This window comes from Amblyomma americanum, chromosome 1 (assembly GCF_052857255.1).
Source record: "Amblyomma americanum isolate KBUSLIRL-KWMA chromosome 1, ASM5285725v1, whole genome shotgun sequence".
Lineage (NCBI taxonomy): Eukaryota > Metazoa > Arthropoda > Arachnida > Ixodida > Ixodidae > Amblyomma > Amblyomma americanum.
The window spans coordinates 379,137,924-379,210,012 of record NC_135497.1 but is presented as its reverse complement, the minus strand read 5'-3'; the positions used below and the strand labels follow the sequence as shown (position 1 = coordinate 379,210,012).

At 46.4% G+C, this 72,089-nt stretch overlaps 1 pseudogene; it reads left to right on the top strand.

The window, feature by feature from the left end:
* The first annotated feature begins 46,785 nt into the window (after positions 1–46,785).
* Positions 46,786–61,360, top strand: LOC144122369 (uncharacterized; annotated as a pseudogene).
* The last annotated feature ends 10,729 nt before the right edge of the window (positions 61,361–72,089 follow it).

The window sequence follows — 72,089 nt, the reverse complement described above, 5'->3', positions numbered from 1 at the left end:
TCCGCTGGAGGAAAAGGTTGCTTCCATCAAGGATACACCGGCACCCACCAATACAGCCAGCCTTCGATCGTTCCTGGGACTGGTCGAATACTACTCTAGGTTTGTTCCCAAATTTGCCGATATGGTAGAACCGATGCGCGTTCTGTTTCGAAAGGGGCAACCATTTGTTTGGTCTGGCGAGGTAGGCTCCAGTTTTCGAAAGATCAAAGAGGCACTTGCGTCCAACGTAGTCCTGCGGATTTTCGATGCATCTCTTCCAGTTGTTGTTTCCACTGACGCTTCAGACTGTGGGCTTGGAGCGGTTCTCCAACAGGTGGAGGGAGAGAAACTACACACTGTCACCTTTGCTTCTCGAGCGCTTTCATCTGCAGCGAGGAGATATTCAGTAGGAGAACGCGAAGCTCTTGCGTGTGTTTGGGCGTGCGAGAAGTGGCATGTTTACTTGTGGGGACGCCATTTGACGTTGTTTACGCACCATCAAGCCTTGGTCGCATTGCTGTCTACTCAAGGGCCAGGAAGGCGTCCTTGCGGATAGCACGGTGGGCGGAGCGCCTACTGCAGTACAACTATACAGTAAAGTACCGGAAGGGTTCGCAAAATCGAGTAGCAGATGCGTTCTCTCGCCTCCCTGCGTCACCTCCTCAGGAAGAAGACTTTACCAGATGAAACTGTATCAGTTGCCCTTATATCTTCTTGCATTACCAGGGAAGAGTTTGAACAGGCCCAGTCGGAAGACAGCACACTGCAACGAACCAAGGCCTACATTGAATCGTCCTGGCCTGCGCAAAAATCTTTGCCGGGTGAGCTTCAACCTTTCCTCAAACTTCGCGATGAACTGTCAGTGGTGGACAATTTGATTTTGCGTGGCGAACGCCTTGTGGTTCCCGCATCACTTACAGCGCGGATAATTACCGCTGCTCATGAGGCTCACCCTGGAATTGTACGAACGAAAGCACGTCTGCGAGAAAAATTTTGGTTGCCAGCCATGAACAGGCAAGTCGAGCTAGCTATTCAAACGTGTAGTATATGCCAGGCAGCGGACAAGAGCACGAAGGTTATGGCTGCACCATTGAACCCGGTCCCCTTACCAAAGGAACCGCGGCTAAAGCTTGGCATGGACATTGTTGGCCCATTTGAGAGAGCACCACACGATTTTCGATATGCGATCACGCTGGTCGACTACTTTTCTAAGTGGCCCGAAGTATACTTTTGCAACCAAGCCACAACACGCACAGTAACAGGCTTTTTGGTGTCAGTGTTCGCACGTGAAGGTTACCCAGAGGAAATTGTTTGCGATAACGGGCCACAGTTTTCATCTAGAGAGTTCCAAGCTTTTCTGCAGGATCGCGGCATCCGCTTGCGGCACTCGTCCGTATACTACCCGCAAGCAAACGGACAGGCAGAACGGTTCAACAGAGTTTTTAAAAGCTTTGTTCAAGTGGCTACACTCGAGCAGCGTTCCTTACGCCAAACGGCAACAGAATACTTGGGCATTTACCGTTGTACGCCGCATGCCACAACTGCAGTTGCTCCAGCACTTCTCCTGCATGGACGTCTGCCAAGGACTCGGCTCGATGTCGTTGGGTATCCGTCAGCAATATTTGCAACCGACCCTACTTCAGAGCTCCACCGCCTACGCGAGCGGGTGAAGCAAAAGCAGCAATCCAGTAAACTATACACAGACGCTCGCAGGGCCGCAAGGGAAACCAAAGTGAATGTTGGTGACCTTGTACGAGTACGCAGACAAACAACTGCTTTTAAAGGTGACCTGGCTTTTAGCCGCCCATGAAAAGTGATAAAAAAGCAGGGGCAATCGTCCTTCCAACTTGATGATGGAAAAACGTGGAACGCTTCAAAGTTGTCAAGGATGCCACGAGCTTCTGCATCTCTCTGTGGGTGGGGGGAAAGGAGTGATACAAATGACACCGCTAGGGAAAGCAGCTCACCGCCTACCTTGGAGAGACCCGTTTCAGAAGCGCCAACCGGAACTTCAGCTGTGGCTGCTGCGAAGCAGCCGCCTATGTCACCAGTGACCGGCTGTGAGCCGGAAGAGACTTCGCCTGCCGCCAGTGGTTTCTCAGCAGCATCGGGACCTCAGCGTAGGGTACAGCCATCAAGGAATAGACGACCTCCAGACCGCTATGGACACTAAGTACAGAAAGACACGTTTTGCAGTGAACATGAACCTGTCACAATCTGCACGAGTGTTGAGTTTGCTGACGTTGTGAAATATGGACATAAATGGAGTTGTATCTTGTTTTCCTCTTTTTGTTTTATATTTTTGTATTAAGCGCATAAGACAAGCACATTGTTGTTACTGTAAATATAATTCTGTAAAAGAGCACTAACGTACTACCACTACTAAATCACTAACCCATGTAGCTCTTTTTTTATAAGGAAGGGAATATGTTGTATATGTGGTTTCGGTTCCGGTTTGGGGATCACCTGCCGCCAGAGGCACCAGAGTCGCTATGTGTATGTATATGACTATGTGGCAATAAAGGGGGATGTTTGGTTGCTAGCAGTTCGTGTACTTCGGCGGCACCCGCCTCTACAACAATATCTCAAATGCACTATGTTAGGCTCGCTGAAAGGTACGAAAAGGAAATAAAACAAATTTTATATCACATGAGCGACATGGCGCACCTTTCGCTAAATGTACAAACTTACCCACACAGACATAGCGAATTGTGGCACGTTCCAACATGCCGCACCAATGTACGGTACCCATAGCCTAGCAAACACGTTACCCCGCCTTTTAAATAAGTTTCATGCTGGAAATGTTGACGTGTCCCGAGTATGCCACAAAGATATACAGAGTGTATGTGCTATATTTTAGATTGTAACATGCATATTTCACTGCTTCTTTCGAATTCTTTTCACGAAACGCGTTCTTCAAGTAACCTCAGACGCGCTTTGTTTGCGATATCTTCTTTCTGTTCTTTTGTTCGCTATTATTGCTGATTCATCCCCTGTCTTGATTGCATAAGTTGCTCTTCATGTTGCATGCTGCCCTGTGTGTAGGGGCCGAGGGGCACATCAAGCCACATCATACTCGCTTTTTTCCCTCGACCCTCTCCATGTGTACATAGGAAATAAAGACGAATTGAAATTGAAAATTGAAATTTTTTGTTGCGATTCACCAAGGAAACGGCGAAAAATAGGGGGACAAAAGGGAAACAAACACGACAGGACCAGCGCACCTGTCGTGAGGCTCCTACCCCGAACAAAATCTTTTCTTGCTTACATGTAAAGCAGCTGCATAGCAACAGTTTCATAGGAACACTATGACATTTAGCCAAGCGTAGTCGTGACACTTTGCTTATTCATGATAGACACAGCCATGGTCAGTCATGACCCGACCATGACATGAACTTGGACTTTGGTGGCCAAGTTCGGCACGGTTCACCCAAAAATTTACCGTGGCCAAATTGTGCCAAAAGTGATATACACTTATAATAAAACACGCCTTGTTGGATGGTTGCACCGAAATTAGTACCGGGCCATCCCCAGTATTTGGCACTGGTCACCCGAAAATCGAATTAGGCAAAATTGGACCAAAATTGATATCGAAGTACAACGGACCACGCCCCGTTCGATGGTCGCACCTAAATTTGGGCCGCGCCACTCCTAAAATAGAATCATCAGTGCACAGCGGCCTGCAGTTCAAGTCTGCTCATTCGTTAGTTACTTTCCTGTAATAAGGAGTCGCAATTAGGTTCAACTATTTAGTCATACTACCTCAATTCCAAGTACTGTTAATTTGATTACATTCGGAAATTTTTCGTTAAGTCACTAATTACTATTCACTATCTGGCGGTCACTAGTCAGGTAATATTATTAGGTCGTGTATTACGTCGAGCTAAAGTACTGTTAATATGACAATTGGTACTGTTAATATGACAATTGGAGCATTTATGGTCTTTTTGATCACTAAGTACTTCACACTAATTAGGCGTTGATAGTTAGGTGCTAATATTTAGTACTTTACTACCTCCAGTTTAGGTACTAATCATTTGATTACGTTCGGAGCATTTTAGCCGTTTCGTTCACTAATTATTTTTAGCTAATTAGTAGTTGGTAAATAGATGCTAATATTTTTCCCTTTACTACGTTCAATTAGGGTACTCTTCATGTGATTACATTAAGAGCATTTTCCACATTTAATTCGCTAATTACTTCTCATAAATTAGGGTCGGTAATTAGGTACTACCATTTGGTCCTTTATTAAGGGCATTTCTATCCATTTTATTTACTAATTAGGGGCCACAACTTTGACTTCTCCAACTCAAGTACTAATAATTTAATTTACATCAGTGCATTGGCGTTCTGTCCGGTTTTATTCACCAATTGCAATTGAAAATTTAGCGCCCACTAATTAGCAGTCACTACCCATTCACTCATTACCTATGCACTGTTAATCAGTGCAGCTGTTATGCTTCTCACCTATGCATCAAATCACACTAGGCATGGTACCACCGCACTCAACCAACGTCATTGGACGCACAGCGCCGGTTTCTCCGCTCGACGGTCCATAAAACGATTTTGTATTGCAATTAAGAAGGTCATGTGTGCCAGCTCCTATCATTGCGGTCGATGACTGGTTGCCGGCGTCGCTGACACTGTCCTGTATGACAGTGTGTCATTAGGTTCATGTGCAATTCACTAGAACCACGTTCACATTCGAAACCGAACACTAGGCGTTGCTCTGCACTCGCGACTATTGTATGCCTGCCAAACATAATACAAGCGCTTTAAATGCCCGCACGGACTCAAGAAATCCTAACATAGTTAGCTATTGCCAACGGCAATACTAAGTTCGATACACGCACTTATACACATCATTTCGTGGGACAGAGAGTTTATGAAGAGTGAAATCCACAAAGAGATATGTTTCGCATAGGAACGCCCTATTCAGACGGCATAATCAGAAAGGAAAACCACCCACAAAGTAACTTACCGCATTACCAACGCTTTTACCACCATCTGTGAAGACTTGCTAACTCAGTGATGCCCCCAGCCAGCCCCAAAACACGCGCCAGCATTCAATACTGCGGATGGCCTAAGGGCGCCTGGACGAAAAAGCGTGCCGTGTGCAGCGTTGGGAGCTGGCGCGTAAGGAGAAAAGAGGAGGAAAGCGCCGCGCACAGGAGATTGTTGACACTTTATATTATCAAGCACGGGCGTTCTCGAGGAGGGCGTGCGCGCTCTTTCATAAGGCCTTTGCATTCGCCGCGGAAACAATGCGAGTTTATCTGCTGGAGTTACGCCACCCACGCCGCTAGAGGCGCTACGACCCTACCGCTGGCTCCATGCCTGTGTCTGCGGCGGGGCGCTGCGGCCCGCTGGTTCATGGTGACCGTAGCACCAAAATCAAAGAAAACAAAATGCAGATGCTTAAGCTCCGTATCTTCAACACAGTCCACACATGTGCACAGATTATTTATTACAAACTTGGCTCGATGAAAGCATTTCAAATGAGGATTCATACCCCCATTACTCAGAACTATGCCCAGCATTTGTGGTTTTAAATCCAGAAGGAAATACTCTGAACACTTTCTGTCGTTTGTCGCCTGGTCCGTGATTAGGTGGCAGGGTAATGCTGAGTTGAAGAGAATGAAAACTCAGAGAACGTAAGCTTTGCGCTCGTCCCGTAAAAATGGACTATATCGCGGAGAAAATGCTATACGACGCGTGAGCCGTAAATCTGATAGCGCCGTAGCTGGTAGCTTGAGACGATACATCTAGAGATGAAAGTCAGGCTCATGTACACTAAAGTTGGTCTCAAATAAATTGATTGCAGGGATATATATATATATATATATATATATATATATATATATATATATATATATATATATATATATATATATGCACACATTCCTTTATGCACCATGGCTTCGCTGACTGTTGGCTTCCTTCATATGTCTGCCAAACTAGCCCTTCAATTCAATTGCCTTGTCTGCCAATATATATATATATATATATATATATATATATATATATATATATATATTCAATTGCCTTGTCTGCCAATATATATATATATATATATATATATATATATTGGCAGACAAGGCAATTGAATTGAAGGGCTAGTTTGGCAGACATATGAAGGAAGCCAACAGTCAGCGAAACCATGGTGCATAAGGGAATGTTTCAAGTTTTTTTTAAATTTGGGTTGCTAATCAATTCGTTTAAAGAAAATTACTTATAAAGCAGCAGAAAAAACAGCCATGTCACCGGTGGGATCCGAACGCACGACCTCCGCATATCGCGTCCGGTGCTCTACCAACTGAGCTACGGCGAAGGCTGCACAATCTGCTGCTTTCGTGGGTATTTGTTTTGCGTGTAAGCAAACCTTGTGAGTGTTCACCAGTGCCACCCTCGTCCATAACATATAGAAATAAAACAAATAGAAACATTCCCCTATACACCTTGGTTTCGGTGACTGTGGCTTCCTTCATATGTTTGTCAAACGAGCCGCTCAATTCATTTGCCTTGTCTGCCAATAGCTTAACGAAGGTCTCGGTTCTGGCAATCTTGATGCCATAGGTAGCATAAAAAGCTCCTCGCGCAGTTTCCGCCCTCGCCGTTAGATGACATTCTACGTCACACTCGCGGTATTACATGACGTCCTACGTCCCCCGCTATGTACGAGGGTGGCACTGGTGAACACTCTCAAGGTTCGCTTACACGCAAAAACATAAGTACCTACGAAAGCAGCAGAATGGGCGGCCGTCGCCATAGCTCAGTTGGTAGAGCACCGGACGCGACATTCTGAGGTCGTGGGTTCGGATCCCACCGGCGGCATGGTTGTGTGACGGCGGTGACTGTTGACTCCCTTCATATATATATATATATATATATATATATATATATATATATATATATATATATATATATATATATATATATATATATATATATATATATATATATATATATATATATATATATATATATATATAATGTTGTAATGTGTTGTGCTTAACAGTGGGATAATAATACTTAGGTTAATCTATTGCTTCAAGAAAATACTTATTAAGCAGCAGAAAAAAAACCATGCCGCCGGTGGGATCCGAACCAACGACCTCCGAATATGTACATGGTACTTTAGCCGATATCGCTTTTCGCATGCCCTGAATGTACTTATTTTCACCCTCATGTACGTCACAACTTCCTTAAACGAGAGACCTGTATCAATAGCTCGAAAGAATACTGACTACTAATGTGTGCGCAAGTGTAAAGAAGCATAGTAATGCACTTTTTTCTGCTTAAAGCCAGCGGCACGCGCCTTTCCGCGTTTGTTTGTCAAAAGAGAGGCCACCAAATTTCTCTGGAACGACTGCGGCCGCGCGCAAGCCTGTCTTTATGTTCAAACTTTGTCGTAAGCACATTAGGCCTCTAATGTTTCGAGTTCCTGGTCACCTTAAAATTTTGCAAGGCCGAGAGCGACCGTCCTTTTGACCTCAGTTGACCGAGTCCTTGTTTTATCGCTGCGAGCCGAACCGCTTTCTGTTTAAGAAACGTCGAACTCGCCCAATAAACAGTTTTTGAATTAGACGCAAGCTTTCTTGTCGTCATTCTGGCCTAACTATTGTTACCAGAACGTAATTATAGAAGCAGCCAGCACGAGCTTCGTATGGTGCCAAAGATACTGGCGCGCACTGAGTATTGTAATTTTAGAAATTACGTATGTCCTATGAGTGACTTCAGCTACCATAAGGAGCGTATTTTTTTGTTTTGCCATGTATATTCACCCTGCGGCGTGTCCTGAAGCTACTTAAAATATTTTGTTTATCTTTTCAAAAGACCTCAGACTATGCAGTTGAATGGCCAGTGCCCCTATTTCTCTTAAATTCAGGGACTTTTATTAACAACTAAGCATCGCAAATCTTAATTTTTAGTTCCGTACTTTGTAAGCTAAGCCAGCTTGTATAACGCGCATTGCTGTGAGATATATTAGTGGAGATACGTTAGGTTCCCAAGCATCAAAGGTCATCGGCCCAATATTGCAACAGGATGGTCCCATCCTGTTCCTTTGTAGGGCCAGCTTTGCCAATACAGTTCCAATGTTGGGCCAATTACTTGTGCTGCTTGGGTTCTTTTTGGGTGCTACTTCATTTCCTGAATGAGGTGAGGAAAGTTCATGCTCTCGGGAGGTTTACCGAAAGCGATCAAGAGGCTGCAGAAATGCAAGAGATTAATGGAAAGCTGGTAGGCATCGCCTCTCAGATAAGTCTATTAGCTCCTGAAGGCCGATTTTTTCGAGACCAAGCGCAGTGCCGAACTAATTTTGCTTTGCTGACAGTTTGTTCGTGCTTGCAGTTACTGCAAAAACTGACTTAATTTTTGCGTTGTCATCGGATGGGGTGGGCGGTCCTGAGATGCCAGCAAACTTCAAACTGCCTTCCCAAGAGGAGATCTTGGACCTCGCGTGCGTGCAACGTGCTCCGCTTCTGCGGCCAGGGTTGGGTTCTGTCTATACGCCTTTCTTTCGCGAATAGCATGATGGGTTTTCCTGGTGAATACCATGAATTTTCAATGCCGCTTTGTGCAAAATTAAAGCAGCTGCGCTTGAAATTTCAGGAGCTATATTTACGCTGCAGAATCTTTTACTCTTTGAAACTTGCCATCCAAGTATTGCACGTCGCATATCATTCTACATACTCATTCAAACCTGCCGGAAGACGAACTGCAGAGGCTCGTTGCCTTGCTTTTTAGCCAAGTATAAGGGTAGATCGTGTGGATGTCTCTGCTCGAAGCATACATTCGACCATACACAGTCTGGCTAAAAGAGAGAAAGCGCAAAAGTTAGTCTGTTGTTTCAGAATTCTCCCATGGCAAAGTGGCTGACTACGCACTCTTTGCGTAAAGCGTTAAGAGGTAAAATATAAAGGCTTGACGGTTACCTTACCACTCACGCGCGCAAAACTGGCAGCGAGCGCGCGTTCTCCTTCCGCGTGAACGGAATTTGCAGCGGCGGAGCGGTGGGGCAGTGGCGACCCCACCGAAGTGCAGCGGGAGGCGGAAACAGACCCCATCGCGACGGCCGTAAAAGAAGAAAAGCGCGCGCTCCTCTCGACACCGGGCGTGTGTCAAGAGGCTTTAGCTTGAAGTAAAGTCACTGGAACTCTGAAACTACCGCAGCTGTTTTCTCTTTGCCGCGGCGCCGCCTATTGGACAGTTGCGATCACGTGGTTAGGCGCCGCCATGTATGGTCCACCCGCAGCAGACGGGGCGCAGTCGCGCAGTGCTTCCGAGGTGGTTGTCCGGCGTGGTTTACGAAGTAGCTCTCAGCATCGCACTGGGTGCACCAAACAGGCACAACGATCTCCAAGGATGTCGGGATGTTGCGCCATCGGATGCAGCAATCGAAGAGAATGCGGCAAAGCTCTATTCGTGACCCCAAGCGGGAAGTGTGACAGCAAACAGGTTGTATGGCTGCACCGCATTCGGCGCGACAAATTTGCCCCAACAAAGGACATCCGGCTCTGCGAGGTAAGCATTGTGCAAATTTATCAGCTGTGACCGCAGCCAGTTATTTATTTATCCTACGTTTCACCAGTTGACATCCCTATTTGGTCTGCATGACAAGGTTCTCTCGATGTTTTTGTGCTCCCCAGCGTGAGTGTGCATGTGCGTGTGACGCCTGTGTGATCGCGCACGTGTTTGTGTGCTCGCGTGTATGCGTGTGATCGCACATGTGTGTGTGACAGCTATGTTTTCGAAAACGTTGCTGTGCGAGATTTTTTCTTTCTCTGCGGGTCATCGATCTTGGTAATGAGGCTCAAATAAAAACAACAAATCGTAGAGTTAACGTCCCGAAACGGCACATTACTTATGAGGGATGCCTAAGTGGAGGGCTTTGAGTGAATTTAGACCACCTGTGATTCTTTAACGCGCACTAACAACGCACTGCACACAGGCGTTTTTGTATTTCGCCTCCCTCGAAATACGGTCACTGCGGCCGGGATCGAGCCCGAGATCTCGGGATTAGTAGCCGAACGCCAAAGCAACTGAGCCACCGAAGCTAGTTTTCCTTGAATGAGTACGCTCTGAGAGTGCTGACGTGTTCTAGGAAATGCAACTCTTGAAAAATCTGTAATTTCACCGCAAGATACTGTATGCCATTCAAGATTTGTTTAGGGTTTTGCAAAACGCCAACATACATTTCTATATTTTGGGGCAACATACTTCAATTGCTGTTCTTTAATTTTTGTTCTTCCTCGTTGGCAGGACCACTCTGCGGCAGACCATTTGAAAAGGTTCGTGTTGATGGCAAAAAAAAGCTGAAGTGGAAAGCTGTTCCCGGCATTTTCGCTTATGCACCACCAAAAACCGAACGGAAACCGCATTTCCCTCGTGTACCTCCTGCCCTGTCATCTACTATTACTGCAACAGCTCAACAGCAAGATGATCACCTGAGTAGGCATATTATTATTGTCTTATTCAAACGATTTTGATCATAAAATTCGATGGTTTCTTTTCTTTTTTCTGCAGGCCCCAATTTTAACCACTCCTTACTGGAAGCGAATGAAGCGCAGCCAGGCTATTGAACCGACACTGCCAGCCAAGGTGACATTCACCTTTTGAAAGAGTAAGGTTTGTGCTGCTGTTTGTCTTTTCCAGCGTTGGTTAAAAGAAAAGCATTCTGAACATGTACTAGACTGGCTTGCAAGTTTTCTGGAAAGATTTACAAACTGAATGACAGTGTGCAAAACGATTCTCCTCCAGGTCTCACTGAAGGTACTTCATCAGAAAGAGATGAGTTGGGTAATTTTGACTGCAATGAAATAGATGCAATTAAACGCCGTCTAGACTTGGAGGCAAAGAGACGGAGAAAGGCTGAGTCTGAACGGGACCAGCTAAGAGAATTCCTCAGACGCGTTCTTGCAGAAGACATGATCTATATGCTGGAAAAGGGCACCATGAGGGGCTCTTCCTGGACAAAAGCTACGGTGGTAGGCGCACTGAAGCTGCGACTTGCATGTGGCTCTCGTGTTTACGGGTACTCGCTGGCCTCTTCCAGCCGAAAGGACCCTGCAAAGCCACATAGAGGACGTCAAAATGGCTCCAGGTAAAAACTTGTTATTTGCGTGACCATTAAATTACTTAACTGAGTGGTTTTGTGACCCAGGAATCCTGGAAGAGGTGTTTTCGGCCCTTGCAGTGAAAGTGGCTACACTTTTTTTGAAGAGCGTTATGCTGCAGTGCTGATCAATGAAATTTAGCTGACTCCGGGACTTGATTATGACACCTCTACTAGGACAGTTATTGGTAAGTTAACAACTTAACGCGGTTGCTGCTTACACTAAATGCTACAATACGCAGGCCACGCTATAATTGCACCACCAGAACCAAGTGCATCTCCGGCCATAGCAACACATGGTATTGTTGTGATGCTTGCTGGAGTGACCTAAAGATGGAAGCAGACTGTTGCCTACCACTTTACTGGTAAGCTCACGTTATATAGCTTAGAGAATGCAAAAGTGAGTGTAGCTAACACTGTGTGCCTGATTTGTTCCTGTAAGTACTGGTATCCATAAAGCCAAATTTCCACACAAGAAATGCATTACCACAAAGCCAATTACTTACACATGAGAAGGTGTAATCCATATATCTTATCTTATTCACATGAGTAGAATGAAAACTTAAAATAGATGCAAAGACACAAGCGAACAACACTAATTTTTTGCTTTTCATTTCAGCTCGCACATTCGATGCATCCAAAGTGCTTGAGCTTCTCTTTGATGTCATCCGCAGAAGTGAGCAAATTGGAATCTGTGTAGACTGCGCTACATCCGGCATGGGCGCTGGGAACCAAGCAGTATGGCGGTTGTGTGGTGTAGTCGCCACAAGATATGGGCGACCGAAAACAACTTGCCAGCATCCAGCCCCCATGTGGAAATGGGAGAAGCCTGCACTTTAGCAGATGCTCCACACTTGCTAAAAAATCTTCGTGGGCACCTAGTTCGAGAACAGAAAATCTGATTGGATGCTATGACTTTTCAGAAGCACAGGCTTCCATGTAACGAGGTAAGCTTTTCATTGTGCCGAGATACTCCAGAACCAAACCTTATAAGTTATACCTAAAATATAAGGCTGTTTGCGTGCTACAGAAAAAAGAATAGATCAACAGGATCGAGAACATGTAGCAACTGTCATTACATCTTACTTTACGCGTTATGCTAACTGGTATTGCATCTTGTTTTCTGTTTATGTGCAGGTGCGGCTTGATTACATTAAGCGCTTGTGTGAGACCGACGAAAAACACGACCTCAAGCTCGCCCCACACCTCAAGCCAAAGTACCTTTCGCCAAAACATTATGAAAAAATGAGTGTAGGCCCTGCTTGCGCAATATTTGACCATGGCTTAGCTTCAGCAATTAAGCTTCTTGTTGAGCAAATAAATTGCCGAAAGAAGCTCTCACAACAGCTTGGTTTTTGCAGTTTGTACTCCAGTGGTTTGCTCTGATGTCATCGCGCACCTCAAATATGGCTCTTAGTGACCTTTGCCCAGAAAAAGGCACTGAGGCAGTGAATTTTCTTCAAGGCGTCATTGAAGTGTTCACAAAGCTGCAAATCTTCCTCAGCATGGAAGCCAGTGCAGTCTGGTGTCATCATCACAACATGAACAGCACTGAGGTTGAGAGAACTCATGATAAAAGAGAGATGCCTTAAATAACTTTTGTTAAGCCGCTTTGCCCAAGGTGCACTGGAAAACCTTTTCAGTACCATACGTCTCAAATCCCCTGTGCCGAGGGCACGTGAATTCAAGTATGCTCTGCGCATGATTATATTGGCTTAGTTTTTCCAACCAAGTAAAAAAAGATCTTATCAAATTGATGATGGAGTGCAGCTGGCTCAGTTTGTTTCCACAAAACCTAATGTCCTTAAGCCTCTCAAGGAAGAAGAAGTTGAGCAAGATGATTTAAGCCTTCCAGCTGAGGATCAAGAGAGTCTTCACTACTTGACAGGCTACATAACACGCAATGTTATCAGGAAAAACAAGCTGTGTGGCGTGTGCAGTGCTGCCTTGAAAGGTAGCAGTGAAGACAGTGGACGGCTCTTGAAAATGAAAAACTATGTGGAAGGCAAGGAGTCCCTGTGTATCCCATAACAACCTGTAACACGTCTTCTTTAGGAGGCAGAAGGTTATTTTCGCAGCAACGAGAAGCAGCTTACCGAAGGCGAAATGACTGTTGAGGGTCTGCAGCAAGTCGTCGTCAAAAAACTTGAATGTAACACACAACTTCCTTCTTGCCACAAAGTCATGGAAAAGGTTATTGGGGAGTTCTTGTTCTGCAGATTGAGATTCTCTCTCAGAAAGAGAAATGATGAACTGCTTAAGCTGCTGAAGGAGAAGCCAAAGTGCAGTTCTAAATGTATTGGCATGCGAGCAGCTGTCGCTAAAATTGTGTGATGATATGTTCTGCAGATTCTCTTTCTTCAATTTTGTAGTGCTGCTTCTTTTCGTGTGTAAAACTGCATTCTTGCTAGATGGTATTGAACTAAGGAAATTCTTCTGTTTTAACAAAGTGACCAGCACTTTAATCAGCATTCTAGTGTAATTAATCCGATCCAGTCTAAATACTAGAGGAAGGATTAGACTGGGATGAGATGACTACCCAAGCAGCACAAGTCATCGGCCCAATATTGCAACAGGATGGTCTCATCTTGGTCATTTGTAGGGCCAGCTTTGCCAATACAGTTCCAATGTTGGGCCATTTGCTTGTGCTGCTTGGGTAGTATGCTATGATTGGAATGAATGTATCAACTACAATATAGCTAACCAAAAAAACTGTGTCCATAGGGCTCTGCACATGCAATAGAATTTTATGCATGTGTAAAGTTGTATGTGGCCCATACATAGGTACAATTTATACTTGGTAGATTTTATAATGCATAGACCACAGTTGTTTATTTTGTTCGAGTCAGAGTGTTTCTAGGCTAGCACCAGAATTCCAATCAAATTTTTATTGGTTTACTACATTAATAGGTAGTTGGTGGCTAACCAGCTATTTCAGTGCAAATGCAGCTTACAGCCTTCCGCATAGCACCCATAAAATATAAAACACCAAGACATGCAGCGCTTATCTCTGTGTTTATAAATAACGCAGTCTGGTCTGTTTCATGCATATTTTATTGGTTTATTTTATACATATTGCTTGCTATGTCTGAGGTGTGGTTGCGATGGTTAGAGTTCAACTTGCATGTTTGTTCAGGCTATGTTCCATCTGTTTCTTGCACCTTTTTATTCATTTTTACGGTTCTTTTATTTGAGTATGAAAATAAATGGTTCAAAATTTTTGTCTGGAGATTTGGCTTCTATTGTGGTTAAAAGTATTGTGGTAAGTTTTTACGCATTCTAAGCATGCTACAGATTGGGAATAGTAATTGCATAGAGACGAGGCACATGTCCAGCACAGCTGATCGTAAAACTTCGTTTTGAGTTTAAGGTATGTCATTATAAAGGTAGACGTCAATCAAATTAGAGCACTAAAATTATATTTTCAGGGAATAAGCAACATTGGTAAAACCAATAAAATCTCTGTTCGGTTATTTACCCAAGTGCACTTCATTACGGCTGAAGAAAATAGGAACGCAGCAGCAGAACGGCTGCGTCTGTTGTCACCTGCAGGTGACAACAAACGCAGACAGGGTGGACAACAGACAGGGTAGAGAACAAGCAGTTCTGCGTCGTGCGAAACAAATGCACTTCGCAAACGCTGACCACCGACAGCTTGATCTGGGCTCGCAGCACAAGCGACAGACAGGAACAAAAGGGAAGAAATACAAACTCCTGCCCTTGTGCTCGCATATCTGTAAGTTACACTGTATCTAATTCCAGAATGTCCACCTACCTTCTCGGCTCTAATACTTTCGTGCATGCTATTTTTGCAGTCCACCTGATCAGCCTCCTGCCGAAGCGGACGGAAGGAGGAATTTCAAACAAGCAGTTTCCCAGAACAAGGTAGCACACAAAATGTATACAAGGAACAATTGTTCACATGAAGCAGTGAAAGCTTCCAAAATGCCATAACTGACAAATAGGAAATCAAAGAATACACGAATACTAATTCAAAAGCTTGTGGGCATGGATTGCATGCTGAAGTGAAAGAGTTTACAAAGTATTACTTGAATAAGGGAACAAGAGAAGGCGAGATACGTACCTGCAGGATAACGCAAAAATTGAATAGTTGCTGAGAGAAGGCAGAGCTGAGCAATTAGCAACAAGTAGCTTCTTTACTACCAGTACGATGGTTCGGTCATTCGCTGTGAGACAGATGCGCTGTCAAAGATGCCGACGAGCACAGAACGCGCACTGGTCTTTTCAGTGACTTCGGGAGCGCAAACTCTCTGCGGTCGACAAATCGTGCTTTGGCTGGAGTTTTCCGTTAGCCGACCACTTTAATTCGCACAACGCGTCTTCGCTCCAAAACACACGCTTATTCCCCAAAAATTCTCCACGGCTTTGCTTTTCTTTTGCCGACAGGCCGCATATCCCTCACCATCTCCTCCACCGCCAGTTAGCAGTCGCGAAAGGATTTTATCGGGCGCCTATCTAGCCGCGGAGAGCGTTGGCCAGCGCATCGACCTTGGGGTCACCTAATTGCCTCCCGCAAGCCTCCGACCGGCGACTGACAGCACGGAGGGAAGAACAGGTGATCAGGAAACAGCAATCATAAAGGGAACGTTTTCGACGCATTACACTTCCAAGCGAACCGATTTATTAAGCGTTTTGCTATATCCCGCTCGTATGTACCCAGCCTGACCACTTTAACGTTTTCCGGTTCCCGAAAACACGCATTTGTGAGCCTCCCACGATAACTCGTTAGAGCATCTCACGAAAGCCTTAGAACAAGCCTGCTTCTTGCGTTGTCCGCGCACTCCCGGGGACTCAACAAAACCAGAGGTTGCGCAGCTTTCGTACGGTATTTAAAAGCTTTCGTAAACCGTAATGTCATATAAGCTCTCAATCATTAATAATTTCATTGCTTATTTTTGCCCAGCAACGATGAACAACGAGGCCGCAAGGGAGCCTTTCTTCGCCTAGCAGACGACGCGCTCGCCGCTTTGGACCATTTCTGGCAACAACAGCCCAATGTTGCCCGCGCGTCGCCCGCTGATTGCGGTACTTTCAGAGTTCCAGTGACTTTAGTTTGAAGGGATCTCGCGCGCTATCTCTTATCGCTGTGGCGTACCCCGCTGCACTCGTAGCTCGTAGTTTTGACGGCAGCCGCATGTCGGCGCCGCTGCAAACCATCACTGTAGAATCCGTATTCTATAATATATCGATTTTCCATTGTCAATTTCATGGGGATTTGGTCCAATAACTGAGGACCAACAAATGTACGCGGAATGGACTATGGAAAATTTACAGATTACAGAATACGGCCCCAGATTTCGGTGGCTCGCGCGCATATGCTTTGTTAATTGGCGACAAGAATTGCTGACCGTAACTCGTCCTCTTGGTCATGTCGATGTTGTTGCCCGTCCTGTACCGTAGTCTGCCGTGCGAAGCGCTCACACAAGCCCTCCTTTCATCGCCCTGAACACAAGCTACCTTGTGGTCGAGGGGTAGCGAGCCCGCCTCTGAACCAGAGTACCAGCTTGGCCATTTTTCATTCCAGCGCAATTGCTCTTCTTTCTTCAGAGGCACTACGTAATGGTAGTGGAATGACGTTACGACCCTATTTACGAATAAGAAATTATGAAGTGACGTCATCACGGTCGTACCTCCTGATCGCTCTGTGATGCTTACATTACCCGCGCTAGGTCAGGTGGTTGTGACGTCACATCATCATCTACCAATGGGGTTTTCGCTTTCTCACCACCGAATTTCGTTATCACACTGTAGCTGCCTACCACTTGTTACGATGTTCCGGCCGAGAAAAAGACGCTTGCTACTGCCCTCAGTCACCCCTGATGAAGTAGCTGAGTCGGCTTCGAAATGCGGTGGTAGTGGTGGTGGTAGTGGTTTTATTAAAAATAATAGTAAAAAGGAAGGAAAAGATTTTTGCTAGCTCCGGCATCTGCCATCGATACTGAAGCACCTGAGCTGGGGCAGCGGAAATAAAGGACAGCAGGCAGAATGGAGAAATAAAATGAAAGAGGTGAGGGAACAGGAATAGAGGACAGGGGGAGAAGTAATATGTACAAACTATTTACACAATAAGAAATGTGTCCAGGTTGTGCGCGTGATTAGTTCATTTTAGAGGAATTAAATCACACACGCGCACAGCACTGTGTAGGTTACAACTGGAGTGGGGCGTCCAGTTATTAATTGTTCAAGGTAGAACTCGCGGAGCGTAGAACTCGCGGTAGAACTCGCGGAGAACTCGTCGCGATTCCGTGACGCACCCGTCGTTCCCCGGGCTACACGCAGCCAATGCGCGCGCGGAGGATTATTGCACGTTGTGACCGTGTAAGTGCGCGACAGCCGGTGGCACTGTCGATGCGCTCACCTCCCGCGATGCGTGGGTCGGGGTGCTGCTTTCCGGAGATGGTCGTGAATGGCCGCACGCACGTCCTCCAGCGCAAGGGGCAGATCGCTGGCAGGTAGTTGGTGTGCAGCGGTCGCGAGGTCGTCAGCTTCTTCGTTGCCGGCGATGCCGCAGTGACCGGGCACCCACTGTGCACGCACGGCACAACCTACCTGCGCGAGGCGCTCGATGCGCGAGCGAATTTCCCGCACTAGTGGGGTACCGCGGCCGTTAGATTGCAGGCGGTTGAGGGCGGCGCGGGAGTCACACAGCAGAGCACTCATGGGCGGCGGAGGGCCGAGGGTGAGCAGCAGGTCCAGCCCGAGCCGGATCCCCATCAACTCCGCCGTGGTGGAGGAGCCCAGGAAGGCTGCGTGTTGCTGGCTGTGCAGTCGCAGGGCGGGGATGGTGGCCGCCGCAGCAAGGGAGCAGCTGTCGCGGGCCACTGAGCCGTCGGTGTACACGAGGAGATGGTCCTGGAGCTCCTCGTGTATGACGGCTCTGGCCAGCTGCTGCACAGCGCAGAGGGGTGTGCTCCGCTTTCCCGCGATGCCGACGATCTCTCGCTGTACCTCCGGGGCAGCAGGCCAGGGCGCGCTGGAGCCGTAGGGGGCTGGGCCTTAGGTCAATTGCTCATACTCGAGCAGCGCCGCGCCCATTCGTGAGCGCGGGTGCGAGCGCATACGCTGCAGCAGCGAGCCGCCGTCCGGTGCGCGGTGAAGCCGGTCGATGTGATTCAGTGCCCTGCGCGCTGCTTGGAGCTCAAGGGGCCACGCTCCTGCCTCGGCCAACGTTGCGGCGCACTGCGAGTTTTTGGGCAGGCCTAGGCACACGCGCAGGGACTTGCGCTGCTGAAGCTCGAGCTTCTTCCAGCACGGCTTGCGCACCGTGACGAGCGGCAGCGCATAGAGCACCGCCCCCAAAGCTGCGGCATTGTATAGACGCAGCGCGGCTTGCTGGGAGATGCCCTGGCCTCGAGCGGTGAGGTTGTGCACGGCGGCGGTGATCCTCTTCATCTGCAGACAGGCCTTGGTCGCCGCGGGGCGGAAGGAAAGGCGCCAGTGGATGTCCAGGCCAAGGTACCGCACCGATTTACGCCAAGGAATCGGAGTCCCGTCCAATGACAGTGGCGCAAGGTGCGCGCGCGAGCGCGAAATGCAGGCCATGGCCACCGATTTGTCCTCGCTCAGCGACAGACCAAGGCCGCGCAAGCTGGCATCGATTGCGGTCAGGGCTCCCTGAAGGCACCTCCGCACGCGGAACGCCTCGCCCGGTGGTCCCCGGCACCACAGAGCTATGTCGTCTGCATATATGAACATGTACACATGGTGTCGCCCGCTCGTGGGGAGGGAGGGCGGCACCACCGACATGGCCACATTACACAGAAATGGTGATAGGACAGAGCCCTGCGGCACGCCCATGTCGACCGGGCGAGGCTTAGAGAGCTTACCCTCTACTCGTACGCGCATGGTGCGCCCGCTCAGGAAGCCATGAACGTATCGCAAAAGGCGCCCGCTCACACAAGCCCCCTCAAGCACCGTGAGAATTGGTGCGCGGTGAACGTTGTCAAAAGCGCCCGAGACGTCCAGTAGCAGCAGCAGCGCAACCTGGCCTGCTGCCTTGGCATGCTCCAGCGCTGTAACAACGTCCGATATAGAATCAGCCATGCACCGCATCCCACGGAAACCCGTCTGCCGCTCGTCAAACAAATCAGCCTCCGCAGCCCGCTCGTTCAGACGCTGCAACGCCATATGCTCCATGAGCTTACCTGCCGCCGATGTTAATGCCACTGGCCGGTATCCGCTCAGCTCCGTAGGTGGGCGCCCTGCCTTTCGGATGGGACAAACGACCGCGGTTCGACAATCCTCCGGTAGCTCCCCGCGTTCCCACACCAGGTTGATCTGCTGCAGGAGGATCTGTCGTTGCTGCGCATCCAGGTTTCGCAGCATTTGGTATGTCACCCCGTCCGGTCCGGGCGCCGAGCGGCGGCGGCAGCGCTGCAGCGCATTGTTCAATTCCGCCGCGGTGAACGGCGCATCACATGGACCTTCCGAGGCGACGGGCGAGGGAATGGCGTCGCTTCTGGGGCTCTCAGGAGCAGCTATGTTAGCTGCGTTTGCGGGGCTGGGCGGCGCGAACCGATCGGCAAACCGCTATGCCAATTCTACAAAGCTGATTCCGCTGGAGATTGCGAGGGCGGCCAGCGGTTGACGGTTTGCCTGTGGTTCAGTGAAGCGCCGCAGGGTGTCAAACAGCCTCCGCGAGCTGACATCTTCCTCCATCCGTTGGCATAGTGAAGCCCACTGCCGGCGGTATAGCTTGTTGGCGTGGCGGCGCGCTGCTGCGTCCAAGCGGTTGTAGACAGTCCAGTCGGCGGCTCTGTCAGTCCGTCGCGCCCGTCGCTCTGCGCGATCTCTCTTCTCGCGCAGATTGAGCAGCTTCATATCAGGTGTGGGCTGCCCTGCCCTTACCTCTGCTCGTTGGGTGGCTGCGAGAGCGCTTCGGACTAGACTTGAAAAGAAATCTGCGCCAGTGGCCGCCGCCTCGTCGACCGCTCGCCTGAACGCACTCCAGTTGGTGATGGAGTAGGTACGTTTGGGGCGCGCCTCCATCGCAGTGGGTTCAATTAGGAAGGGGTAATGATCCGAGCCCCAGAGAGATGGTGATCGGCGCCATGTCGCCTCGATGCCTCTGAATGCGAAGGCAACGTCGATGCAGGAGCCGGTTGTTCCGCGTCGTCGAAAGGTGGGCTCGCCGGTGTTCAAGGGGGTGAGTCCCAGCGGCGTTGCTGCGTCGTGCAGGTCGTCTCCACGCGCGGAGGGGCGCGCACTGCCCCACGCACTATGGTGGGCGTTAAAATCACCACAGATGATTTGGCGCGGGGCACAGCACGAAAACACAGTGCGTTCCACGCGACAGCTGGACGCACATAAACACTGGCCACCGACGTGTCAACACCACCGACGCGCACTGTCACCACCACGCACTCCTGGGCGTCAGATGTCGCCGCCGCCGAGCCAACGAGGGTGTGCTGGACGTCCTGCCGCACGTATATCGCGCACCTTGATTTCCCGGGGCGATGAGATGTGACACAACAGGGCACTGCAGCACAGGTGGGTTCCTCGCACGTGGTGGCTGAGTGGTAGCCAATGTAGCCAGGTAGCCGCATCTGGGGCTCCCCGTCATGTGAACGTACGTACGTCTCCTGCAGCGCGATAACTTCCGGCGAATCCTGTGCGATGCGAACTCGCATTTCGGCGTACCGCGCCGCAAGTGAGCGCACGTTCCACTGCAGGATGGATGGTATGCGGGAGGGAGTCCGGCGGCAGGCCATCATGCTGGCTTATCTGTGCGGGAGCACCCGCTGCTTCTAAGCAAGCCCGGTGTCCATCGGTGCCCTCCGGGAAAAGTGCGCTGAGGGCGCGCAACGCCAGATTTAGGCGCGCGATCTCCGCGTCCCGTGCGTCAGGGGGCTGGCCGTGGGAAGCGGCCGCAGGCTCGGGCCGCGCTGTACGGGACGCCGGGCAACCGGATCGCCGCTGTCGCTGCCGGCGCTGCCGTTGCTTCTGTGCCTGCTGCTGCTGCTGCTGGGGTGTTCCCCTGACGACCTGCGCATAAGAAAGAGCGCGCGGCGTCATGCTGTGTTACAATTAAAATTTTTGGTTGGAGATGTGCAGTTTATTATAAAAAATACGCTTCGCGCCGGCTTACGTGCAGTCTGCGCACAGTTTGGTATGCCTGACTGAGTCGGCCTGGTAAAATATAATTGTGGACACTAGGCAATGATATATGTGTGGTTCTCCTACGCCACAACACCAAAGGGGTTTCTGCCGAACTTCCGCTCTAACGCTATCGCGGTAAAAATTTTCTTCGGACCGGTATGATCTTCAGATTCGCCCCGGTATCTTGTCAATAAAAGGGCGTGAGAAAAGCATTCCCGAAGCTCTTTGACTTGCCCTGGGAGAGGCCAGTGGAATCAGCTGCACTCTCCGACTTCGAGTGCACCGATATACAGGATAATTTGCACCGTATCTACCATCAACGGCAAAAGCGTAAAATTTCCCGCACATCGGCTTGCATGCTATCGCTGAAGCCGAGTTAAGCAAATTCTCTTCTGCTACGCAAGGAGTCTTCTGCCAAGAGAGACCACTAACGACGACCCCGCTTATAGAGCCATGCATGTAAATCCTTCTTGTATATTCATATCAAAGTAAGACACTACTCTTAGAAGATAATTGTAAATTCCCCGCTTGATGAATGCTGGATTCCGAGTCATGTTTTTCAGCAGCACCCGCCAAACGCCGTCGTTTGCTCCTGCCTTCAAGCAGTGCGATTGACGCAGGGCTTGGAGTTTGGGGACTAAATTTCGTTGCTGTTGTAAGTGTTGATCGACTGAAATGAGTATGAAACCCGCAGTTGGAGTCCCTATTTCAGGATTCCATTGGTCGAAGCTGCTGGAGTCGCGTTCATCAGTATCATTACGAGAAAATTCCTATTCGTTTGCGCGTGCGCGCAGAGCACGGGGCGCGCGGAAAACAAGTCGAAGAAAAAACATGTCTACTCACCCAACTGCCGCTTCTTTAGCGCTTTTATCAGCGGTAATAATAGTTACGGACTCGTTATTCTTATGCTCTTCCCTGTCTGCGTGCACTGAATCGCAGCTCTTTCGGATACTAAGGTTCCTGATCCCTCAACACATCAAATAAATTCGATTTATTTGGGTTCCTGGGCACAGGGGTCTTCTATTAAATGAATCAGCTGATGCTCTAGCGAAGGCAGCCCTGAGTGGACCGATTGTTGACCCCCTTCAGCTTACATCACGGCGGCACAATTTCGAATGTACACTGTAATGAAAGAAATTTGTGCATCAGCGATTACTTCATTGGACGACTTCCAACACCTCCTGTTCCCTTGGTGAAGCACAGCATGGCGATCGCGCAAACTTGAAAGTTTCCTTCTTGCGTCTTCGTTGCCGGGTGCCGCAACTAAATTTTTGCCTCTACAGGCCTGGTCTGGCGATCTCCGCATTGTGTCCGCATTGTGCTAAGGCAGAAACAATAGAGCACTTTCTTCTCTTTTGTCTTCGCTACTCATCGATCCGGAGGTGACTATTAGGAATCCCAATGCAGAATCTCAATTTGCGTCTGTCTTCTGCGGTTGTTCTGTCCCTTGGCGCTTCTATGCTTGGCCATACCAATGGGAATGTTTTCTCTGCCGTTCAAAATTTTCTCCTAGAGTCAAAACGTCTACCATCATAAGCTTTCGTACTGCCCATACCATCACAAGCTTTCGTATTTGGGTAACTACTTTTTTCAATTCCTAATCTCTCTCTTTCTCAATATCTCTTTTTACTGATTCCCTTACCTAATTTTCAGTTTCTTAGGTCACCCTAACCTCCTGCAACCTCCTCTGCTACGGAAACAGAGTTACGCAATTTTTGTTAGGTCATCCCACGTTTGCCATATGCAATCTGCAATTTAAATAGTCACCGCATGGTTATGGCCAATCCTCCTTGTGGGTATGTGCCTGCCATATTGTGAGGGGAACAACAACAACTTCGGATCGTGGCAGCCCACAGAAGAAAACATTTAATTCACCTCATACTTCGACTAGCAGAGGCGGCTTCCCACAGCGAAATCATCCCAAGCAACCCCCTGAAGGGCACTTTTCGAAGAAGGAGCCAGCAGCAGATTTTGAAGGGGAAGATCCGTTCTCGGCCAAGGCCCACACTGACGGCTTTCCGAAGTCCAGATGTTCCTCGCCGAAACAGAAGGATGGGTTGATGGCGAAACAAGACGCCGTCTACTATGAAACTCCATCAAAGCCGGCTGGCGTATCTCCGAAGCGGGATGGCTCGCCGAAGCGTGATTCCGCCGGCCCTGCTCGGAATACGGGTGGTCGACCAAATCATGATCCCCTCCCGAAGCTAGATAGTTCACCAGCAAAGGTGAGTGTTTATGAGTCTCCTATGGCTGGGAACGTTTCGGCGAGACCTGTAAAGTGTGGATACCGTCACTTACATTCGTTCTCAGCTGATTTGTATCGTAGCATGTAAAATCGCTCGTATGGACTGTGGCAGAGTTTTATGCATAGCAGCTGCGAAAGGCACTGTGAAACAAATCGGCTAGCGGAGATAACTGAGTATCACGCACTATATTCAGGAAGCCACTTGGTATCGCATGCGTGAAGGTGCGCCCTCTGCTTTCTGTAAATAGTTAAATGAGGTAAGGTAAATTGAGTATGAGTATGAGTTAAATGTAGTATGAGTCCGAACTAGTCCGAACTGCATACCAACACCATTTTGGCAGGAAGAAAGGCAACGTACGCGTTGCACGCTTACAGCTGTCTCCTACCGCACAAACGCTCGACATGCTTCGATTGTGCCAAAGCTTCTGATTGACGCCCCTTTAAAACCGGAATGCCGCTGCCTTGACCACTGGCGGCTCTATTGGCAACCGTAGTCACCACCTGTTCCTCTGAGCAAGGTGCTCGTGCCTTCGCGCCACGGAACGCTGGAGGTTACCAATCCTATCCGGTATTAACACTGATTGCTGTAGAATTTGGGAAATCGGGACATCGTTGCAGCGCCGACTTTTTCAATTCTCCTCTTGTCTTCAATTGCTAAGCTCTGCTGGTACCGGCAGCTACTTTAGCGGAAGCGCGGGAATTTAATGAAGTTAGGCGCACTAGAAAAATCGAAATTATTACCGGAGTGCCCAAGTGACAGCTAACAGGCACCGAACTTCGCGCACCGACGGCTGGCGCCGCCTGCGCCGTTGCCCTTCGTACAGTGCCAGAGCCGCCGCTTGGCCCCTTTGCGCAGCCTATCAAGCTCTTCCTTACAGTGAGGGAGACCTTTTCTCTCCATAAGCGCACTGTAAGCGCTCAGTCGAAGCGTAGCGACAAAGGAACACCGACCGCAAAAAGCACGCATGCTCGAGCTTCGCGTTCCCCCAGGCTCAGTAGCGATGGGATGAACTTTGGCGGCAACTGCCGTGCTCTCGTCAGCTTCATGCCATGCCTGTCCATTCACTCGAATTACTGGGCCACTCTGTGCGCTCCAAAAGGCGGTATAAATCAGGCACTAGCAGTTTGGTGCTCTTAATTTACCTGATGCCGCAGGGCGCTCCAGGAAAGGATGCCGAATTCTTGGAGCTCTTAGCGCATCAGAAGTGTGCTTCGTTGGCCGGCTGTGCCTCAGTCGTATGCCGGCTGCCTCTAATGCTTAAAGCGCCGGCGCGAGGCAGTCACAAACAGTTATGTGACAAATGCCTGGATACTTTTGGGTCTGTTTTCCTAGTGCTGACTTGAGCTTCCACTCAGCACCAACCACTGCGATAATAACTACAGAAGCTTGTCTTGCACCCACTGGCAGCTTTTCGTATACTATTAGGTGAAAAGTAGCAGCTCTGTCTGGTCAGCATAGGAGTCGTATTGTGAGGGTGGCCATTCTGCGACGAATGTGCCGATGTTCCTTGAGGACGCACCGGCCGAGCAGAATGCGTTGCGAGACTCTTCAAACCGCAGCACTGCCTTCAAAGGAGGATGGCTCTGGCAAGGGGGCGACGGGTACTCATGTAAACTCTTTGCCCGCCCCGATCTGGATGCAGCCGAAAGCCGCGACAGTCCCCAAGACTCCGGCCACTGGCACAGACACCGGCACACCACGATCTGCCACGACAGGACGCACCGCCTCCGTAGTCAAGAGTGTGCGCCAGCATACTGGCAAACTCTTGCCTTTCATCGGCACTCGTGGGTGAGGCGACAAGGGCAATCGCTGCATTTTGAGATTGTGCGTAAATGCGTAGAATACAGCTTGACCACACCTGCAGGTCGCCTGGAGTGCTTCTTATGGTGGAGGGAGCGGCTCTTTCCCGCTTTAATTTATTCCGCCTTCAGAACATATACATCTGATGGGCCAGTGTACTAGCACGAATAATTTCCTTCGATTATATCTGGCAACAGCGGGGTGTGTGTCGTCGCTTGAGTTAATCCAAAAAGGTGAAGAAAGGAAAAAATATGGAGGAAACTGAAGACTACTTACAAGCTGTGAATGAGAAAGCATTCCTTTTATTTTCTGTTTCGTTTTCATTTGTTTTTTTTTATTTTTTCTTTTATTTATAATGGCCCGTCTACTCATTAGCATACAGTAATAAGGCAACGCATGCACTAGGTTCACCTCTGTTCACCAAGAAGCAGCGCCGTTTTGTGGCCCATGGGTTGCGTGCTCGCCTCGCAACCTGAAATCCCTGCGTTCACTTCCCTGCACCTTCGGAGGGCATTTTATTAAAGCGAAAGCGTTAGATGGCTATGTCTCGCGTTTCGTGTCCACAAAATTTTCTGCGTGCGATTACGTCCTTCTGTTAGGATAAATGTGCAAAAATTTTATTGTGTTAGTGCGGGATGAGTTCTTGCTGTGGGAAACATTGGGTTGATGAATTGTAATTAATTGCACTTCGACGACACAATAGCCACGGACATGGATACCTGGATGTCAAAGCCGCCACTAACGTCGACATAGCACTTGGACGAGAAAAGTAAAATAAATGCATAAGGCAAGAAATAATAATAAACAGCAAAAAAGAAAAATATTTCAAAATAAAAATGAAATAAAAATAATAAAGGATTAAAAATAAATGACGATAAAAATGAATCGCGCACTGGCGTCGTGGCCAAAACCCGCGTTCTAGAAATTTCCACGCTTTCGCATTCCTCCACGAAAGCGGACTTAAGTGCTCTGGTCATTTTTTTCATTCGATGCAACGGTGAAGTCATCGCGGATTGTTGGGACAGCTGCTGCTGGCCAACGCTGACGCCGGGGTTCGTTCGCGATAAGCCTTATAACGCTTTGGCATTAATAAATGAAGCTCAGTTAAAACGGACATCGTGCAATGTTCTGGGCCTGTCTATGTTTCGCGGTGGTATGCTAACGGCATTCTTATGCTCGTGTACGGGCTACATGACGTTGGCTCATATTTAGAGAAGACAGAATGAGGCGCGGCCCCAGCCCAGGCCGGCGGCTTCAAGCCCGGGCCCCGCCGGGGACCGCTACATTATCACTCTACTGAGCCCGGCCCGACCCGCCAAGTTCAACGTGAGGCCAGGCACGGCCCGGGCCCTTTCCCGCATTAGCTGAACAGGTGTTGTGTGCAAGCAATCTCCTGCTGCGTAAGAACTTGCAAGCAAAGACGCTCCTAACACAATAACATTTGAAGAAAAAAAAATGGTTTGGTAAACACAAAAAGAAGGCAAGATAACGCGTATCGCGCGCTTGGTATTTAGAACAGTCATCTTGTCTGTGAATAGCCGCGAAGTTCTGAGAGCCAAACGAAAATGTTTACATACGTGCACAATAAACGGTTAATTATAGCTCTGTTCTTTTTTTTCATTCTTTACGCCGCGTGATGTCTAAATATTAAAAAAAATCCTGAAGCCATAGCAGTTGCATTTCTTACTTTTTTAATAAGAATTATTTTGCGGGTTTAATTCGCGGTCGCAGTTGCCGCGTTTCTAAGAATGACACGAAAATGCCTCTACTGCAAGAGATAGCCGGCGTCCAGATGAAATTTAAAGGCGCTTGTTCATTGCGTAGACTGTGTTCGAACACGGGATATGTGCTAAACCGATATGCTCTTCTCCAATAGCGTTTCTCGTAGCCTGCTGGTGTGTCTTTGCGAGGCAAAGGCAGGGAATCAGATACCATCTTTGCCCATACCGCTACCTGTCGAGCAATCAAATGAAGGTCTTTCTCTAGCGGTTCTTATGAGAATTCAAATGTGCACTCATCAGTGGTAACACAGAACAGCACATGCGGAGCGCCTTCTTGTAGATCCCACGGCGTGTGCTAGCTGATACGTGAAACATCGCAAGCCTGCGTTGCTGCGCATTTTATTATGCGAAGGCACTCGTACAGATGAGACATGTGTCAAGCGTCACAACGCTCCACTAAGAACGCAGTTGTGCAGCTCGCTGCTGGTTTTTGTTCCTCCTTTCTAACTTCTCTTGTATCGTTCAACGCGGCCAGGCATGCTCGTCCCAAGTTACCTGGACATAGCACTAAGAGTGACGCTGTTTAAAGTGTGTCCATAAATGAGCTGTACATCATTACGCGTGAAAAAAAGTAGTAATAGTTGTTTATAACAAACTTCTGCAAAGTTTTTACCGCTGGAATTCTTTTATTTCCGAGAGGTTCAAGCAAGCTGCAAAAAACTGTATTGCTTTTATATTCTCGTGTGAAGAAAATACAACTATAGCAGACACCAAAAATAAGTAATTAAGTGTTGCCATAGATTTGTCTACGCCGAATTTATGACCCTTCTTCATCCGTGTCGCTGCGAGAACGCCACATGCGTATTTCACCCTGCAATCATGAATTAAAAGCCAGCCTTTGCATCTAGGGGCCCGAGTAAGGCCTGGACCTTAAACTTCAAGCCCGTCCCCGGCCCAGACCCGGCGAGAGTGCACATTTTCCTGCCCGGGCAGTGCTCGAGCATGAACGCATTCGGTCAGCGTAAATAGCATTTTCAGATCAGATTTTTTACCGCCACATGCGATGGACGAGAGCGACAGTGGTTCCATTGGACTTCGTCGAGGGTCGCAGCTTTAAGCACAGGGTGTGCGTTGGTCGTCCTGCACTCCAGCCACAGCTCAAAGATTTTATGGTCGCAACCGACAGAGCACCCTTACATGCTCTACTACGGCCGACCAGTTTCTATTCCATTCGCCGCAGTTGATAGTGTGCTCGAACTCGCACAAAAAGCTTCACAAACGCACAACACACGTATGCCCAGAAACAAAATCGCCCAGGCACATAATTGGTGTCTTTGGCCAGTTTGCCACCATACTTGCATCAAATGTTCCCATTCGCTCTCGCGGTCTCACATGCCACTCTTTGTTCCTAGCGCCGTTGGAAAGAAAACTGAGCAGTAGTGGATACCCTGTGACCCACATCATCCATCCGACTGGAAAAAAAAGCGCTTTCGGTTCTCTCTGCGTTATGAGAGCAGGGCGCTAAGCTGGTTAAGTGACACAGTAATCACCTGACACGCTTTTCTGCCTCACCATACGCCGTGGTCGGGAGACGTCACTTGTCCACCGGTGTCGTTCTAAGTTGTGTTCGTAACATTGCGGCAGCACGCGAGTTTTAGCTCGTGCCACCGCTTTGCTTGCTCAGGTGTGCACTGTAAAAAAAATGCTCCGCTGTACACAGAAACTCGCTGGTAGTCCGCTGCCGGAGGGTTTTCCGCAACATGAGGTACGGACTAAATGCCAGAAACAGAGACCCCGCATGACGACTGTCACATTCGCCGCAATGGAAAGTTACGCCAAGCTATGCACGAGAACGAAATCGTTTTTTCACAACGAATGCTTCTGCTTTGTTCTTATTAAAGGTTCCACAATGTGTATACATACTTCCTCCGTTCACTCAGAAGCCACTTCATCTAGAGCGGAAATTATCCGTATTGTAATTATGTACTTTCTGTAGTACATGCACATGCGTCTTCGCATAGCTTCTGCCCACGATGTTCTCTGCATATATAGCCGTCCAGGTGCCGAAGAAATAAGTATTATGTACAAGGCCTTCCTTTACGCATAATATATATTGCATACGTACAAAGAATGCAGCTTAGAATGAAAGAGTGGTAAGTGTTTGGGTGAGTACAAGTACATACGTTTTATTTTCATGACTAAGTACACACATTGTACCTCTGCATATTGCTGTCAGATCCATCTGAAAAGCATGAAAAATCCTCATTTAGTAGTCACACAACACGAATTATACATTTCAAAAAACACATATCAACCATCCGCTATTGAACAATCGGCTTTCGTAGAAGCTTGCAAAAGCCATTCATTGAGAACAAAACCTCTTACCCGGGCGAAACTTTGTGCATGATAGTCTTTACGGTTGTCTATCATTTTGTGCAAATAGAAAGTTGCTCTGGATGGGTGCCAGATACAATTCAATGCAGATGCCTTTCAGTACATAGTACTCAATGTACAACTTAGCGAGCAAGGAACATTGGTAACATCTGAAAGAGGCCCGACACTTGCCCGCAAGCATCATGATGATTGTAATTTCTTTATGGCACAAGGGCATCTGAGGCCAAAGAGCGCCATGGCACAAGGCATTTTCTTCATCTGAAGGTGGGGCCAAAGACCAATTTTCCAACCATTTAACCCTAAAGAAGCTGAGAACCAGGCCAGGGGAAAGATGGTACCCATTGTATCCGCGGTGGGTACCCGGCACTTGACCACAAGCATCCAGGGTCCGTATTTAGAGTTTGTGTCATAATAAAAAGCGTCATAATCTGCCGCAACGGACACACCTGATTGGTCGAAACACCGGAAGCTGAAGTGGTGGTTCGGATGCAGCGAAAAGGGTTGAAGAAACCGGGCGGTGACGTCAAACACATAACACATAGCGTACGCAGCAGATTCTCGACAGCCAATATGGCGGCGCGCTCTGAAGTAGACCCTCTCGCTTCACAGTGAACTCGTCGATGTTATTGCGTTTTCGGCCCGTTAACTGGATATAAACTGGGTACGGGACTTTCGATTCGTCTTGTCTTGCCTACAACAAATTGGATGGACGATAAATTCGGCCTGCTTTTTATTTCGTTTCACGATTCGCTAGCTCCTAGGCCTAACGAGCACCGGTTTGCTGCAGAAATTGTTCTGTTCATTCAAATTGGGTGGCCCACTATCACTGAGTTATCTCGTCTGCGTATGTTGAATGATGTAACATAAAGCAGAATGATGCTCGCAATACTTGCATTTACTGCGCAAAAATGTGCATTTCCTATTCTAGAGCTCTCTGTTAGCTGTTGAAGTGTCCTGCAGCATGATCATGTGTAATGTCTGCCAGCGTGAAACCACTCACGTGCACGGATGGTCAGTCACCAGCGATGCGCTGCTACACCGAAGCGTTTGACACGGCAGAGGTTGGTTTTTGGTGTCCCTTATGGTTCTCGATAGCTGCGGTGGTGTGGCTCTGCATCACTGAGCTCACGAGTTAGCTTGCAAGTTTTCAAGGTGGTTTTAAGGCGTCAATGGGGATGTGTGCGCTTCGTACCATGAAAACTATGAAACCTTTGAAAACTTCGTCTTCGAAGTCTCCCAACGCATATATCAAGAGAAACACAGTAAGATTTTTTTTAGCTCACCCCTTTTATTTATTTGCAATGCCTGCATAAAATGAATGAAAAAACGCTAATTACCGTCGGCACAACCGTCCGATCACCGCAGCAATTTGCATTCAGCGATGTTGCAGACAGCAAGTCGTCACGGCGTCTTGGTTCAGACCGGCACAAAGCCCGCATTGTGCAGCGAGTATGTGCATGCTACAAATTTTGTCTCCATTTCTTTTTCCTCAAGATAAATGTAAAACGCCGTGTTGTGCGAAGAAGCTAGCTGCCTTTTATTTACCATCGGCGATCGACGACTGCAGATGCCGCCTTCTGTCACTGAAAAGCCATGCGTGGCTGCGCACAATATTTTCTTCTTTACGTATACCTCCGGCCTTTACGGTGCAGAAAAGTGCCTGAACTATATTTTTTTTGTATTTGCTGAAGTCAGTTGGGCAAATAAAGCAGCTTTGATATTACTCCTTTACAGTGGAATCCGATGCGCAACCAAGCTTGTGGCTGAATGTTTCTTCTGTCGCATTCTTTTTTTCGGCGAAGAGCAGAAATGCCGCTGGACGTTTCACTGCAGCGAACCGCAACGCAGTGACATCCTGCCACTGCTCACTGTCACAACCAAACCGACATCCGCTTCTGGTTCTCTGACCAATCAGGTGTGGCCGCTGCGGGAGAATATGACGCTTTTTATTATGATACAATCTCGGAATACGGCCCCAGGAAGCGCACTTCCACCAAACCGTATGTTTTCACTCATAGTTTCCATTATCTCAGCATGTGCAAGAAAATGTACTAATATCTGATATCAGTGAAAATGCAGTCACACGTACCGGTTGCAGCTCACTAAGGCATTCCAATATATCTGCAGTGTGCCTCATGAGGAAATGATGCTCAAGTTTCCAGAAAGGGCTCTGTGCAGAAATTTAACCGAAGGCCGTTGCCATGTGAGCCTTGCAAAATGATGACCCAGAAAGACGAAATGTCCTCATGTGTCTGATGCAAACGAAGGAAGAAGGCATGAGTCTCTGCTTCTTGAAAAGCTGTGATATGTTTTTTTACAGGTACTGCTTCTTGAAAAGCTGTGATATGTTTTTTTACTGGTACTGCTTGACGCAGCTTCAGTCTCCTTCTTGACATTTTGTGAAATAATTCCATATCTCCAAAAGATTTCGCTAGTAAGCATTTTGGCACTAATGGAGAAGCACAAAGACCCATATCCTAGGTCCTTTTAGTGACACAAAAGGAAGGCTCGCCTTTTAGGGTCATTGATTACGAAGAGATCTATGTGGCAACAAACTTTGAGAGAATTTCTGCAAGGGCTCTGTGTTTTGAAGCCTAAGAATTTCTCATGAGGTGCCCTGTAGATATATCAGAACACCCCAGTGAGCTGTTTCCGGCCCTGTGAGTGCACTGTCACTTGACATCAAGGGTATGTACTTTTCCTCGCCACATGCCGCAATGATGTAGATGTCAAGCGAAAGCATAAATGATTCCTAAGAAGTGCACTTCCAGGTTGCTTGTGGAGGAAAGCACAAGAGTCTGGCCATGCTCACCTGTTACCTTTGCTTCTTGCTCGAGTTCTGTAGTGAGTACTACATAATGACAGAAGGTGTCTGCATCAACTCATGTTAAACACCCATCCTGTGCGACCTCCGTCTTGGATTACATGACAGGCAACTTTATAGCACCCTTCATGCACAGAGTGTCATCAGGGACAGTGTGTTCTGTCAGCTTCCTGATCTTGAGGTTCGTGCTGTGTTTTCTACTCTCAAATTATTCACTGCCTTCATTCTCCACTCCATGAAGCCTGAATGTGCTACACTGGGCTGCTCCATGCATCATGCAGTAACCTGGTCATTTTCTTCATATATCGAAGGCACTCAGCTCGAAACCATGCTTACTATATTCAGCAGATAAGTGTGCATATGAGACGGATCATTAATAACCAATTCTCACAGTGGTATCTCGAGCAAGAATATCTAAATGCTACTCAAATTTTGCTTAAATTTTCAGATACACTCTCAGGTAAACAACATCATTTGGCTACATAAGCAGAAGCACAGCACCAAGGTACTCACCAATTGCCTGAAGCACTGTGCGCAAGTTCTCGTGCCGTCATGAATACAGCATACCATTCACGTCTTCATCATGCCATGACACTCCAGCACTTCGGTAGCAAAATTTTCCTCTAGAAAAGAGTAGCTTTGTTTATGTTAGACTGGTAATATTCAGTTTTACTATATGCCATGTCCTTCTCATTGTGCTGCTCCCGACTAAACAACACCAATGATCATCACGCTTTGAATTTTGTCGTATATGATCACCAAACATGGTGTAATTGATCGTTCTTAGAAATTATGATTGAAATAAATCTGCCAAAACAATATTTCAGAAAATCTGGCGCCAGGAAAAAGGACGCTAGCTAGATAACCTGGACAAATGTTTTCAGTTGCATGCAGGCATCAGGAATCTTGCACACAAAATATACAATTTAGCGGGTTTCACCTTTCCGAATGGAATTTCATCCTGCAAACATCTATGTAAAAAAAATTTCAACCTTCCATTCTGCATAGGGGAAAGAAAATTCCGCTGTTTTTTTTCAGAAGCCTCTCCAAGTACACAATTCAGTGAATCTAGTCTACAAGTACGTGAATCTATCAGCACGAGACAGGGACAAGAAAGGAAACGAACCAGGCGTTGACTCAGCAACTGAAGTTTATTGAAGTGAACAGGGAGCATATAAAAAAGCCAAACAACCCCACAAACCAAAGAATTACACATAAGCTACATCACAACATAAGTAAAAGATCGCCCTTAACATTCCTCTCGCTGCGTGTTGACGCTATGGGCAGCACACTCACACCTTCGTCACCGAGTCATAAGATGTGTCTAGCCTCGATAATTTTCCGGTTAATCTGCTCTTAACGTATAGCCAAAATGCGTGTTGCCGAAAGGAATGGCTAGAAGCGTTCACATCTCTTGCAATGTACAGATAAGTTAGAACCCCTACCAATATCCAAATACCTCTTGTTCTCCTGTAGTCTTACACTGATACACCTTCCAGTTTCACCAACATAAACCCAACCGACACACCACATACATTTTGGAAGGCACATATAAGCTGCCTTGTTTCACTCGACACATGTGCTTTTCCCGAACAAAATTCACAAAATTATTAACAATTTTAGATATTGTAGACAACTTATTAGGGGCCGAGAATGGCATTTTTACGTTATACCTTCTAGCCACATTTTTCAAATTTTGCGACAATCTATGTATGTACAGTAACACAGTTAGTCTTTTGGCATCTCACTGGCTGGCCCGTTCCTGATCCTGCCAGTCCCTTCGAAGGGGTTTCAGTTTTAATATGCTAAAGGGAAGAATGGCGCAGCATCAAGTAAATAGAACAGCAGGACACCACACAGAAGCACCAGTGCCAACATTGCAGCAGATACTAAATCCAAGAGCGCGTGCTTGACATTCAGCGTTGACAGTCTAGGAAACGAGGAAACACGGACTTGAACACTCAAGATCGAACGAGCCTGATCTTTGGCAGCCAACGCTGAATGTCAAACACGTGCTCTTGGATTCTGTATCCGCTCCAAGGTTGGAACTTTTGTGTGGGTGTGGTCTCCTGTTCTCCTCGTTAATTGATGCTACGCCATTCTTACCTGTAGCATGTCTGACCAACTGGCCCCATCTTATACGCTCAGCTTTAACAATTTATCGCACGCTCCTGCAATAGCATGTTTGAGAAATCATGCTTTCGTTAGCCTTAACACCTTCTCTTGGAACCCAGTTGTCACGCTGTGAAAGCATGGCTTCACCAATACCGAGCCTAGACTCGACGACGCAATGCTATCTTTCACTAGCTCAGAGTGGTTCGACCAACAGTCAAGTAGCTGCTTAACACTCCTGGGTGAATATCGCTAGCACACATGGCGTGTGCAGAACATCAAGGTAAGGTTCAGAAACCGCAGCTTTTTGTTGGGACATTTTCTCCAAAGTAAACCTAAACCAAAGGCCTTCCTCCTTAAAGAACTTCGCAATATGTACAGGTCCTACACCATCGCAACCTTTGTAAAGACCAGAAAATCATACACGTAGCGAAATATTTTCCCCCCAGCCCATGGAAATTCGAGGCGATCATTATATCTGCCCTGCTTCAGAGAATATTGCTTAGCACAAAGGCAACCTTCTAATCTATACATTTAGAAGACTTTTGAACATATGCCGCACTGACATACTCCACAAACATGCTCTTCAATTCAAATAAAAGGAGGCAAGTGCCAAAGAAGAATTATATTACACACCCGTTCCTAAACACAAGCTTATCGTTGTGCTCCGATATGCACATTCATAAGCTTTTCTCGAGGTTTTCTTATGGGATAAAATAAAATGGTTCTTAATCGACACTAATCGCAAGACAATCCGCTGGATTGTCATTCTTAAGATACTCAACCACACTGCGAATTGTGTGCTAGAAATTAATCCACAAGACGCGATGTAGACAGATGCTTTTCCAAATAACCAGAGAGAATTTTGCATGAACCCTTTTCTGAAGTTTATCTGCAGAGCATGTAATTGAATAGCATTTATTTGAAGATCATGTTTGTAGTGTATCGCAGTGCGGTATATGTTCTAAAATCTGGTAAATGCAATGGTTCGAAGGTTGGCCTTGCGCTAAGCGATATTTTCTTGAGCAGGATGGATAGAATAATTTTCAAGAACGTGGACGGGTTCGGGGAAAAATCTTTAGATATGTCGATGATTTTGCGGTCTTTTATAAAGGATGTGATAGTGTGGGACCTGTACATATTCTCAAGCTGTTTAAGGACCAAAGCCTTTATCTTAGGTTTAACTTGGAGCAAATGTCCCAAGAAAAACAGCTCTGGTTTCTGGACCTTGCCTTGATGTTCTGCACACACCATGTGTGCTAGCAATATTCACCTAGGAGTGTAAAGCTGCTACATGGCTACAGGTCGACTATTCCAAGCTAGTGAAAGATAGCATTGCGCTTTCAAGCCTGGGCTCAAAATTGGTGAAGTTATGCTTTCACAGCATGACGACTAGGTCCCAAGAGCAGATTTTAAGGTTAACGAACGCAGGATTTCCCAACCATGTTACTGCAAGAGCATATAAGAAATTGTTAAAGAAACTGAAACAGATTCGCGGTGACCGGCACAATCAGGCTGGTGCCAGCTAGCGAGATGCCAAAACACAGTTGTGTTACCGTATGTACAGAGATTTTCACACAAGTTGATAAATATGCCTGAAGGTATAATGTAAAAATGGCGTTCTCAGCCCCTAATAAGTTTTCTAAAATACGTAAAATTTTAAGAATAATTCTCTGAATGTGGCTCGAGGAAAGTACACCTGTAGAGTGAAATGTATATGTACCTTGTAAAATTAATGTGGTATAAGATACTATTATCTTGTGGTTGGGTTTACATAAATGCTACAGAAAGGTGTATGAATGTAAGACTACAGGAGCACTGGAGGGTAGGGGTTCTAACTTGGCTATACAATACAAGGGATGTGAAGTCTGCTACCATTTCCTTTCGGCAACACGCATTTTAGCAGTAAATTCGGAGAGAATGAATGGGCGAATATCGAATCTAGACACTTCTTACGACTCCGTGACGAATGTGTGAGTGTGTTGTCTGTCATGTTAACACGCAATGAGTTGGACTATCTCGATCAGAGAATTGTTGAGGGTGATATTTGACTCATGTTGTCATCTATGCTAATCTTCAACTGCGTTGTTTGTGGTGTTGATTGTCTTATTATATATATCCTGTTCACGTCAATAAAGTTCAGTCGTGCGTCAGCGCCTGTCTTGTCTCCTTTCTTGTCCCTGTTTTTGCACTGGTAAATTTACCACGATGGCTCACTTCTGTAGAAATTCAAGACATGATATTTTCCTCTTCACACTCGAGGTTCAGCGAATTATACGGCAAAGGCTTTTCAATTCCAAGAAAAGTTCATGGCTCTATTTAACACTGCCTCCTGCTTACAAGGCACAGAGCAGTATTCATTGTAGATTCTTCCTGCGACACAGAAAGCAAAGTTTTAGCTTGAGTGGACTAAACTAGAAAAGAAGCACAAAATATCAATAGCCGAATAACTTAACTGAGAGAAATAGTATATGTAGTGTAATAGTGAACACACTGATATAATGCGTGCAAGATATATGCATGATATATTGTGATACCCAACACTGCTACCATTGCTTTAGCCAACTACTTCATAAATTACAAAAAATGCAGTATCACAAGAATACTGATGCAGTACTATTAGTGTTAATAGTAGCAGTGCAGGGTCTATGAGAAAAAAGGGCTCAGTGCTGGCTGTCGTTCCCACAGCAGGTTTTTGACCAATGGCCAGTGTAAAGGAAAGAGGCGGAATGATTGAAGAGAGAAAGAGCCAGGGGCAAGGAAGATAGGTATAGAAGGGCTTAGGATATGATGGGCAAATAAGGTTGTTTAGACAGTGAGAACAAACTAAGCATTCCCACACAAGTAAAGATATTACAAGACCAACCATATATATCATTGTGCAGAGTGGAATACTTGACATCATTTAGCTCAAGATATGTTTTCAATACACTTGTGCATTAAAGTGATTATAAATATTAATATCATAATTGACCGAGTGAAACCAAAACAGGGATGAACAGGGAAGTTGTCAATATTCTGGCAGAAATAAAAAGAAGAAAATGGACCTGGCCAGGGCATACGATGCAGAGAATGAATCACCAAAAGTATCTAGGACAAGAGAATGACTTTGATGGATCTTAATGACACAAGGGCATCTGTGGCCAAAGAATGCTATAGCACAAGTTAATTTTGTCTACTCAAGCTGAGATCAGAGACCCATTTCCCAAGCATTTCATTCCAGATAAGCCGAGCACCAGGCCTGGAAACAGCTTGTACACATTGTATCGCAAGAAAATGAATTTCACTCAACGAAAATTATAGCAGGAGATAGCTGATTATAAGCTCGCTGGATACGATTAGGAGATTCGTTAGGATATATAGTGTGGCATGCAGCTGGCACAAGACACAGATACTTAAACTGGAAGAGGCCATTGTCCAGAGGTGAATATAAACTAAGCGATGAGGATAATGAAATTCGCTACACTCCTGCTCGAGCTGTTCAGAATCAGCTCAAGTTGCATGCTTAAAAATGAAGCAAGTTTGCTCAGTGTGGCAAAAAAATCATATAAGTTTACCCAAGAATTGGTGTCTTGGCGGTATGAGGCTGCAGGTGCAGATGAATTAATCCCGCCTCAGAGAAGAGCTACATAGAGCACAAAGCATTTTAGGCCAGTCCTACACTGACAGCTGTTAATAAATATTTTAAAACTTTTTCATTGCCCAAACAATCATATCCAGTTTGTGTTGGTCATGTGATTATGTCAATGAGGCTCTCCCAAAAATTCTAGCCAGAGCTAAACTACAAGCTGTCTCAACTTAGTTTCAAAACCAACAACGAAGAACTTAAACACATGCAGGTTATTCAAGTAGAAGTTTTATTATTCATGGTGTTCCCTACAAATTTTCAATTATACCGAAAATTAATAGAGTGGAGTGCTTGTGCTGCAAAAACTAAACCTCAACAAGAGAACAAAAGAGAAACGTAATCACAAATTGCCCAAATCTTGAATGTTGACAGAACAAAAATGAAAAAACCTGTCCACAACTGGAACAAAACAGCGCGATACCCAGCACACATTTGAAAAAGATTTTATCCAAATCTCCAGTCTGGTGCTCCAGCACTCGTCAGCCAGCATGTCATGAAATGTACCATAGTTCTCTTAGCTGCAAAGAGTATACAGCTGATCCGGCATTTTGATATGTGAACAGTAACCCTCAATGAACACCAGGCTGAATACTTTCAAGATTCTGTTCTAGTAGCAAGACTGCAGTGAAACACTCATCAAGTTATGCTGGCGTAATAATGCAAACCGTTAATATGAGAGTTCGGTACAACGCAACTCTGAGATAACTCCTAAAGTGTTGCAATTGAATGCAAAAAAGAACTGTATATTTTATAAACAAAAGTCAAGAGCCTGCAATGCAATGCCACGCCTGAAGTGCTGCAATACAGCAATAGCGATACAATGTACACTTTAAGCAACACAATAAAACATGATATTTTATCCTTAATTATCAGAATTTAAATATCTTTATTTTTATTGCTCTCTTCCAAAATTAAGTTTAGATCGTGAAAGCGCTCAAAAAGACAAGGATACAGAAAGAGGTGGCCACACGGTGCGTGCGCTTACTTCCAGTGTCTTTTTGAGCGCGTCCACGAAATAAACATGGTTACCCAACTAGCCTAAACGCTCCCGCTATTCCGAAATTAAGCCGTTCACAAACTGGCAGCCCCTTTCGCCATACAAGGTGAACCATAACTAATCCAGCACTTTTTTCATAAGTTTTCTCTAAGAATAAACACTGCTTGAAGATTTTGCAATATTACTTGTCTTTTCGATTCTACGAATGTAACATGCAAGTGTTCAATGAAATGACCATCTGCCCATCTTGAGCATTTCTCGAAATCAGGTTAAAATGCACCATGAAGGGCAGGCTCTGCTTGATTTTTATGTTTTCCTAACAAAGCATGCACGTGCAACCCTTCTGCTGGCTTGTATGCAGCAGGTCTGCCTAGCTAAGTGAACGGTGGTTTTGCAATAAAGATGAAATGGTACTTGGGAAGTGAATGGCTTTCTAAAATGCATTTAACATACATACAGGGGCTTTAACTGCAGCTCTGTACATTCCGGAATTGGCGTAATTAATTAAAAGGGCCTTGCACATGGTCAGAGGTTTCCCAACCCATAATTTCCCCCTGCTTTCCTGTTTTCTTTAATTTATCGTTATACTTTTCCTTACGCACTGCACTTCCTGACGTCACTTCTCTGAACCCTGGCTTCCACATTATTCCCCCACCCCCTCTTCTTTTTGCCCTTTCTCTGAACCTGCCCCCACTTTCTCTTTTTTCTTCAAATTATTTTGCCCCCGCCCCGGTATTTTATTCTGCTATGCTGCTTAATTCCTTTATCCTATTTTTACAGGTGAACACAAACAGCCATACTAAGCCACCTAATGCTGCTGGACATAAAGCCTTTCAAGCTCACTATCTCTCCACGCTCCACACCGCGGGATTCCTTTCTACTTAGCTGGCCTTTTCTTTTCACAGTTTTGCAGGTCAACCAGTTCATCTTCTTTAGCAGTCATAATGCCTGGACAAGGCTAACGCTCCATATCCTACCCAAGCAACACAGGTCATCGGCACAATATTGCAACAGGATGGTCCCATGCTGGTCCTTTGTAGGGCCAGCTTTGCCAATACAGTTCCAATATTGGGCCAATTACTTGTGCTGCTTGGGTAACGCCTTTCCCATATCGCTCCCTCGTCTCACACACCAGGGCTTTCTCTTCAAAGTGAAAACCTTATTTAAACCCCACTAATGATGAATGTTTTGCCAGACAACAAGTCGTCTTGCCGAAATGTCGACAAGCACCCTGAGGCTCTTCCCTCCCTTATTCAGTTTGTGAGATACCGAGATACCAGGGATAGGTGTTCAAGCAGCCATACTACACTAATACTCCTGTCACACGGGCGCCCCAAAGGCCTTTGAGAATCAGGTCTGTATATCCAAAGGCATAAGGAGTGCAGCTACACGACAAAAATGTTGCTCCTTTGCCGCTAAGGGCCTTGGAAATAAAGGCGCTCGTCCAAGACCTTTGGAGCGCAAAGGCGCGGCCTTCGAGAACCTGTGATCACAGTGCCATCCAATGTCAAAACGTAAAAGCAATAAAAAAGAAACAGCTAATAATGTTTGAAAACATTTTTTTTAAATACGAAATGTGTGTGTGGCTTTGGTTTTTGCACGGGTGTTTATGTTTTATGTTCAGATTTCAAGACAGTGAAATTGTTGTGGGAACACTGAGTGCCCTTGGTGGCCAAGGCAGTATATGTACAAAACCTGCTGCTGCTTATGAGAGTAGCTGTTGCAGTACTTTTAAAGAGGCAATCAGAATAAAAAAAATTTCTAAGCTCATCGAATGAACTGAATATGACACTATAATTTTAAAAGGCTCACTTCAGCCATCTGGAGCACAGCAGGAAGTGCTAAGCCTGAACGACTGTTTCACCTTTGAGCTGCACCGTGTAGCTGAGTCGCTGCTCCTTTAAGCTTTCGCTCCTTTGGTGAAAAATGGTGCCTTTGCTGGTAAGGCCTTCGAGGAATGCCATGCGGCAGGGGTATAATGCACATTTTTTAGAGACACGAAAGGCTCATCGCCTTTAGTTTTGACCACATTCTGAATCATGCTTTGGTGGCTTAATATATCAAAATACTGGGCATTGCAAAAACAGCTAATATCTCAGGGCTATTATTTGCTATGGGTGAAATTATAACATTCTCCCAAAATAACGAAAAGAAATCATCAGCACTGAGATCAATGTACAATTTGGCTGTAACATACTGACATTAAAATCTAGTTAAACGTAAATTCCCTTTTCGTACTTCAAAACTACATGAATTATTTCTAAAAAGCGCGAGGACAGAAGCTCATACATAGTTCCAAAGAAAAGAGTGCATAATAGTACCACTTATGAGATGTTCATCGGCAACTGCTATGGGCAAGGCTATTTAAATTGCAATACAGAGTTGCAGAAAATCAGAAATAAGCGCAATTCAATTCAGACCTAGACTGGGATCTGAGTGGAATGGCCGCCATTACTTCAGCAACAAAATAATACTGCACCAATCATACATGAAGCAGAATAGCTTTACCCCTTGCAAGTCCCGCACTATACCTAGTACAAAGTTAGTGCTAAAAGTAGCTTGAATCTTTTCACCAACAGTAAGCATGTGAAGTAAAATAGGAAAGGTTTGATGGTTACATTGTTTCACTTCTTAAGGGATTATAGACACCAAATTTTTCCTTGTGTGTTTTCTTCTTTCAGACGATGCGTCAGGCATTCGTATACATGGAGTACCCTTTGGTATTCGTGTACGACCACTAAATATTTTATAATTGAATTTTTTCAGAACGCTGTTTCCGTTTAATCAGTCAAACAATGACTGTGACGCGTAGTTGGTGTATAGGCCACATGGGGCATAAAAAATTGGCTATATAATTGCTGACACATCAGTTTTTGCCATTCCTGGTATTGGAAGAGGCTGGTTTAAATGCTGTAGTGAATTAAAACTACATATTAGCCATTATTAGTTTTCTAGTGTCTCACTTGACCAACATATCAACTTGACATTACAGTCATCCTTCAGTTGATGAAACCCAAACAACATCAGAGAAGAAATTCAATTATAAATTATTTCGCAATTGTAGGCATATACCACCCAGTAATCCATATATTCTAATGTCTAACACATCATTTGACAGAAGTAAATGCTCAATAAAATTAGGTGTCTATAGTCCTTTCAGCACCCTATGATAAGGCATCAGGTTATCATTCAAACTTTATTTGTCATGCTGTGATACTTGGACAGTTGGTAATTCCACACTTCCTGACAGTTCATGCTTCTTGGTCATTCCATTTATTCGATATTATTTTCGTGCAGTGATATTTTCTGGCCAATGCCTGTGAACAAACATCAAGGCAGCAGTCACCAACAAAGATGGATGTTAAAACTGAGTGAGAACAGGACGAAACATTTAAAAAAGCACAAGTCTTTTGTTCTCAGAAGGCTACAGAATTCGTTTATTGTTTATGGGTGTTTAACATCCGAAAGTGACTAAGGCTATGAGGGACGCCGTAGTGAAGGACTCCAGAAATTTCGACCACCTGCGGTTCTTTAGCGTGCACTGACATCTCACAGTACACGGGCCTCTAGAATTTCGCCTTCATATAAATTCAACCGCCGCAGCCAGGATTGAACCAAAGTCTTTCGGCTCAGTAGCCAAGCGCCATAACCACTGAGCCACCGCAGCGGCTCTACAGAATTCCTTTCGCGCTGAGATGAATGCTCGAAATATCTTCATGAAGAGTATCATGTGCGGCCACTGAAAAAAATTACTTCTTTTTTTTCTATCAAACGACAAGTAATTACAGTCAATGATGCTTAAATTAGCTATGGCTTAAAGGTTTAACGTTTATACTTTGAGGAACTTAAAAGGACGAAGTTATTTTAGCTCCCTTTTCCCTGGCATTGGACTGACTGGTGGCTCCACTCTTAAATTTTGATCAGTTCTCGATACACTTCCATGTCAAAGTACTAAGAAGTAACTCACAGCATCCAGCATGATGTGGCACTTGTTTTCCATCAATCTATCCCCTGGCACTTCGAGGTTTCTTAACACATTAAATATCAGTCATTATTTGCACTGTACATGAAGTTCCTCATGGTGTGGTGCATCTTCACCGAAAGCATAACTAAGTGGATAAGATAAAGAAGTTTGTGAGGATAAGGTTGCCACAGGTGGCACAGGACATGACTAACTGGAGAGGTATGGGAGATGCCTTTTTCCTGCAGTGAATGTAGTCAGGCTGCTGCTGCTGATGATGATGATGACAAACACTAGTATTGGTCCAGGGCGGCCGAGTGAAAGGAGCCATGTGACTTGAAAATGGCTTGAAAATGTGGCTTGAAAATCAGTGGCTTGAAAATGATGTCATAGGATTCACTGGACAAAGAATAGGAATTGATAGACAGAATGACTATTATGTGTCTTACGAGTGCATGCACTTGAGAGGTGATAGCAGCTGCAGACGCAGCTGTCCATCGCAGTTTTAAGTCTGTCGAGATAACACATGGGGTAAAGTATTCCCTGTTTTGCTGCCGAAGGCAATATCTTCAGCGAGTGTAGTTGCCTTACTGTTCATTGTCAATACCTACTGCTCAAAGTAAAGGAAACTTGGGTATAAAAATACAGCATTTCATATTATGCTTTGGCCAGATGCAGAGAGAATGAAACAGACTAGAGACTTGTCTTATGATGTTTGCACTCTTTACTTTGCACCAGAGGAAAATAAATTTGTGTACAGTTGACCTACTGCGTGGCACTGTATTAGAAGAAATGAATCCAGATCTCAGAAAGTCTACCGAGGGAATGCTGATGCTGCATGTGCATTTCTCTTACCTGTTCTGAAACATGCAGAAGTTACCAATTTTTTTACTACCTGATTACATACTGTAATTTTTGGAAGGATTATGAGGTTAATAGACTGGGAAAAAAGTCAGGAATGGTACCTTTGGGACTCGGCACTTGGACAAACTGCTCACCCACTGGGCGTCCCCAGGGGCTCTGTCACCAGGCACCCCTAGTAACAGTAGCCAATTGTCCGGATCCAAAGGAACCATGCGAATAATTGCCGAAAAGTCAAGTTTAAGGAGAGCAGATGCATGAACACAAAACAATTTTCCAACGTTGTTTCAGTGAGATTAAAAGTTTCAAATCTCTAGAAATATCTGGTAGTAAACAGATTATCAGAAGACGATCTCGAGAGTTCACTGAATGAAGCGTGGGCTCCATGTACGCGAAAAAGAAAGTGACGCGACGAGGCGGCGACGTCGCTCCGTCGCTTTGTGGGCAACCTCCATTCAAGCGAAGGCGGCAGGCGACGCGCGCCCGCGACGTGCACAGCAAACTCCGTGCTTTGCACACTACAGCTTAGTAACCACGCCCGTAACCTGTTCTCTCTTAAAATTTTGTGACTGGGCCTCATTGTCAGGGCAAAATAAATATTTCCTCTACGGCAGCGGTGTAGCGGCAGTGGAGATAACCCGCGGCATTTTTGTGGAGACCAAGTCACATCACGGATTCACGTGGGAGGTGTGCTTTCGTTCGGTGCCTGTGCACTCCGGCTTAGTAAAAACACTCCCATAAACTGTCACCGCAATCTGACTGTAAGTGAGCAAGCTATAATATACCAGTGAGAATGCGCGCCGCGAGTGTTTCTGCACGTATATACAGTGGGAGCACAGCGCCTCGGTGGATCGAGCGCCGGTACCCGCGGCTCGACACGCATCTCTCTCTGCAGTACGCCCGCTCGTGGAGCCCGGTCCAAATGCTGTTAGCCCTCCGTAACCAACAAAAAGATCGTTTTTATTATTGAAATCATGTGGGTCTGCCTCACAGCTACAAAAGCAAATATTTTCTCGACGGTGGCGATGACCTAGACAACGCGCTGATAGGGTTTCTCGAGATGTACCCGTGACAAACCATGAACAAACGGCAAACAACTGTGTGGGGCTCTGATTGGACAATCGCGTTGGGGACTTCCAGGCGACGAGCGAAATCTTCTGTAGGCGCAGATACTAGCGACGAGACAAGCCAGATGGCAAAAATGCTTCGTGCAACTCCGTCGCTCGTCGCTTGCCGCCGTCGCCTTTGCTTTCGCGTCAGTTTTAGCGTACATGAAGTACAGGCATCATCTGAAAACACATTCGACACGCAGTATGAACATGGGCAGTTCGTGTTAAATTAAATCCAAAGGTTTACGCTGATCGACTAATGTTACTTCAAATAGAGACAGAAAGCGCATGCACATTGTACTGATGTTACGTGAGCATAACATGCGACGAGATGTAGGGTTACAATACAAACAAAAGACCGCTTTCAATATTTACAAAAGGCTCACCTTCTCACAAGTTCGCCAAACCGGAGACGTTGCCGAGTGGCTGTCGCCAAAGTCACTCGCAGTGCACAGAAACAATAAAAATGCAGTGGCGCGGACTTTCCTTCAGCAATTTCAGTCGATTAAACTTCCAACGGTTCGCACCGACTACAGAATTCACCTCTGAAAGCATGTCTACAAGTTAGGAGCGTAGCCACGCCATTTGCAATTTACAGAGCTGCGCGGGAAATTCAAAGCGCCATTCGCGTAATCACGTCGCTGACGTCTCAAAAGCGCACAACGGTAAAAACATATAGGATGTATTTAATTTTGCGGTAGCTTTTCTTAGCTGGTAACTTGAATGGTTTCATACATCAAGTTTTTTCTTTTCGTTGCATGAACGTTAGTACACCCACCTGCAGCGCAGCTTGGCCATGGCTAGCCATGGCGAAGTAGAAGCGCTAGCCAAGCCCGCAGTCGGAAACATGTGCGCAGTTAGCGCAGTGTGGAGTTGTATTATGGTATTATGGTGGGGAAGTGTGACGGGCGCTGTACGCGTGCCGTGCTTGGGAGGCGCACGAAGCGCGAGGAAAACCTTTCGAATCCGCTAGGGGCGCTGCGGTCAGGATGGGAGCGAGTTTGGAAGCGGCATCGGCGGCACCCGGCGAGCTGCCGCATGTCAACCGTGTCACCGTGTTCTGGCCGCGCAGTGCAACCACTTGTCCGTTGTCCGTGTTTATTTTTGTTGCAGACTATATGTGTGTGTGTGTGTGTGTGTGTGTGCGTGTGCGTGTGCGTGCGTGCGTGCGTGCGTGCGTGTGTGTGTGTGTGTGTGTGTGTGCGTGTGTGCGTGTGTGTGTGTGTGTGTGTGTGTGTGTGTGTGTGTGTGTGTGTGTGTGTGTGTGTGTGTGTGTGTGTGTGTGTGTGTGTGTGTGTGTGTGTGTGTGTGTGTGTGTGTGTGTGTGTGTGTGTGTGTGTGTGTGTGTGTGTGTGTGTGTGTCTGTGTGTGTGTGTGTGTGTGTGTGGACCTCTGTGTCGTCACCCTTTGCTTGAAACAGTAGTATTACGAAGCTGTCAAGCAAACCATGCCGCCGAAGCCAAGGACTTGCTTTGTGCCCGGCTGCAGCAGCGGCTACAAATCTTGCCCTACGAAGGCATCGCTCTTTCGTCCTCCAAAGGATAATTTCAGGAGAGAGCAGTGGGCGCGTAATATTAAACGAGCAGATAAAAAGCTGTCGGATAACTGCGGCATTTGTGAGCGGCATATTGAGGGCAAGCTCATAGTGAGGTCTTGGCGGCACATTATAAACGGCGAAGTTGTGGAAGTACCACTGGATAGACCGAGTTTAACAGATGACGCCGTGCCCACTATCTTTCCAGACGCCCCGAAGTATTTCACGAAAAAAGCACCGGTCAGGAGGAAGAACAGAAATCTTTGTGAGCAAGGCGCACCCCCTGCGAAAAGAAGAAAAACTGCAAGCGGTGCTGAAGCACACGACGCGGCAGCGTGCGATTCGGGAACGGATACTCCAGTTCCAGATGGGGCAGCTTTCCAAATGACAGCAAGTCAAACAGGAGTTTACGTCCTTTGTGACAGCCTCCGCCTGCCGGGCCCGGGCTGGAACAGTCTGTGCTTTACAGAACAGCCAGGAATCGTTTTTTTTTGGCCTTTGTGAACTAGAGGGCCCGGAAATGAATTGCGCATTGCTGCCGAAGTTGGTCCAGTTCACTGAAAACATCAGTAATTCAGGCCGTGTGTTGTGCACAGTTTTTCTCAGAGGAAAACTACATTTGAAGCGAACCATCGAATCACCACTCGAGGCTCAAGACGTACTTGATGAAACATACGCACTTGTAATGTGCATAGGATGTGGGCTGCAGCCCACAAATAGCAGAACATATGTGCACTTTTCTAGTGCTTACTACTCTGTGAAATGTACTCTGACAGTTTCAGGTAGTCGTCCATGCATTTATTGCAAATGCTTGCTCAAGCTTGTGCAGAATCAGCTTTCGCGAAAGAAAAAAGCTATGAAGGTGAGTCGCCTGAAAAAGCATGCGAAAGTCCGCCGCCGTCTACGCGTTGCTCAGAAGAAGCTGCACAACGTTGGGCGGGAGCTAGAAAAAATGAAATCTGCCAATGAAGAAATTGGAGATGAAGTTGTGAATGCTCGCAATAAAGGACTGCCTTCAAAACAGCAGATGGTCGTAAGGGCGTGTTTCCAGGCGGCGACACGAAAAAGTACATCTGGCATGAGCTATGAAAAAACGTGGATCTTAGAGTGTGTGCTACTCCGCATGAAGAGTCTAAAATTGTATGAACACTTGCGGAAACATAACATACTCATCCTGCCCAGCCGGAGCTGTCTACAGCGCTACCTTGGAAAATTCAAGAGTGGTTTCGGCTGTAATGAAAACTTGTTCACAGCGTTTTCAGTGAAAACGAAACAAATGGACGTATGCAGTCGACACGGCGACATCATCTTCGATAAGATGAAGTTGTCTGAAAACTTCAGAGTAAACACAGCTGGTAAGTAATATTGTAGTGAGAAATGGCATTTCTGTGTTTTATGAACTCTGTTTGATTTCTTGGCCTTCAGTGCTGGTTTTTCGGTCTGTGACATCCTCACTTTGATTTTGGAGTGATCATTAGTATCATGTTCATTTCAGGTGTTGTCGAAGGATTCCTTGACCTAAGAAAGTTTACACCCCAGGAAGAGACCACTGCAGCAGACCATGGAATGGTCATTCATTTTCAGCCATTCCAAGGTCTGTGACATTTATAACATTGATGTCTTTGTTATCTGTATAATGGCATTGCTCATGTTTCATTATCAGAAACAGAATGAATTTCTGGTAGTGGTTCCTTTTAATATACAATTTGCTTGAGAGTCTGTTCTTGGGTTTCAAAAAAAAGCAGACTTCATGGAAAAGTGATGGAAGCACCTGATTTGCCTTTTCATGCTGCAGGTGACTGGACCCAAGTGCTTGGAGTCTTCTCATATAAGGGCAATATCAAGGCCGAAATGCTTGAAAAGATCTTGCTTGAAGCCATACTGCTGTCTGAGAAAGCTGGCCTTTTTGTGGACTTTGTGACTTGCGATGGCGCCTCATGGAACCGGAGACTGTGGAAGTCATTTGGGATTCATGGTAAAATAACTTTCTTTTTTTATTGCTTCATTGCCACACCATAACAAGCCTCAACAACAATTTTGATGTACTTGCAAACCTGAAGTGCTACATCATGTCGACCGTAATACGTAATGCTTTCATATCAAAGAGCATGTTATTGTAATTAACAATGTGCATATTTATTATATCGAGGAATCTGCTAAATAGGCAAAGTGACATACCCAGATGTGCTTATTGCTAATCAGTTTTATTGTTTTCAGCGCAACCAGGCCAAGTCACATGTAAAACTACCCACCCCGTGGACTCAACAAGGTCACTCCACTTTTGCTCAGACTTTCCACACTTAGTTAAGTGTCTTCGGAATTCTTTTGTGAGCAAAGGTTTCTCAACACCGATGGCCGGGCATGCATCCAACACATAGAAGCAGCTTGGGACAAAGACAGAAGTTCCATCACACTGAAGGCAATGCCAAGTTTAACTAAAGCTCATGTAAGGCCTAATTCATTCGAGAAAATGAAAGTTAATCTGGCATTTAAACTATTCAGCGGTGAGGTACCGAAGGGAATGTTTTTGTACAGAACTGATAGGAAGGAGATCTCTGATTATGTTGCACCAACAGAAAAACCGGTGCAGCGTCTAAGCAGGGTAATATCTCTAATGATCTCAAGGCGTCCCCGAGATGGACTAAGGGGATCTTCACAAGCTGTCACAGATCTTAATGCATTCCTCCAGTTCCTAGATGACTGGGAGGAAAAATCAAAAAAGGCTGGGGGCGGTTTTGGAAGCAGCAGTACTGCTGAAGGCCTTCGTGTCACAATACACAGCACTCTGTCTGTGCTAAAGTATGTGACATCTTTAGGATTTAAGTACCTGCTGACTTCCAGATTGAGCCAAGGCAAGTTAGAAAACCTGTGTGGGATTATTAGGCAATATTCGGGTAGTAATGATCGCCCATCCCCAAGCCAGTTCCTAATAACTGGGAACTGTTTAAGTTTCTATAATTTAGCACGAGCCCCAAAGTCAGACAATTGCAGTGAAGAAATGATAAATTCACTTCTGACCCCTCCATCTAAAGCAGATGCGGCCGTGTTTAGCATTCAAGACATTATCGAAGGTATGCTTGAGTTTGGGGATGTAGATGATGCAGGGGAAGTAATTCGTTGTGCATTGCGTTCTGATCACAGCAGCTATGTGGTGGAATTCAGTGATAGCCGCCTTGTTTATTACATGGCAGGCTATGTCGCAAGGAAGTTTGGAGTGAAGAATGCCTGCAAGGAATGTGCATTATGCCTCATGAGTAGCAAAACAGCAGCTGTGCACAACACAAACAGCACATTCACTGCACACTTTGATAAAGGAGGTCTCCTCTACCCCTGTGAGAAGCTCGGCAAACTTGTGTCTGTTTTGGAGGATGCCTTTACGATGTTTTTCTCAAAGGAGAAGCTCCATGCATTCAGTGTGCATGATTTTGTAACCTTTTAGCGCAGCCTAAGATTCGACACTGTTGGCTGCGAGCAGCACTGCAAAGAACTCACTGCCAAAATCATACAGTTCTTTGTGGTGACACGGCCGCATTTTTTTACCAATGCTCTTAATAAGGAAAGGGCTGCACAGAGGGAGCGGCAAAACTTTTTCAAGCTTCGAAGATGCCACTGAATGCCCTTTTACTCTTCTTTTTTACAGTCCTTGAAGTTTGTGAGCAATAAACTGACTTCCTGATACATGCTTATGAATTTATGTTGGTGTGTACTTATTCTGCTGGTATGTGCTCAGCAAACTATTTTCCTGAATCCGATGGTTTCTCTGAAGTTTCCTGCTTATAAATAATAGTAGTATTCTTGGCTGTGAAATGCTTCGCTTTAAGACAAGCTGAAACAAAAAAGTTGAGAATCTCTTAGGCGAGGTAAGCTAGCCCGATAATCGTTTGTCAGTGTCGCTTCTAAGGCTTTATAAGCGTAGCATAACAACACTCGCGTTAATCACGTGGGGCTAATAAGTTTGTGCATGTTCATATTTCAAGTTTCTTGATCGTGTTGTACTAGCTGCCTGAGCACTGTTTCAATAATGCAAGAATGTTAGCACCCGCTCATGCACAGCCTTCCTTGCTACTATGCATGAATCGCGAGTTCGATGGCAATTAGCAGCGCCTCTGGATCAACATATCTACGCGTAAAACAGCAACATTAGTGGATGGCTGCTCTGAATAAACAGCTGTGATAACTCCCGGGAAGGAAGGTGCCTGTCTACCTTTTGCGTGCCCCAAAACACGCTATGCTAGCTACGCAATTGAGAGCTACGTAGTCGGCTACACACGTCCCTTATCAGGCTAATACATTTCTCAGGTCATGAGGTGAACCTGTTAGACAAGTTAATCTGCCGATTATGCGAAGACAATGCAAAAACAATGCCCAGCAATTGTGTACTTTTAGCAGAAACGCGGTTGCGCGAGCCCGCTCCCCGTGCTTGCGCTGCATCGGCGTTAGCTCCCCTCCAGCTAGTGGCGCCACCTAGACACTTCATCGCTGAACTGAGCACTCCCTCGCTAGTGCCCGTCACACTTCCCATTCCAGACACCATAGTTGTATGAACAGGTGCTTTGAAATGGTTTTAGTTCTTCCCTGTTCGCTGCGTACGTCCTGCGCTTTGTGTGTCGTTAGTGTGTGTATGTGTATGTGTGCGGCCCGAACGCTGCATAGGAGTGTACAACCGCTTGCTGTCCCGAGCGGCATCGGTGCGTAGTAAACGGTCATACAGATTGTGTGTTACAATGCCAGTGGCCCTGCACGAAAAAGGATAGTTGAAGGCGACGGAAAAGCTGCTCTCCCTCATGGGACAGCAATAATCTGCCAAGTAACAGTCGACGCGCGTTTCGGTGGATGATTCCGTTTATCACGCCAAAAAACACCTGTGTGATGTTTGTTACAAGCTTCTTGGGTGTGAACCTGGCCATTAGTGGTATTCGTCGAGCAGCGGCCCTTAGCGCATGGCACCAGTGGATACCTGAAGATGATTACTGTTTTCCCGCGCCCTGGCGCCTCGCATTCAACCGCATGCTTTCGCGGTAATGATTTATATCTGAATTTCACACGTAGTTGAACTTTCGCAAATATTATAGCCGCATCGTTCAAACATACCGTCTGAAGAGCACCCTTTTTCATTTTTTAGGGAGGAGGGGGGAATTACCGTCTGCTCAAATTTAATGTCACTAATATTTTGAACTTATTTTCTAAGTATGAGCCGTGGTGGCGCATTCTCGCCTCTTGGTTGCACTGTAATCAATGCATTTATTTGGCAGAAGTTTATTTGTTCTTGCGTTGGCAAAAGGTTAATGATTGTCATTGTACTGTGGTGCCGCGTTCAAACAAAACACATCATTGTACACTCTCCTTGCAGAACGTCTAATGAGGCAATAAATTACTGAGCAGCGAGTATGCACTGTCGTAAATGCAAGGAACATTACTGAATTACTTCCCACTTGGCCTGTTTAGTTGTGGTTTGTGGTTACGTATGCCTTGGTGCCTGCTGGTTTCCAGTGTAGGGGCGAGAGGCATGTCAAGCTCCACTTAGCAGCTTTATTTCCTGCACTCTCTACTGGTCGACATGGTAAAATAAACTGAACATAATGGGTGCTTGCTCAGGCCTAGCTTAAGAATACATTTCACTTATTTACTCTCGGGGCCGATCGGTGTCAAAGACAGGAGTGGGTGACTAACATAAATATATGTATAGGCAGTTTAATTAAGATGATTATACACAGCAAACTTGAAGGCATCGGATGCTGTGATGGACACGACGAAGGCAGAGATGTGACAGTTGGAAACGTAGTAAAGTAGAGATCTGCGTGAGTTTGCACACGACTTAAGGTGAACACTAGCAAAAAATTAAAAATGCGCAGAGGACTGAGGCCAGAGTTAAAACTGTAGTTTAAAAGAGGAAAGCACCTCCCAGCAAGCCAAAATGTGCACATGCAAGCAGTTCTGTGAACACAGAACATAGAAAATGAAACTCTTTTTTGGACAGAAGGAAAGCTAAGGCACATTGCTCATTGTGATATTGCTTAAAAAGTTGGTTTCCACTTGTTCCCCTTCATATCTGGTCCTTCCACACCCAGCAACTGCAATGCCATCAAAAAGGAGCATCTCCAATCACTCTAATTACATGGGAGTTACACATCTCCAGATGTCATAGGCTTGGTGTCTCATCTTGTAGACTAGCTAGTGTGGCATATATAAACTTTACCGCATGTAAGAGGCATGCAGTAGCCTTGTAGGGGGAGTATTTCGTGTTACAGCATATTGTACAGTGCTGGCATGTTTCATTATTTACATCGCAGTAATATGCTAGCACAGGCTAGAAAGTTTGTAAGTGACCAAAAAAAAAAGAATGTTCATGCCGTATCTTAGCCACATTCTTAGTACCATATAAAATGTTGTGAAAATAAGGAATTCCCCATTTTTCTGTCAGCTATTTCTTTCTGAGCATTGATCTTTTGCAAGTTAACAACTTTCTACAGTCTTCTGTGCCTATCGGCTGGCCCACTTGTTTGTCAAAGCTGCCGAGTACACAATGGGTTGTGTCAGTGCAAGCTAAGTAAAAGATATACAGAAAATTTATGCTTCAGAGTATTTCCAGAAAAAAACTGCTAATATTTCCTACTCAAGATGAGGGAACAGAATCGGTGATGCACATCCTCTTGGTCACTGCAGCAATTATGACTGCTCGCTGCTTTTTGGCGGCTTTTCATTTATCTGCAGGAAGAGCAGGCATGAATGGGCGGCAATGGGTACATAATAAATTAAACGTTGCAATGAGCAATATTTTGTTGTGTCTGTGCTTTTGTTATCCATGAAGGAGTCAACGTTTTTGATTGATGGCTGTGTAGCCAAGATATAATTGCTACATTGCACTGCATTCACAGATTTGTTTGCCCATGCTCTTGGTTTTAAACAGTGGTTCGTTTCCTTACCAAATGGGAGATGGAAATTCGGCTTTCAACTTGTGTACTTTCATCATGTTTGCAAAGTATTTCAGCTGGTGTTTCACTTTGGAGAAGTTGCCTAACCATTGCCTGTGTCTAAGTGTTTTCTAAAAGTTGACCTCATTACGCAGCATTTCTAACAGAAAGCAAATGTTGCAGTAACATTTTTATCTAACGTTTCTCTGTCATGTGGCTAGCAACGTAGCAAAAACGTTTTTTTTCATCAAGTCAGCTTTTAACAGTATAGCAAATTAAGGCCTTTGTTACTTAACGTTGCTCACAACTGGTACCAATCACTCAATCTTGAAGCAACATATTGCGTTATCACCCTTCTTCGGATCTCCAGCTTTGCACATGGTGTTATTCTCATTAGACATGCTCACGGTCATTCGCCATGCTAGTTTGCGGGCACTGTTGGCTCTTAGCCAACAGTGCCATAAACCAGACAGATAAGAAATGGGACGTCATGTGACGCCTATAGTCCGCAGGTCAACGGTTCATTGTATAAAAGTGGTGTCACATCGTAAGCATCTTCTGTTTTTGCTGCCTTTAAGCAAGTTATTAGTGGGTTTGGTGGCACACAACGTCGATGGGGTCAACCGTCGTGTCATGCTAAGCTTTGATCCCTAAATTTGAATGTCTAAGTTTTTTCTCCTGCTACAACTGCGGAGGAACGCGGACGTTTCCTTCATTACTGGACTTAAGTACGGTCATTCCATACGTTTCATTCAAAGCAGAGGTGGTTCTATTCTTAAAACGTACAGAGTCTACGTTATAGGTACGGAATTTTTTTACAGTGTAGTGTATGGGCCACTGGGCTGCAGGCGCTTGTCGCATTCAGCTCCTGAGACCGGTGCGCTACTCAACACACCTCAGTGACCATCTCACAACAGAGTGCCTTTGGTAGGAAAACCAACACTTAGCTCATGCGTAGGGCTCGCATCCACACTGTAGTCACTGCTATTGGCGCACGCAGGTCTCATGAAGAGGAACACAAATCAACCGTGTCGGCTGTCATGTCTCCTCGCGGACGCCCAAAGCTGACGCAATCATCGAAGCGACATGGCCAGCAACCAGAGGGGACCACGACAGGAGACAGTCAAGCCGTACAGAAGGGCTTCAAACGCTGGATCAAGAAACACATTCGTCGGGTATGTAGTCATCACTAGCAGCAATCGGCCACCGTCAATTGCTCACGGTGGCCAAGTGGTTGAGCGTCCGCATGCGGGAGGTGCTGGATTCAATTCCCTGTGACGCCGGGTACCCACAGTTGATACAATGGGTGCAAGGTTTCCCCTGGCGTGGTGCTCGGCTTATTGGTGTTGAAATGCTTGGAAAATGAGTCTTTGAACCCACCTTGAGTATTGAAAAGTATTTTATGTCATGGCGCTCTTTGGCCATAGATTCCTTGGTGACATAAATATTTATAATCATCCCAATCATAAGCAGCAGCAATCGGGAAACCCATTGCGACGTCAAGTGTGGTGTTAACGCCTCCTCTATTTCCATCCAAGCCACATCACTTGCTTCACTGTGGCACCGCTTTCGACGCCTCTGCTCGTTTACTCGTAAAAGATGCTGCGCCACTAATCGGGAGCGCTACTGGCATAGCTGCGGAACGATACCATGCTAAGCGCCATCTCACGAAAAAAAAACGAACTAAAACTTCTTAGCCTGTTTTCCTAGTATGTTGCTAGTAATGGTGTGATATCTCCCTCTTAGCGCACGTGCGCATCAGTAACAAAGGCTAGTGAATGAAGGCGAGAAAAACGACAGTAGGAGGGGTTTTGATTTGCCGAGACCAAGCGGCTTCAGGCTGGCATGAAAATCGCATTGAAGCTGATTGTGACCTTTGGTTATCACGCGGTCGCAATATTTCGCGCAACTGCTTTAAGGCAAGATAATTTAATTGTTTTTCTTTTTTCCTGGCAGAAATCTCGACCCTAGACCTTGCTGTATTTTCCTACCGCATTTCGTACCTCAGCGATGCTTTCTCACGCAGATATACAGTGTATACATTTTATTGACTGCTTCAGAGATAGATATGCTGGAATCATCCCTCCACCACCGTGAGACCTTTGAACTCTTGATGAATGATAGTTTTATCTGCTGTAGAAATGCTCATTGCTTTTGGCGGTTCGAACGCTACCTGAACATAGGGATGATTTCCTGCAGCTGGCGTGATGTGTGAAACGTGGTTGCGGTTGCCTGCCGTCTTCATGAGCGACTGCGGTGTCAAGCTTGTTTTTTTTTTAATTCGCAACGTTCCACTGAACCCAAATTATAACATTTGTTCGAAGCATGCGTAGGGGATGAAAATGGGGCCAGTGGAGTCGGTTTCCTTTTAGCTCAGACTCTCTTGAATGTCGTCTGGCTATACGAACTGCATAGTTACCGCCATGACTAAGAAAAGCAGGCGATCGACAGTACCACCTATGAAAACAGAAAATAATTGGATTATAACGGAAGAAAAGTAGAAGGGGCAGATCTTCCTAACCCTATTTCGACCGAAATCACTTTAAGCCTACACAATAGAGTGCGGCTGCGTTTGATTCAATTCAAACTCGGTGCTCTTCAAAATGACATCTGCTCGTCAGAATGACGGCTCCGTCCGACCAAGCTGTACTGGAGCGCACAATGCGGGCAGCCATAGCAAGACAACCATGACGCACAATGATGGGAGCTACGATGGTTGGCTGCATCCGGGCTTCGTCATGCTACAGCGAGGTTCCCTACTGAAATGAAATGTTTTATAATGCTTCCTAATTAAATGTATTTTATGGAACGGATGTACGATTGAATTTTGCTGCTTTTTCCACGATAGACGTTTCAATACCGACCGGTTGGAGCTTCCGCAATACTGTGAAAAATTGTCCGATTGCGTGACAGATTCCTCGATTAAATTACGCGCTTCAACGGCAGAACCCCTTTCTGCGTCAGGAACTCTCATACAAGGTAAACGTCAAAACTATTTCAATCTTTCTCCTGAACGTGACTCTTCTGTTTTCGTTTTCTGTACAAGTACAGACACTGAGGGAAAAAAAAATTGCATTTAATAAGGAATCTTTCTCCGTCTCCAACTGCAGACACGCAGCGTAGAGGGGGAGTCGCACGAGAACGAGCCGAAGGGTGGTGTGCGCTGGGTTTGACACTGGTCAGAGCTGCCGCCATAGCTGTGGTCACCATTGTGCTTTGCGTTCTGATGGTGGCTATCACCTGGCGCTTGCTCACTGGTTCCTGGAAAAGCCGCCCACACGAAAAGCGAGCCGCCCCAAATAGCAGCGCTAACAGCAGCATGAGCCACGCCGCACGTTCCTGCGCAGCCGCACTGGCGTGCGGCGCTGCTCTCTACGGACCGCTGTTCCCCGACTCCGTCGACACCGGTGCCAGCCCGTGCATCTACTTTTATGAGTATGCTTGCGGAGCCTGGGTACACAACCACGCTGTGTCTTCGGCCACAGCGGCGTAGAACCCATTCGCAAGGAACACGATCCAACACATCCGCGAGTCGAAGGTCTCTGCAAACTACGCAGGGCCAATTGGAGAAGCGGCGCGCTTTCTGGAGACCTTTCTCAACGCCGGCGGGCATGCTTCAGAACTGCAAAGTGATGCAGTTGATACCGAAGACGATGTTAAGAGTGTGCTGGCGGCAGGCGGTCTAACGTGGCCGGATAAAAATGACTGTGCGGATTTCGTGTCAGAGCTGTTCTTCATGGCGAGACACGTCGCTTTGCCGGTATTCTTCGATATTCAGGTCGGTTACACAGACAATGGATTCCACGCCATGCTGTTCCCTTTGAACCGGCCGTTCCAGCGGATTTTGCGGCGTTTCAGGGACCACATGGATTCAGAACATGTCAGAGAAAACGTCATCATGGCTTACAAGACTTTGACCTTGTGCACCTTCAGCGGGCAACGCTATGCCGAGATCCTGAGTGGCTTGTACGAAATGGCCACAGTCTTTGATATCTACCTGAACGCTATTGGCAACAAAAAGCAGGGTAACGTGACATCCATTCAGCGACACGTGCCGGTGGTCACATCTGCAAATTGGAGCGTTCTTCTGTAACGTTACCACAAGTATTACTTCTCTGATGTCGAAGCCATTGTCGTCTACGACATGCGTTCCTTCGCCTCCATTTTCTAGCCACTTAAGACTCGGGGAAAAAGCAAAATGAACGACATCCTAGGGTTCCTGAGCGTCCTGGCGGCAGTCTACTGCACGAGCATCAGACTCCGCGAAGTATTCATCGAAACTTTGGAGGTGGCGGCCACCCAGCAGGAACAGTACTGCTTCGTGCGTGCCTACAACTTTTACGAATACGCAGTGAACCACTTCCTCTTGAGTAGCAATGGTGAAACACTGAAAGTGCTCAGACCCATTGTCCATAGGGTCCGCACCGAATTTCCCCGGCTAATTCTGTTCAACAACACGCTCCTGGGTGACATTTCGCCACATCCTGAGGTATATATTCTGCATGGTGTTTTCGAAATTCTAGAGAAATTTTGGCCCGAGTAATTTGAGCCTCATTACGCGAATCATCCAAACGTCACCCCCGGTGCGCTTCAGAACTGGGTCGCGTTGTCCGCACACTCGAAGAGAGTCGGTATCTCTTCCAGAGAGTTTGCCGCTGCAGTTGACGGCCCCGACTGCGGAAGTCAGTGTGATGTGGGCTTCTACAAATGGCGGCTCACGGCGTACCAACTCGGCTTTCCCTGGTACGTGCCCAACGCACACCGTGGTGTCTTGCTCGCTGGTCTCGGGGCACGCATCGCAGCCGCACTTTTTTGGACTGCGTTGACAGGAACGCCACGTCTCGGGGCCCCGTTTACAGGCTCAACCATGCTTGCCTTCGCGCCTCGACGCCGTACCTGGGCACGTCGCTCGACCTGAGACTGCAAGCAGGTGCGTCGGCAGTGGGAGCCGCATGGAGGATGTACCAAGACGATGGCATCAGGCTGGTGAACGCTTCCCTCCATGCCAATATCGGCCCTGTCAGGTCGTCTTAGATGTTGTTCGTCTTCAGCTGCTACCTGTTCTGCGGCCACAGCAGAGGTCAGCGCATGTGCAACGTGCCGCTTAAGCACAGCGCGCATTTTACCCGCGTGTTCGGCTGCACTTCGGACTCGGCCATGAACGCCGAAAGAAAGTGTGTGATGCACATTTAAAACTGCGGCCTGGGTCAGACAAATCTCAGGGAAGTAAGAATGTTCACAAATTGTTTGCATGGTGCACAGATGGCAGACGACAGTCGCATCGCGTACTTGCAGTGTGTTTTCTTTGCTCAAAATTACTCTTCTCACCTTACTCTGGCAACCTGCGTTTCATGTTGGGCTAGATACCTCCGCAAATGGCATGACTGTGTAATGAAGCAGCCTTGACAGTCAACAAAGTACTAGTTAAGGTCCACTTTATAGGCATGACTTCACATCTTCCTTCAGGCAGCATTGTGGAAATGTGTAACAGGTGCGGCTGCGTGGCTCTCTACTCTAGTGATACCCTTCTGTGTTTTTGGCAAACAGTACAGACCCGGACTTAAACCAGACAAATCAAAAGTCTACATTAAAACGGTTATTTCGCCGCCTCTCTCGACAACAGGCGCTCTCAGAAAGTTGAGCGACAATTCACTGAAACCAGACCTAGAACGATATACAGCGCTTGCCTGCCGACAGTATATGCTGCACTGCGCCCTCGCTGACAGTTAATGCTTCGAACACAAAATACCTTGCAGCGACGCGTATTCGCTGCCCTGCCCGTGCATCATTCGGAAGCGGTGTCTGACGAATCCATGTCACGGCTGCTCACCTCTCGCGCTGTCCACCCAGCGGCTCGCGCTTCACCCTCGTCACCTTGATTTCACGCTCTATCTGGAGCAAGTGGATTGTGATGTCAGCGAAAACCTTTGGGTGCTCACAGAGCCAGGACAGTGCATAAAACAACTTGAACGTCTTTAAGCGAATGCAAAAAGAATTGTAGCTGCTTGAATACCCGATTTTATTTTCGCTAGGACCACCTCCGAGTAGCTCTTGGGAAGTTAACGAAGTTAACACGCAGGAAAAGAAATGAAAGGCAGATGAAATACGGAGCGCCATGCGTGGATTAGAGAATGGGGAGTGTGTTGGCTTCGTGTAGATTCCCTGCCTTCCACTTTCGCTTTTGTCTCGGTTTCGTACGAAAATTCGAAGACACCATTAAACCTATTCCAGCTGTGTGTACTATTGAAGCTTCAGCTGCTTACAACGCAGAGCGTGAGTGGCGCCTTTTGACACTATGCTACATTATGTAGGGATTAGGGTTTTTTCTTTAAAGATTATTCTTAGCAACTTACAAGTGAAAAGAGTGCTAGGGTGAGAAGAATGTGTGTAATGCAACACTCTTCTGGTGTCGTGAAGCCAGGAGAGCTCTGACATGCTTACTGAGGTCTTCCTGCTGTGGACAAAGAATAGCAATTGGGGCAGAGAGGAGCGGGGCAGTTCATTTTTGAAATGCGGCTTTTGCGAGGCGGAATTCAGATAGTGCACGTAAGATTTTTTTTGTTTATTGATCACCTGATCAACATCGCTTTAAATTTTGACGTTACATCCAAAAGCGTTACTTGCGCAGTTAAGCACCGCTTTCGAAGGCCCCCGACACCCCCCCTGGGAAAAGCTGTATCTTACGTGCACCAATTTTAAAAGCTCTGAAGAAACCCCGCGAAGTTAAAAAAAGAAGATCGCCACGATCGCGCTACTCCCTGCCTTGGTATGAATGAGCGAAATCAGCTGTCTGCGTGGCACTGCGGACCGATTGCAACGCCAGACCGATATGTTGATGATAGTTGCTCTGTTCGCACTAGCTGCTCTGGTCACATCACGGTACGGATGCATTAGGCAAATCGCGCTTTACTATGTCAGTCAGGAGGGCCAACCTTGAATCAAGACGGGATGTTTTATTTTTTACTAGGAAAGATAATCAAAACGCGTTTCTGGGCACCGGTACGAAGCGACATAAGAAGTCAATAGATATTTTAGCAGAGCGGGCTTACGTTTCGCTCCTTTCCCAGACCGAAGCGGAACGCTAGCGGAGCGTCGTGCATGAAATGAGTTTTAGCGCCGCGTGTTTTGCGCTCGCACAAGCGAGGAGTCCGGCTGCGCCGCCTAGCATTCGTTTTCGGACCTACCAGGAAAAATGAAATGCATAAATCTCGCTGTTTTTACGTGTGAATGTATATTGTTACGGCGAAGTGTCGGTGGAAGACGAAGTGGCCTCCCGCGTGAGAGGACGAACGAAGAAGAATAGGCTCCTTGTTCGTGTTGGTGCTCCCTGCTAGGAACTCTATTCTAACTCCAACACTTGTAAATAAATGTAAATAGTTTTTCCCGTAACATCCTTAGTGGAGGTGCGGCAAGACGGAACTACGTAGCGGACGATACCCAACCACAGCCGACAATGACGGAAGCATCCCCCCCAAGATTCGGCAGCATCGGTGTCCTCCGTCGTCCTCACTCACCCTCGTGATCCTGGACCCTTCTCTGGCGACGATGACGCCGACGTCGAGACTTGGCTTCGCAAGTATGAACGGTGCAGCGCTAACTACCGCTAAGACGAAACTTTCATGCTTGCGAACATAGTTTTTTACCTTAAGGGCACGACGTTCAGGTGGTATGATACCAACGAAGAGACACTGACCAGTTGGACTGACTGCAAGCAGAAGCTTATCAACCTTTTCGGCAAACCACTCGGCCGGCAGCTTGCCGCTAAAAGAGATCTTGCCAGTCGCGCCCAGTCAACCACGGAGTCCTACGTCTCTTATATTCAATATGTGTTGTCTCTGTGCTACACAGTGGATACAAAGATGAGTGAGGTGGACAAAGTCGGAAATGTGCTCAAGGGCATCGCAGACGACGCCTTCAATCTGCTCATCTACAAAAACTGCGATAAGATCGCCGACATCATAAAAGAATGCCGCCGCTTCGAGGACGCCAAAAGCCGACGAATCACCCTGCATATTGCACGCCTGCCCAACACGGCTGCGTCTTATTAGTGCGAAGAACTTTGTTTTCGGAACCAGCCGACCTCACCTGAGAACGTGACCCGTATTGTGCGCCGTGGGCTTGAAGCAATTGGTACGGCTCTCTTAGCAACTCCTGTGGCCGACCAGCCGTTGACCCTTCCTCTTATTCAAGCAATGGTGGGACAGGAAATTGCTAACTTGGCTTTCAACTCAGTAGCCACCGACTACGCCACTCGGTACGCTATCACCCGTGCATTGCCTACGAGCTGCGCGACGAATATCGCTGACTTCCGTTTGCACTATCTTATTCTGCAACAAGATGCCCCTCGTCAATTAATCACGCACCGCGGACGCTATTTCATGTCTCGAGTTGTTGACGACATCCTGCGCTCATGTTCAACCAAGCACAGGATTGCCACAGTGTACCACCCGAAGACGAACGAGGTAACCGAGCGTTTGAACCAGACATTAACAGACATGTCTATGTACGTCTCCCCTGACCACAAAAACTGGGATCTCGCCTTGCCCTACGTGACGTTCGCTTACAACACCTCCCGGCATGACACAACTGGTTACTCTCCGTTCTATCTCTTATATAGGAGACACGCCGTCCTGCCTTTGAACACGCTCGTCCCATCCGCTGACCGTCCGGCCACCGCCTACGCCCGTGACGCCATTGTTCAAGCTGCAGACACTCGCCAAATCGCCCGTAGTCGGCTAAAAGCGTCCCAGCAAGCACAGAAGTCTCTGTACGACAATCGCCATCGCCACGTCACCTACGAACCGGGGTCGCTCGTTCTTCTGTGGTCTGCTTCCCGCCGCGTCGGTCTCTCTGAGAAACTTTTGTCCCCCTACCATGGCCCTTATCGTGTGGTGCGTCAGGTCACCGACGTCACGATGAAGTTGCTCCTCATACGCCTGCATCTTCATCAAGCAGACCACCCACCGATATTGTTCACGTCATGCGCCTCAAGCCCTACCACGTCGCTTCTCGACCACCGGCCTAGCGCCGAGACGGCGCTCCTGCCGCCGGGAGTCATGTTACGACGAAGTGGCCTCCCGCGTGAGAGGACGAACGTAGGAGAAGAAGAGGCTCCTTCCTTATTCGTGTTGGTGCTCCCTGCTAGGAACTCTTTATTCTAACCCCAACACTTGTAAATGTAATTTTTTCCCCGTAACAATATCTTGTAATATTAAATATGTATTGCTTGATAAAAACCGCGCACTGATTTTAGCAATGAGGACTTTGTTTAAAAAAAATATGTGCCAGTGCGAGTCAAGCGAAGGCCTTGCTCGCAAGCCCTTTCTTGTGCGATTGTCGTGAATACCACCCGTGAGTTTATTTAAAACGTTGGTTTTTCGCGAGCTTCGTGCTCTGACACCGTCTCTGGCACCGTCTGCTGTGTCTCTACTATGCCCAAGAGCATTCTTCAAGACCCACTTCTGCTTTCCCAGCTGAAGTGGTCTGAGATTGAAGACTTGTTATGCTTAGAGGTACTCGGAGAAAACCACCGGGACCCTCTCTCTGAAAACGACATACTGAATATTGACACTATGAAGAGTGGCGTATTCAGGACTTGCTTCCGATTCGAAAAAAGCGATATAAACAGGCTGCAAAGAGCGTTGCTAGTTCCCGAGGCTGTGACAACTCCTCAAAGGGTTACAGTGCCTGGGGACGAAGCCCTTTGTATCACTCTACGTCGCCTCGCATACCTCAACCGTTCCCTCGACCTAGATAACTTTTTCGGGTGGCACAGCTCCGCAATTTCATCGGTGACGAGTGCCGTTCTGCAACACATCGATTAAAGGTTCTTTCTTCTTTTGGAAGACGTGAACAACCACGCGTGGCTTGATCTTAACACTTTGGAGAAGTTCTCGCAAGTAACAAAATCTAGGGGATTCTTGTGGTCTTGAAAATTTCTAACATACTCGCCCTTTCGTTTTCAGGCTATCCACGCAAAAAGAGCCCCACTTAGGAACTGCTGGAGGTTTATTGACAGCACGACCGTGAAATATGGCGGCCGTCCAGAGACCAGAAGTCGTATTTCAATGGCCACAACCGCTTTCATGCCCTGAAGTACCAGGCCATTATGTGCCCAAATTGCATAACCTGCCACTTGGATGGCTCTTATCCAGGCAGCACACATGACGCCGGTAAGTGTGCAACTAGCAGAAGTAAAACACTAGCTGGCTCAAAAAGCTGGTCTACCTGTACCTGCAGCTTGAAGCTAGGTGTCATCTAAGCTTGTCTGAATGTACCATCCTTTATACTCTTGCAGGTAACTTCGGGAGGAGCAATGTGTATGCCAAGCAAAAAAGCTTGTGCATGTACATAGCTATTGCATATATGGAGACTCGGCATATCCACTGCGAACCCTCCTGTTGAAGCCATATGGTGGTGCCCACTTAACAGCACAGCAGTATGATTATAAGTCAATGAGCGCTCTGAGACAGGCGGTAGAATGGGGCTTCGGAAAAATAGCTGGAGTGTTTGCTTTCGTGCATTAAAAAAAAACAATCTCTTTCTCCAAAATGTGCCATGCATATTTAAGGCAAGTGCTTTGCAGGCTAACTGCCACACATGCCTATACAGTGTCAAAGTGTAGCAATATTTTGGCCTGGAACCACCGTCTTTTGACACCCCGCTAGTGCTCTACACGAGCATGTACTGTGAGTGGCTTTTTCATTGCAAACTTTGTTTTTGCAGTTTACACTGCAGCAGGTCCTTTGTGGCTCTTAAGCAAACACTACAGTACGTATCATTATTTGAGTATGTGATACTTGTCTGTGTGTCTGCCACCAGTGAGCAGTAAATCAACACTCCTCAAAATTTCCTTCGAGTAGTGTCTTACGCACGTTGTCTCCTAACTGCAGGCTGGTGACAAGGACATGCAGGCAAGTATTACACACTCAAATGATGTGGTACTTACTGTCGTGTTTGCACAATAAACACAAAAGTCCTAGGGCAGTGTGCGCTTTAAAAACAAAGCATGAAATGGAAAACCACCTATGAGAGCCACATTGCGAAATGTGCGCAGTGTCCAATCAACACAATTTTATTTTTTCTATTTAAAAATCGGGCTCCTCAGCATTTACAAAACATTTTCTGGTCTTTCAAGCCGGCCAAGCACGTGACTGTGCTGGTCTTTTCGGCGTTGCATGCTGCACTTCAGCGCGTCACTTGGGTGGCAATGCCAAGGGCGTCTATTTGACTCAAGGTTCTCACTGTGCTGTGCGCTTTGTAATCATGTAACCTCAACTTCTTTCAGCTTAGTTTTTCTGTAGTTTTTTTGTTTGTTTTTACGTTGCATAAGAGCCCAAAAATGAATATGTGAATTGCTGTTATTGAGCTGTTGATTGTATACATATTCTTGCTATTTTTCATGATGTTTATCTCCTTTGTATTCTTTATATTAATGAATTTAGTGGACATATGTGTGTTATGCGCTCCCTTCCTTTTCTACTCCTGTTGGATAATTCTTCTAATGCATTCTTTCACGTGAGCGAATATTTCTGCCAGTGTGCGTGAAGTCATGCCTAGTAACGGTTGCCTGGGCTATGTCAAGCTCAGGCAGCCGACCAGAATCTTCTGGAAAATAAAGTTGAATTGAAACTCAGAATGTAAAAACAGTGCTGAAGGCGTTACACTGCTTTAAGAAGTGTACTATGTGTCGGAACATCATTGCCACGTACAAGGACTAACTGAGCCTTCCTTCAAGATTTACTCTGAGTGATGGCTTCAACACATCGCTGCTGCTCTTGAAGCTCCGTGAAAAAGGAGCATGACAACCCATTCATTTTTTGATATTCATTGCTCAATCACCCGAGGTGTTCTTTTTCTCGAGAAGTCTCTCAAGCCTGCCCAGGCGGGCAAGCACATGATCATGTTGTTCCGTCTGGCGTTGCACTTCAAGGCGGTGTAGTTCTTCCTCGAGAGCTAGTTTATTTTCTTCGAGGGCCAGCCGCTCTCTTCCTAGTGCCAGTTCTTCCTGCCTCAGCCAAAATTCATAATCCTCACGGCGAGCCAGGAGCTCCGAGCCCATTGCCTGAAGACTTCGCACTCCTATTGGGACAACAGAAGGAAAATTTGAGCAATGTCGCCTGAAAGAACACTAGCATGAGGACAGGAAGTTAAATCATATATTGCTGCAACGCAACATAAATTAGTAATCAAAAGCCTCTTAACCTGTAATGCACTTGCCTTCTCCAAATGAAGCATAATGTACAGCAAGCAACTGTTAACACATTAAAAAAGCTGCGAACACGCATAGTGGCCTTTCACCCTCACGTTGCATAACTCGCCCAGCACCGAGTGTTCTCAGGCAAGTTTGTCGCTATTTCATTCCCCCTCCCAAAAAGCCGTTATGACTTATTGCTACCTAATTACCAGTAAGCAGATTAAAAGAGTCCAAGAGCATAAGTATGCGGCCAGAAGTTCACATTCGAACTACAGTGGTATATAGCCTTAACTAATGCATGCACCCACGCATGCTGTGAAAGACTAAGCTAGAATCTCCGCAGTGCAGCTCCAGATGCAGTATTCGTCACTCAATTTACCCTGGTAATGTCAATCATAGGGCATGCAAAAATAAGGCGAGATCTTTGCAAAATACCAACGAAAAAATCATTGAATACTTTTAGATACCCACTTCCTACTGTATTTCCCATAAATAATTCCGCACATATTCTGTAGTGAATTATGCAAACTGGCAAAGTACAAAACTATAACCTAGAACAAAGTTGAAAGGATCATGCTTCCTTTCCTGATGAAACATGGTACCTTCAAAATTAATATGTCACAGTAGCTTATTATCCATCGCGATGTCCACCGGGACATCGCCTTAGATTGTGTAGCGCCCATTCTAAGTATACAGCCCAAGTAGTTTGCTTCTAAGCTGTTTAGTTTGGCTCCCTAGCACATCTAGCAGTGTAAGGCTTGGGAGGATTTTAGACACAAAACCATTGTATCTTTTCGAGAGATTTCTGTCGCTGAGGATGCATAACTAAACATGCTGTAGGCCTCACAAGCAGACCCCTTCAACTGCATACTTTTGACTGAGCGGAGGGGCATAGTACAGTCTTTGTCAAGCTGATGTGTGCATGCTCAAATCATTCTGAAATGCCTAAAATTATTCTTAATTACACATATTGTAAACGTAAATATTACTGCAAAACAATGCTTCAACTTATGTGCTCTGTATTTTTGCTCCGTTTTTAGTTTGCTAGAACTATGGCTTCGACTCAGCTGAAAAGCAGATTTATGTTTTTCTGTATGGTACCTGGTCTGGCCCATGGCAGGCCGGTGAAGAATGAGAAGACACCAACAGATTGCAGAAGAAGACAAGAGTGGGCCTCGGACCCAACTGTCTGAGGCGGAACGCCATGCTTTACAGAATGAACAGCAACTGCATGTCAGTGTTTCTGCATTTTTCATACAGAAGACGTAACTGCACATAAAACAAAACTTCCTCCTCCATTTACTTATGTCCGCAACTGTACATGTCAAATTGTTTTCCTTGCTGAAATTCTGAGAAAATTAAAAAAGATGTGACCAGGTGTGCATTACAGCTTTGCTTGATTAAATCTGTGGCAGCTGTTCCATGTGCATTCTTGGATTTTTCTGATTGCATTATGTCTGCATGGAAGAGTACTTATGCAGGCAAGAACCACTTTCAAATGTTTCAGGTGCAAGGATCAGGTGTGACCTGTGCCACACTATCTAGGTGCACGTTCCAAACATACAACATACAGCTTTCCTGTAGTCAAAAGTGCTCCCTGCAAGGGTTAATATATGCAGGTTTGCTTGACACTACTTTCTGAACATATGGTGACAAGCTGCTTTGGGGCATCACTCAGAGCTCTCTCTTACCTGTTGTGACATTCCTCCTGCACTGCCGCTTTCGTTGGAGCTTTTCTTCGTCTACCTGTGCACTAGGTACAATGCCGCTTTCATTGTGGACTGCGGCACTATTTTCTGCAGTGGCATCCTGCTCGGGTTTCAGTGACTGCGGGCTGTGTGGGGAATATAGCTGCCGGCACTCGGGCTCGCGCAAAGTTATCAGCAGCTGTCTGGCTGCTTGCTCATTGTCTGCAAGAAAAAGGCAATGCAGAAAGTAATATTCTGTGAGTTAATGAAATAACAAAACTACAATGATAATAAACTTCGACAGTCAAGGAATCAAAAGCTTTCACAACTTTTAGTAAATGCACAGATTTACTGTACGTTTTATGTGCATACACCATGAAGCAGCCCATTTAACCCAAATCGAAATTCATCGCATTTTATATGCCCTAACTAATCATTGCAGTCATGCAAACAACGATGTCAAACATCTCAACAAAGAGAACGAAGTGCAAACGAGGATTAGCGCAAAAATATTCATGAACAAGACCACAATACTTACTGCTCATTTGGCTATCCTCATCCTGGCTGGCCTGCACAACAGATATTTCCGCCAAAGCAGCGTCCCTTTATCGCTGTGCCATAAGCATTTCTGCAGCAGCCGATGTCTGTAATGGCAGAGTTTGCCGCTTCTCTGGCGCCGATCCGTTCCCTTTTCGAGGAACAGTTCTGATTGTATGTCCAAACTCCTGCGCTAGGTCGGAAACCTCCTGCAGCAACTGCTCTAGTTCGTTGTAATCCTCTTCTGTGCCGGATCTGAGAAGGAAATACGAGAAGCTCAGGCTTGGCTATGTAAGTGAACACGAATGCCGATTAGTGGTAGTAAAAGCAGCAAGAGGAAAGATCACGAACTTGCCGACTACAAACAACAGGGCCGCTATGAATGCTGCATGCGAATAGAAGGAATAAAAACCAAAACAGATTCAAGGAAGGACGGAAATACACAAGCGTCGCAGCCACCTCGTGAACCGAAGTGACGGGGACGGCCGCGGAAACGCTGGACAACTAACATAGTAGAGTATCTCCCCACACAACACAAAGCTATAAGCGCAAACACACCAAGATAAAAAGCACACAATCACTTACTTTCGCAGATTAGCTCGGTCCTGTTGCCGGAAATAACCAATCAACAGGTTCACCCTGTCACGCACGGCATGAAAAGTGAACTTGCGCTGGATGGTAGCCGCAACATTTTTCACATCGCGCCACCTGAGCTGGTCTTGAAACGGATTCACCACACCACCTCGCGCAAGAGACACAGATTCTCGCTGATACGAAACCTCCTTCGAGGCGTTCGAATCGAAGCGGGATCTGTGCATTCTGCGGAGGAAGCAGAAGAAGCGCTGGCGGCAGCCATGTTGAATGTGTTCGTTTGGTTCGGCTAGCGCGAGCCCAGAAGGCTTTGCGAGAGGCCCACTCACCACGCCGCTCCGGGCTCCGCTTAGGGCCGTTGTACGATCGTTTCGGAGCGCCTTCCGCCATGTCCGCTTCGCGAGCGGGCCTGGCGGATCCGCCTCGTTCGGCGAACGGATGTAAAGTTGGTTGACTTCAACTTTCTGGCGGACGAGCGCATCCGGCCGGGGACCGGATTGCAGCTATTGGCTGCTTTTCCCGTGACGTCAGTGACGTCTCGAGACCGTCCGCCCTGCGCCTCGGTTCTGCCCTGCCGAGGCAAGATGGCCATCCGTCGACTGAACTGGGGAGCGCGGCCTGGGCAGTGGCAGCGATGTCGCGAAGCATATTATATTGGCCACATCTTGATATTGCCAGTGTTCAGAGCGACTGCAAACTTCGCCGCGTTCAGCAGTGGCGAGCTGTTTGTGGTTGTTGCAAGCGTTTGTAATTCCTGCGAGGATCATCACGGACAGCGGCGAGTAACAGCTGCTCGTGGTGAATTTCTTGTGCGTACATGAGCTGCATAGCAAAGTACAAGTGTCCGCGTAGTGAACGTGACTGCGATCCTCGGAGCTAGTGCTTTTACTTCAAGGGAGCGAAATGTGTACCTGGGAAAGCTCACGACGAACGCTGTGCTTTCCGAATGCTGAAATGATCGTGGCGTTACACAGCTAGTCGCATTCGTTGCGATGGTTGCAGTGATCGCGACCACACGATGTTATTTTTGCTACGTATCCATTACCACTTTGACCGCGATTCGTGCGGGCAATGTTCTCGAGTACTGCCGTGTGTGCGACGTGGCACGATCTTGGTTGCACAGCCGTCGGACTGTTTTCAGCGGCGACAAAAGCAACGCCGCCATCCTTTTGCGTCTTGGTGCTCCATTCAATACATTTTGTGATTAAGTGTGCTCGGGTTACGAGTGGCCGGCGGCACTGTGTGACTTTTGTGAAAACGTGGGTGTGCAGTGCAGATGTATCTTCGGGGGCGTCATTTCTTTTTATCTCCTGCCCGCTGTGCAGACATTTGTCTGCAATAAATATTTGTGCGATGAATGGGTGACTGAACACTTCCTCTAGCCATTTCGGTTTAGGTTGTGACAACATGGTATTACGCGGTTACGAACAAGAATCATTGCCGCATTTAAATCACGGCTAGTTTACAGTGTAGAATCTCTAATATGTGTTAACTCATGAGTCTACTTTTCAATGTGCATTCCACTCTGTTGCGCAAAAAAAAATAACTGTGGCAGCAGCTTATGGGGTAAAAACTGCCCACAGAGCAAGTTGGGCATAACGAGTCTTGATGAATATATATATATATATATATATATATATATATATATATATATATATATATATATATATATATATATATATATATAGATTTAAGAGAAGTGGGCACTTCTACAAAGACACTTTTATTTATCAACGTTTCGACCGCGGTGCGGTCTTCTTCACACACACACACACATATATATATATATATATATATATATGTATATATATATATATATATATATATATATCCCACTGATAAGCATAACACATTAAAAAAAATTAACGTTCCCCTATGCACCTTGGTTTCGGTGACTGTTGGCTCCTTCATAAATTTGTCAAACGGGCCCCTCATTTCCTTTAACTTGTCTGCTGATAGCTTAACGAGGGTCTCGGTTCTGGCAGTCTTAATGCCAAAGGTAGCATAAGAGGGCTCTCGCACAGTTTCCGCCCTCGCCGTTAGATGACGTTCTACGTCACGCTCGCGGTATTACAGGACGTGCTACGTCCGCCGCTATGGTCGAGGGAGGCGCTGGTGAACACTCTCAAGGCTCGCTTACACCCAGTAAACATAAATACCCACGAGAGCAGCAGATTGGACAGCCGTCACCGTAGCTCAGTTGGTAAGAGCACCGGACGCGATATTCGGAGGTCGTGGGTTCGGATCCCACCGGCGGCATGGTTGTTTTTTCTGCTGCTTTATAAGTAATTTTCTTTAAGCAATTTATTAATCTAAGAATTATTATCCCACTGATAAGCATAACACATTAAAAAAAATTAACGTTCCCCTATGCACCTTGGTTTCGGTGACTGTTGGCTCCTTCATAAATTTGTCAAACGGGCCCCTCATTTCCTTTAACTTGTCTGCGTATATATATATATATATATATATATATATATATATATATATATATATATATATATATATATATATATATATATATATATATATATATATATGAAGAAAATCTTTCCCATTGCTTTTTTTCTCTTGATGCTTTGTCAAATTCTTGGCAATGACAAGTTGAAGTGGGATCTTGGTTTCCACTGTAATCAGAAAAATTTGGTGATCTTGAAGCGCCTCATGAATCGTGCCACTGTTTGTTGTTGATTTTGCTCACGGTCTCTTTCGATCAGAAGATCAGCGGTACGAAAGTGGATGTGTGCACAATGCTATTGTTGCAGAGCAGCTCGTGAACTCTGCTTTGCTGGTGTTAAGTAGTTATTCAGCAGCACTCCCTTGGACAGCCGTACCAGTTTGTTTAACAACGCAATTTCGAAGCCTTGAGAAGGAGATGTCAGAATGCACATGCACCCTGCTACCTTCATTTGCCTGTGACTGCTTGCTACGGACATGATTACTTGTCTGCTGAGTGACGGCGATGGCGAGCACAATCAGCTGTGTATCGACAGTGTAGAACGCTTCCCAGATTTCCTTAATCCTCCTTATATTTTACACTAGCAAAAATTTATTTGCTGTCATATAGACGCATATTTACACCTTCCCCAGTGATCGGCTAGGTTTCCTGGCCCACTTATGTTTTTATATTTGTGTGGTTACGACAGTACCATTCCTGCACAGATTCAAAGCTACAATTCTACAAGCTACAAGCTACAATCATTTCCCAGCACCTATGGCCCTATTTATGCCATTGGCATGTTCTGCAAATCACCAAACACATTTTGTACTCTTGCCCTGCTAGATTGTTTTGGCCCGTTAAGTTGTTTCATCCAAATTGGCAAGGTTTTAGAAAACAATCCTGCAATAGCCAACTTGCTCTTGTTCTTCACGACATGCACCTTGACTGCAATATTCCCCTCGATGCTTTGCTTCTTGGATTTGAAAAAAGCATGTGATTCCCTTATTTATGTATGGCTTTTTTTGTTGGGCTTTAACTTGTATTCAATAGCTCTATACTGGATCCAAGCCAGCCGTCGGCAAATTTTCCTTGCCAATTCTTAAGCATCCTGCCTTTTCCTGCAGTCTTCGATGTCCCCCAAGGCATTGCTCTTGAGCCTCAGCTTTTTACTACCTACATTATGGCTTTCCTTTCAGTGTTTTGTTACATGACTTCACTGATGGCTATATTAAGAAGTCTGCCATGTTGCAATCAATAACCATGTTTTAGTTCTCCAAAACAACATTTTGCATGCTCTAGAATGGCCTGTTTGCTAATGTTACTAA